Source organism: Gossypium hirsutum, chromosome D11 (assembly GCF_007990345.1).
Source record: "Gossypium hirsutum isolate 1008001.06 chromosome D11, Gossypium_hirsutum_v2.1, whole genome shotgun sequence".
Classification (NCBI taxonomy): domain Eukaryota; kingdom Viridiplantae; phylum Streptophyta; class Magnoliopsida; order Malvales; family Malvaceae; genus Gossypium; species Gossypium hirsutum.
The window spans coordinates 68,869,126-68,940,825 of NC_053447.1; the positions used below are offsets into that span (position 1 = coordinate 68,869,126).

Sequence of the window (71,700 nt, forward strand, 5' to 3'; positions counted from 1 at the left end):
ACCTGATCTACACGCAACACAGTGCATTTCCAGATGCATGCTTTTCATACAACTTAGAAATGATATCCATTGGATTCAGTCCAGCATTCTCTGCCAGGGTTCTTGCTACCAATTCAAAACTTTCAGCAAACTTAGCAATGACATACTGATCCAATCTGCAAAATAATATTAATAGCTTCTTCTATTACTCATCTAATCTACTATAAATCCCAAAAACCTGTAGGGGATTCCCAACGCAGCTATCAGAATAAACATGACAGCCAACAATGCAAAAGTTGACTCAACTGACACCTCTCCAGCACTATGCCTGAATACCTAGTTGTTCAGCAGGTAGAATCATGGTGGTCAGTTCTGCATCGGTTCTGGTCGTACCGGCCGGTGCACACCGTTTCAATGATAAAGTGGAACAAGCAATATCCTTTTCTTTGTGAAATTTATTGACGAGTATCTTATATAATTGATGGATATTTTATATTTGGAATTTATTCAATCTGATTTATTTGATATATGTAAGTATTTTTAAATACATATATTAAATATTTTTAAAAAATATAGATTCAAAAAATAGCATTTAGCTGTGGTAAACTACTTAACCACCCTTGTCCTATTAATTCTTTTTTTACACATAAAATAATCCTTTTAGTTATCTTTACTCATAATACAAGTATTAGATATGATGGTTAAAATATATATATCTTTATATGGTTAATAGTTTTATTTAAGATTACCACAACGTAGACCAACTTATGTATTAAATGTGATATGTGTACAATTTAATCTTTTAAAATTATTTGAGCAAAGCGTTTATCTTCCTTTTTTATGGTTGGGATGGGTTAGGAGAAGTTTTAAACATTATATTAACTTAAAAATTTTCGGATGCTTTCACATTTGAATCAAATTATGAAAAAAATTGTTTAAGTAAAAAAAAATCTGTATGAAAAAGTTGAAAATCAAGGGTAAAAATTTAATTTGTAATTCTCTTATTGAAAAAGGATAAGGATGGTGTGATATTATAGTTTCGTACAATCTATTCTCTAATATATATTTGTAATTCCTCATATTATACAAAGTTGTTATTGGCTTGATCACTCATTCCCACTAACTCCTTTATTTTTCCCAAGCAATATAAGGTGTAATAAAAAATAGATCTCTCAATTGAGTGAGTTGAATCTATCTACATTGAATCAATTCAGGTTTTAAGCAATTTGAGTTATTTTATATTTGAACTTGAGTTAAGTTTTCATACCATACTTAAAATCAATTCAAATTTAAATAATTTTAGATATGAAACTTAAACTTTTTTAAGTTTAATTATTATGGATTATGAATTAATTTGGGTTTGAGGAAAATAATACATAAATGTCATTCTTAGAATTGAAGGTGACAGTATAGAGTGTATTCAAACTGATGATCACATACTAATACAGTGTACAGAGTGTATTCAAACTGATAGTCACATGCTTTAAAATTATATTCTAATTATTAATGTCATAATCTTATAATTAAATACGTAAAATACAAACCGTCCAACATTTTTAATTATTACTTATAATTAAACTAGCATCCACTTTGCCAACTCTCACCTTCCTGGAAAGAACACATCCATAGCTTATCTTTGACCCCTAATTTCCGCCCCTATGCTCATATACTTACTTTTTCTAGTTTCTTTGTGGGTATTGGGCGATCTATTTTCTGATTTTGAACACCAGATTGACATATTCTTCTCTTCTCATACATCCTCATGTTGTCATTACCTTCAACAACTTCGTCCATTTCTAGAAAGAAATATGATGTTTTCTTGAGTTTTAGAGGTGAAGATACCCGCAAGAACTTTACCGATCATCTCTATGATGCTCTAAGTAGGAGTGGGATCGTCACTTTCAGGGATGATTCAAAGCTGGAGTCGGCGAAGAGATCGCGCCAGAACTCTTTACAGCAATTCAGCAATCATGGTGCTCGGTAATCGTTTTTCAGAAACTTATGCCTTTTCAAGTTGGTGCTTGGAGGAGCTTGTTGAGATTGTTAAGCAAAAAAACGACATGGGACATAAGGTATTTCCAATTTTCTACAATGTGGATCCATCCGATATAAGAAAACAGAAAGAGAAAGCTGAGGAGGCCTTTGCCAAACACGAAGACAGATACAAGGAAGACAGAGACAAGATCCAAAGGTGGCGAAATGCTTTGACTCAAGTGGCAAACATCAAGGGATGGCATTTAAATAACAGGTAATTCTTTCTTTTCTTTTCTCTTCTCTAGTTTAATTGAGAAGTGTCATATTTCAATAAAAGAGCAAATTTTGTATTCTGGTTCCGCAACAGATCTTTCTTTCTTATTCTTGGTTCTTTGCTTCCAAACTATATTATGTTTCATGATTCATTGAAAAAGAAAGTGCATCTGAAAGATATCAACAAAATTTTATTCAAAAAATCAAATTTTCTTTCTTTGTAGGCATGAATCAGAATTTATTAGAGACATTGTTAAGAAGATATCAGCAAAACTATGTCAGACATATTCAATTACTCATAGTGACTTGGTTGGAATGACTGTACCCTTGGAGGATTTATATTTGAAAATAAACATTGGGGAAGATGATGTCCGCATTATAGGGATTTGTGGAATGGGTGGCATCGGTAAAACAACACTCGCAAGAGTTGCTTATGATCAAATGTCACCTCATTTTGAAGGTAAAAGCTTTCTTGCTGATATTCGAGAAGTTTCAGACAAATACGGACTACTTTCTTTACAGAAACAACTTCTTTCACAGATCTTTCATGGTGAATGCTTCAACTTTTTCGATGTCCATGAAGGGAGTACCATAATTAGCCATAGGTTATCTCATAAAAAGGTTCTTGTTGTTCTTGATAATGTTGATAACATGCAACACCTAAAATGCTTGGTTGGAAGGCATGATTGGTTCGGATTAGGGAGTAGAATCATTGTAACAACAAGAGACGAACATTTGCTTCGATGTTGCCGAGTTGATGATGTGTATATGCCCACAAATCTGACAAGGGAAAATATGATTATTATTATATTTTTATGGTCTACAATTTTACGAAAAAATTTCGTAAAAATTTCGTTCAAAAATTTCGACGTTTGGGCACTCAATTTAGTCAAAAGAACTAAATTGTAAAAAGTGCAAAAGTTGAGTTCTACATGTTAGAAGTATCAAATTGTTATGAAATTCTAGATTGGAGGTTCTTATGTCGAAATTAGACCATTAGTTAATTGATGGACAAAAATGGGCATAGAATTAGTGAAATAGATTTTTTTAAGTAATGGCATTTTAGTCATTTAGTAATAAAAAGAAATAAAATGGGAAAAAGATGGAGAAATGGTGTCATCTTCTCCATAGTTGCTGCCAAATTTTGGAAGACACTATAGGTAGGGTTTCTTTGCTTTCTCAAGCTCATAGTAAGTGCATCCTAGTCCCGTTTTTAATGTTCTTCGCATTTTTGAAATCCTCGTAGCTCGGTTTAGCTTATTTTATCAATAATTCATGTTAGGGTTTATATTTGGAAAAATACACAAAGGTGAAAAGTGTTTATTTTGCTGTTTTATGGTGGAATATGAAGCTAGAAATTATGTTAAACAACTTTTGCTAAGCGATTTTAAACGAAAACGGGTAAATTAACATAATCGGTAAAAATACCTAATGTTCAAAAGTGTGTGTTAGAGTGAGAATTTGATGTTTTCATAGAAGGGAAAAATGTTCAGCATGTCATAAAACATAAGAATAAGTGATGAAGTTTAATTTCCGAGCTTAGGGACAAAAGTGTAATTATGCAAAAGTTTGGGGGCAAAATTGTAATTTTCAAAAAGTTGGGTGGTGGATCATTTTAATAAATGTGAACATTAAATGAGTTAAATTTGCCATTATAGTTCAAGAAAAACGAGAAGACTACCTCAAATGAGGAAAAGAGAAGATAGTGGAGTAAATTGCAAAATTTTGATATTTTGCACCGAGGTAAGTAAACATGTGATTTAATGCAATATTTTGACATTATTTGATATATGTTGAGATTTATTTGAACATAGAATAAATATTTGATAAAAATTCTAAAAATGTGGTTAAGTTGGGAAAGTGGTAAAGTGTTGAAAATATGGGTTCCGGTTGAACACTCGGAATAAGCCGAAGTACATTGAATGTGAAAGGGGTTGCTAAGTGCTGATTTCCCGACTCATTGGTGGTTGCTATGTGCTGATTCCACCGTAACTTTGAATACAAAGGGGGTTGCTAAGTGCTGATTCCCCCAAGGGGTTGCTAAGTGTTGATTCCACCGTATTTTAAATGTGAAGGGGGTTACTAAGTGCTGATTCCCCCAAGGGGTTGCTAAGTACTGATTCCCCGAATCATTGGTGGTTGCTAAGTGCTGATTCCACCATATCTTTGAATGTGAAAGGGGTTGCTAAGTGCTGATTCCCCAAATCACTGGTGGTTGCTAAGTGCTGAATCCACCGACAACAGTTGATATTCCGAGTGTTCAATGAGAAAATTAGAAAGGTGAATATTTATATATGGTGGAGAAGTTTATGCGAGGAATAGTGGGTTTGATACTTAATCAACCCATGTATAAGATGGGAGGAAGTATCAAAAACTACAAAAGAGCAAATTAAATATAACACTGTTTTAAACAACAGCAGTTGGGAAACTTTGAAAAATCACCATAAATGGTGGAAAATAAATTGGAGGTTTAATAATATATGAAATTAAAGCTGAGTGAGTCTATTTTCATAAGAAAGAAACAGATCAAGCAAAAGAGTTGTATATTTGGGGATATTTGAATTTATTTGAGACAGGGTTGGATTGATTTTGAAATCCTCTGTTCCAACTTTGGAAAATCACCAAAAATTGTACAGAAATAATTATGGACTTAAATTTATATTCTTGGATTCCTTATTGAGTCTATTTTTAATAAAAACAAACTAGACCATTGTTTGAATTGTGTACAGAGAGTTAAGTAAATTTCAGTAAAGGGAGGTCAGAACCATCAGGCAGTGAAACAGGGGAATATTTAAAGAATAAACTGTATTAATTGGCTGAATTAAAAATTATGAAAATTTTATGACGGAAAGGTATATGAGTCTAGTTTTGGGGAAAATTTACAGAATTTAATTTGGAGTTCTTTAGCTCCAGATAAAAATAAATTAGTGTCTGTGGCGCAGAAAGATAGTTTGCTGGAAATTAAACAAACCTTGAAATTTATGTGTGATTAAAATTATGTTGCTATGAAATCATGTGGGAAATTTATTTATTTGTCATATGTTTACTTACTAAGCTATATGCTTACTTGTTTTTATTTTCCCTTGATTATAGTGACATCAGCCAGCTCAGAATTTGGACGAAGTCAAGAAATCATCCACACTATCATCAACTTTTTGGGTATTTTGTAATTAATATTTTGAAATATGGCATGTATAGATGATTTTATGTGATGTGGTATAAATATATATATAGTGTTGTTCGGTTTAATATAGTAGACTCGAAATTCTCTTCCTAATAGCATGCACCCCAAATGTCCCCCAAAAGAACTCGAATGAAAGTGAAGAAACAGTTCCCTATGCAATTCAGTAGCTTTACCCACCATGATTTTCCCTCTTCTAAATAAGAACCGACCATCCCAAGAATACTTAGAGTCTGTATTTCGAAACTGCAAAAACTTCTGAATGAGTCTCTGTAGTTTGTCATCCAACACATATGACTGTTGTATCTGCTTCAAAAGACCCGAGATGACCGAGCTAGTGGACAGCTGAAAATATTGACATTGGTCGAACTGTGGTTGTCGAGAAAGGGCATCCGCAACCTTGTTATTAATCCCTTTCCTGTATGATACTTCAAAATCATATCCCAACATCTTCGCTACCCACCTCTGTTGGTACGGGGTAACAGCCATTTGATCAGTTAAAAACCATAGACTTTGGTGGTCTGTTCTGATTTTAAAATGTCGGCCAATCAAGTAAGGGTGCCACTTCCGAACCGCCAACAGCACTACCATCATCTCCTTTTCATAGATAGACAAGGCTTGGTGGTGTAACCCGAGAGCCTTGCTAAAGAAAGCAATCGGTCTTCCTTGCTGCTGTAGCACTGCACCAATGCCAACCCCACTAGTGTCTATGTCGACCACGGATTCTAGCTCAAAATTTGGGATTGCCAATACAGGAGCCGAACTTATGGCTTGTTTAAGTGTCTGAAAAGCTGTGGTGGCACGATCGGACCATTCCCACCCATTTTTCTTTAACAACTCAGTTAAGGGGCGAGCTATTGTTCCATAATTCTTAACAAACCTCCTGTAGTAACCAGTGAGACCAAGGAAGCTGCGTAATTCCTTCACTGATCGTGGGACAGCCCAAGTGAGTATGCAGTCAATTTTAGAAGTATCCATGGAAACAGTTCCTTCCTGCAGGACGTGGCCTAAGCAATGAATTTGGGAGGACCCAAAACAGCATTTGTTCTTTTTTGCATATAACTGTTGTTCCCTTAAAATCAACAAAACTGATCTCAAATGATGTAGTGATCCGACCAAGACTTTGAGTAAACAAGAATGTCATCAAAGAATACCAGCACAAACTTCTTCAAAAACGATTTAAAGATGGAATTCATGAGAGCTTGGAAACTTGATGGAGCATTAGTGAGGCCAAAGGGCATCACTAAAAATTCATAGTGCCCTTCATGCGTACGGAAAGCAGTTTTATGCACATCAGGCTCCCATATACGGATTTGATGATAACCGGACCTTAAATCCAGTTTAGAAAATACCTTAGCCTCCCCTAGTTCATCCAACAGCTCTTCGATCACTGGAATAGGAAACTTATCTTTGACAGTATGCTGGTTCAATTGCCTATAGTCCACGCACAGTCTCCAACTACCATCCTTCTTTTTGACCATGACAATGGGAGAAGCAAAAGAGCTGGTACTATCACGAATGATCCCTGCCTGCAACATTTCTTGAATGAGCTTCTCCATTTCATTTTTTTGGAACGCTGGATACCTATAGGGCCACATTTTAATTATCACTCCCTCATCCCTTAATGGAATCTTGTGGTCGTGCAACCTGTGAGGTGGCAACCCTTTTGGAACCTGAAAGATGTCATCAAACTCCTTCAACAGTTCTTGTAAGTGGTTTTCATGGTCCTTGTTTGCCAGTGTCAAGAGTATCACTTGTTCGGGTAAACTCAACACTGTTGTAAAAGGACTTACTGACTGCCCCATTGCTGCTAAACATCTCAGTTTAAATTCCCTGTCCTCTACCGCCAATGAACCAGGAGCTATGCCTCGAAGTATACAAGATACCCCTGCTACCTTAAACTTCATAGTTAGGGAACCAAAATTCCACATGATATCCCCAAGAGTCAGTAGCCATTGCACCCCCAACACCATATCGCACCCTTTCAAAGCTAACACCATGAAATCAGTGGTAAACTTATGATGCTGCACTTCCCAGGTAACCTCTTTACACAAGCCCCGAGTAAACAAGCAACTCCCATTTGCCACAGACACTCTCAATTGTTCTTGTCGTCCCACTGGTATAGACAGCCTATGAACCAATTTGAGTCAATAAAATTGTGTGTACTTCCGGAATCAACTAGAATAATAGCCCACTGAGTTCCCACTTTAGCAGCCATCCTCATAGTATTATGGCATTGCAACCCTGTAAGAGTATTCAGTGAAATGGTAGGAGATTTTAGACCCTCACCATCATTCTCATTTTCTTCCAACTTGTCAGAACATTCTTGGAACTCCTCGCTCTCTCCCTCCGAATAAGGTTCCAATAAGACTTGATAAAGCTGCGATTTCATGCACTTATGATCTGCCTGATATTTAGCCCCACACCAATAACATAGGCCCTTCTGTCTCTTTTCCGTTATCAGTGCTGGGGAGATATTCCTAGACCCCGAATTTGTGGATGAGATCTTGGTACCCGTCTGACCACTACCCCCTAATTTCGTGGGAAAAAGAGAGTGCCTCGATATAGCAGGAGAGCTGCTAAAAGTTTTGGGTGAATTAACTCCCAATGTCGAAGGCCCTTTCCCCGAATGGGAAACTAAGATTTCAATTTTTTTAGCTAGTTGAAAGGCTTCCATTAACGTCGATGGAGCGAATAGATCTAAATAATGGCCTATTTCAGTTTTCAAATTCCCTAGAAATATACTAAGAGCATACTGTTAAGGCAAATGCAATTGATTAAGTAACCCTACAAAGAGGTCTTGAAACTGCTCGACCGTACCTTGCTGTTTCAAATTGACAAACTCTCTCATAGGATCCCCGAAAGACCCACAACCAAAACGATCCTGGAGACTCCTTATATATGCCGACCACAACAGCATCTGCAGACCACCATTTCGTTGAGAATAGAAATGATGCCACTCCAACGCTTGACCCTCCAAGTTCAGCATTACCAAACGGACTTTGCTAACATCTAGTACCTCTTCTACTTTGAAGTACTGCTCCAACTTGGTCCACCAACCCCGAGAATCGGTTCCATCAAACTTGGGACACTCTAATCGACTATGATTCACAGAAACTCCGGTCACAAATGAAGAATCCTTCATCTGTACACTGCCCCCATTTGTTGGCATCTGAGGTAACTCCGTGTTCTTAGGTACGAAACCAGGCGGAGCCCCCAAAACCCCCTTGCCCTTATCCTCGGAAGCATTCGCCGATGAACTTACCGGAGGAGGTCCAAAGTACTGACCTAGCAACGCTTGAAGATCTCCTTGCAACTCCGTTTTGAAGTCCTTAAGCCGATGCTCCAGTTTTGTTTCCACCCGAGCGATTTCCTCATGAAATTTGAAAATCTCCTGCTGCAAACTGCCCACTTCCTTCTGTAGCCTTGTAAAAACTCCATCGCCAGCCATCTTAAGGGATCGTAGAGGCTCTGATACCTTTGTTGCGAGATAATTTGTTGAAGAAGAATAGAAGAGTAGAGAGAAGAAGAAGATGAATGAATTCAGAGAAAGATTTGATTTCGTAATTTTCCAGATTATTCCCATCATGCAAAACATGCAAAATAAAAGAAGTTACAACGTAATGACGTGGCCAAATTCTGTTATACTCCAAAACGCTCCATATCACTAATTCATAGAACCCTACTTATATGCCTGTCGAGTGAGTTACTGCTGATTTTTAGTCTCGCAACATAAACTTCGAATCAGCTTTGATGGACTAGAAGAAAGGAAGAAGAATATATTTCTAGATATAGCATGCTTCTTCAATGGGGAGAAGAAAGATTTTGTAATCAAAGTATTGGATGGTTGTGAGTTTTTTTCCAGATATTGGAATTGATGTTCTCATTAAAAAATCTCTGGTAAAAATCGATAAACACAACAAATATTTGAAGATGCATGACTTGTTGCAAGAAATGGGAAGAAAAATTGTTAGAGAAAAATGTGTTGATGAACCTGAAAAGCGTTGTAGATTGTGGGAAGAAATTGACGTCCATCATATCCTAACAAAAAACACGGTAAGTCGTCATTCAACAAAAGCTACATACTATTTCTTTTTTAGTATAAAATTCTAATCAATATATGATATAAATTCAAAGCTTAGTCTAATTAATTGATACATCAGTCCTTCAAAGATAATATTTAGTACTTTTTGAGATAAGGTATGATTGATGTTTACAAATATTAAGAACTTGTAAAAATAAATATTTAATTTCATTGCATTGCATCACCCTAATTAGAAACTATTTTACTTTGTTTAAAATGCTTTATTTATTATATTTTGAGTATAATAATGTTAAATAAAAATGTAAATTTTTAAAAGTTTTATCCTACATTATGTATCATTTATTTTGTTTTCTTATTTTCTATTTTTGATTGTTTTAGGCTACAGAAATCATTGAAGGCATGATTATTGATAATAAAACGTAAGAAAAAATACATAAACTTATATCTATGTGTACTGTAAATAATTATTTTATTCTTTTTAAAATATAATTAGAAACTCTAGAAAAACCTTATACGCTCAACATGTCAATGTTTAATTATGAAATTTGTCTAACAACGTATTGCTCTTTCAAAATAATGAATAGAGAACATGTATGACTTTTTGAAATATTAATGGTATCTATTTATGCACTAATACTGTATATAAGAGGATTAGATTATAACATGTCTGCAAAATGTTTTTTCTCATGTCTTCAAAAGGTTTTTTTTTTAATGAAAATGTTTCATTTTTAATTATGTGCTATTTTTTGGTTCGTTAACTTGTATAGAATTATGCATTGTTTGCGGACCAAATATAAATCAAAATATTAATTCAATTTTTTTTAGGATTAGGTAATTTTATGTGGATGTGACTATTAGATATAAATATGTTATTTATATGGGCATGTTCAATTTAAAAAAGAAAAAGTTTTTCTATGTATTTAAAGAGTTTTTAAATTATTATATCTTAATACTTATATTCAGATATGCGTTAGATATAATTATCGAATACAGGTACTTAAAAAAACAATGTAGATGCAACATAGCTTTTAGATATTGAATGTTTTTGTATATTCTAAAGCTCATTTTTGTTTTACACATGGTTATTAGGGAATCGAGCAAAATGCTCAACTTAAGTGTCCATGCCTTCTCAAATATGAAAAAATTGAGATTGCTCAAAGTGTTTTGCCTATCAAAATGTGATGATCTCAAATTTCTTTCTAATGAGCTACGGCTTTTAGATTGGAAAGGATGCCCTTTAAGATCGTTGCCTTCAAGCTTCCAACCGGACAACCTTGTCGCACTTCTTTTACCATATAGTCACATTCAACAACTATGGAAGGGAAATAGAGTAAGAATTAACTCATCTCATCATTGAATTTTAGCTTATTTTAATATAAATGATTAAACTTTGATTAAGGTAAAAAACAAAAATAAGCATTATTATGTTTTCTCATTTGTTTCTAATTTATTGTGATCTTCAACAGCCCTTGTGTAAGTTGAAAATGATGAACCTTGAAGGGTCCCAAAACCTGATCAAGACACCAGACTTCACAACGGCATCAAATCTTGAAGTTCTAATATTGGAAGGTTGTACCAAATTAGTGGATGTTCATCCATCAATCGCAGTACTTAAGAGCCTTAAAGTTTTGAATTTAAGAGATTGCAAAAGTCTTAAGAGTCTTCCCACCAAAATTGGAATGGAATCTTTTGAAACATTAATTCTTTCGGGTTGCTCAAGTCTTGTAAGGTTTCCGGAGATTGATGGGAAAATGGAACGTCTAAAAACTTTAGATCTTTCCGGTTGTTATAGAGTTGAAAATTTATCGGAGAATTTGCAGCAAGCGAAGTTTTTGGAAAATCTCGACTTGAGTGAAACAGCCATAACAGAACCACCATCCTTCATTTTTCAATTTAAAGATCTTAAAGTTCTGTCTTCCAATGGATGCAAAAGATCATCAAATTTACAGCAAAATCTTCCTTCTCTTTTCAAGTTAATCCGAAAAGGAAGCACAAATTCCATGGCTCCGATGTTACCTTCATTGTCAAGTTTGAGTTCACTAAGAGAGTTGAATCTAAGGGACTGCAGTCTTTGTGAAGGAGATATTCCTAGTGATATTTCTGGTTTATCCTCTTTCAAATTCCTTGATCTTAAGGGTAACAATTTCATCAGCATACCTGCATCTATTATTCAACTTTCCAAGCTTAATTATATTAGATTGTCAGATTGCAAGATGCTTAAATCGTTACCTGAGCTACCAACAAGTACAGAAGATGTGTGGATAGATGGTTGTTCTTCACTTGAAGTAGTTGCAAGTCCATCAAAAGTATGCAATTTATCGGGTTCTGCTTACATTACAGCCATTAACTGCTACAATTTGGCGGAGAACAACAATGCATTAACATTGCTAAAAAAACATCTTAAGGTCAGTTAATCTGTCTCTTTTCTTTTACCTTATAGAATCTCATACTTGAAATTTTATGATTTTCATTACTGAACTACTGGTGTTTTACTCTGCAGGCATTTGCAAAATCAAGAAAAGGTTTTTTGTTATTTTACCTGGAAATGAAATCCCAGAATGGTTCAGGCAACAGAGAGGTGGCCCTTTAATTGAAATACCTCTGCCTCTCAATATTCAGAATGACAGTCAATGGATTGGAGTCGCTGTGTGCTGCATTTTTGTCAATGATAGTGCTTCTGGTGATAAGATTTTTGGCTGTAAAGCTAATATCCATAGTAAAATTGCAGGACAATCTGGCTGTAAAAATTCTCGAACGGTCCATTCGAGTATAATTTATTTAGATCAGGAATATGTCCAACCCATAAAGAAGGACCACCTTTTTCTTAATTATTGGTCTCGTGATGAACTATATCCATCTTCCTTGGAGGATAAATGTGAACCCAAGAATTTACTAACAGCAGATTGCTCGGATCAAGAATGCGATGAGCTTCAGATATCTTTTCCAGGTAACTATAGTTTTAAGGCGAAGAAGTGCGGTGTTATAATAGTGTATGAGAAAGATTTGGAAGAAAACAAAGAGTTGCAGTGTCATAGCGCTCAATCTTCTCCAAATTTTGAACACATCCTCCAACACTCTGCTCACAACAATGAATCACTAGGTAGCACTTCTCACGTAAAACGAAAACGTAATATCTAGGAGGAATCAGAGGGTGAAGGGCCACAACCAAGACGGATGTAAAAAAATTTCAATTTCATAATAGGCCAATCGGAGAAGAAGCATTAACTTTGGTAAACCACTTAACCAACCTTGTCCGATTAATTATTTTTTACATATATACCTTATTTACATCTTTTAGTTCATTTGTAGTAAGCACTCAAGACTTGTTGCGCGGAAGTGTGTGAAAGAGTAAAATTATTGTACTGAAAAATCACACTAAGTTCAATTCCCAGGAAAGAGAGGTGGATCACGAGGATCGCTTACATACCAGATCTTTCCTAGCCAGAATATCCCTCTATCGTAATTTAATAGCACAATAAATCACTACAATGACACTTGCAAAATATGCAGAACAAAAAAAAAGAACACTAGAATTTTAACGAAGTTCAGCAAATTTTGCCTACGTCATCGGGCACTACCAAATATATTTCACTCCAAAAATACAAGTGAAAGCTTACAAATAGGGAGAGAGAACAATTGCCTTAAGTAGAGAATGGCAAGTGTGGGATGAAGAAAGTAAGCAATGGTTAGGCCTATTTATAGTTGAGGTTCAAGGATCAACTTGCAATGTCCCTATATAATTAGGGACCAAAATTGCAATTATCCCATGCCAACTTTTAACCCAACTTGCCAACCAATATTACTTTCTACTTTCGGTGCCCACCCCATTTGACTTTTCAAACAATGGTGGGTTCCAATAATCTCCACCTTGAAGATTTGATTACGATAATCTTATCTTCACACAATTCTTTCTGCTTTTGACAACAATACTTGATAGTGCCTTCTTCAACTATTAAACTTGCAGGTTATTAATCAAGTTCAAACAATGTTCGAACTTGGTTGCTGTTACCACCTTGGTCATCATATCTGCGGGATTATCTGCAGTCTTGATCTTCTGAAGACAAATTTTCCCCTCTTCAATAATTTCCCGCACAAAATGGAATCGTACGTTGATATGTTTTGTACGTGCATGATAGACTTGATTCTTTGCTAAATGAATAGCACTTTGACTATCACAATACACGTTAATATGCTCCTGAACCAACCCCAAGGTTTTAGCCATACCTTGTAACCAAATAGCCTCCTTTACAGCCTCTGTTACAGCCATGTACTCGGCTTCTGTGGTTGACAATGCAACTGTAGACTGTAGTGTAGACTTCCAACTTATTGGTCCTCCAGCAAGTGTAAACACATAACCGGTGGTTGATCTTCGCTTGTCCAAATCACCGGCATAATCAGAATCAACGTACCCAATAATACCTTTACCAAGTGTATTATCCTGCTTGAACAGTAATCCAACATACACGGTCTTCTGAATATACGGTAGAATCCATTTCACAGCTTGCCAATGTCCTTTTCCAGGATTATGCATATACCTGCTCACTATACTAACTGCCTGTGAAATGTCGGGTCTTGTACACACCATTGCATACATCAAGCTACCTACTGCATTAGAATACGGAACTTGCAACATGTATTCTCGTTCCGTATTCGTCGAAGGAGATAGTTGTGCAGAAAGCTTGAAATGAGAAGCCAACGGGGTACTTACAGGTTTTGTCTGCTCGTTCATGCCAAACTGCTGTAGTACCTTTTTTAAATACTACTTCTGAGACAAGCTAACTCTATCATGAGCTCTATCTCTCCATATTTCCATGCCGAGAATCTTTTTAGCTTCTCCTAGATCTTTCATCTCAAACTCGAGATTGAGTTGAGTCTTCAATCTTTCAATCTCAACTTTGCTCTTAGATGCTATTAGCATATCATCAACATATAAGAGCAAGTATATGAAAGTTCCTTCTTGTAGCTTCTGAAAATACACGCAATGATCAAATTTACTTCTTGTGTACCTTTGCCCTTTCATGAACTGATCAAATCGCTTGTACCACTGCCTCGAAGATTGCTTCAATCCATAAAGCGACTTTGTCAGTTTGCAAACCCAATTTTCTTTTCCAGCAACCTTGAATCCATCTGGCTGAGTCATATAGATTTCCTCTTCCAAATCACCGTGTAAAAACGCGGTCTTCACATCAAGCTGAACTAGTTCAAGATCATATTGCGCAACTAAGGCTAGCAAAATCCGAATAGACGAATGCTTCACAACTGGAGAAAACACTTCATTGTAGTCTATTCCTTCTTTCTGAGCGTAACCCTTTGCTACTAATCTAGCCTTGTATCGAATTTCATTTTTATCAGGAAATCCTTCCTTCTTTGCATATACCCATTTGCATCCAATTACCTTCTTTCCCTTGGGTAGTGTCACCAACTCCCAGGTCTTATTTTTATGAAGAGACTGCATTTCTTCATTCATTGCTTGCTTCCACTTTACACCATCAGGGTTACTTATTACTTCTGTGTAAGTAGAAGGAACATCATCATCTGTAATTGGAAGTGCATAGGCCACTATATCATCAAAGCGAGCAGGCTTACGAATCTCTCTTCTTGGCCTTCTATATGCAATTGAATCTTGTTGCTGTAGAGGTTCTTGGGTAGGAACCTCTTCATCATTTGTCCCTTCAATATTAGCTGGATCATCGTTAACCTTTTCAAGCTCCACCTGCTGCAAAGTACTACTGGTTTTGTCATCCTTTTGTGAATCCTTGTACTTCAACATGGTTGATTCATCAAAAGTCACATCTCTACTGAAAACAATCTTCCTTGTATCAGGACACCAGAGACGATATCCTTTTACTCCATCAGTTATACCCAAGAATAATGCTTTCTTTGCTCTTGGGTCTAACTTAGATTTTTTTACATGATAATATGCAGTGGAACCAAATACATGCAAAGAATCATAATCAGTAGCAGATTTACCAGTCCACATCTCCATAGGAATTTTTCTATTTAATGCAGCTGATGGCAAACGGTTAATTAGATGGCACGCATATGTAACTGCCTCAACCCGAAATTCTTTGCCCAATCCAGCATTGGACAACATACATCGAAGTTTCTCCAGTATAGTTCGATTCATTCGTTCTGCCACCCCATTTTGCTGTGGTGTATCCCGAACAGTGAAGTGTCGCACAATGCCGTCATCTTGGCATACTTGTAGAAATGGATCGTTTTTGTACTCAGTACCATTATCTGATCGAAGTCGTTTGACCTTTCGACCAGTCTGAGTCTCCACCATCTTCTTCCATTTCAGAAATGCATCCAAAACTTCACTTTTTCTTTTCATTAGATACACCCATACTTTTCTTGAATAATCATCAACAAAAGTAACAAAATAGTACATACCTCCCAAAGAAGCTACTTTGGTAGGTCCCCACACATCACTGTGAACGTAGTCTAGAATTCCTTTCGTATTGTGAATTGCTGAACCAAATTTTACCCTCTTCTGCTTGCCCAGAACACAATGTTCACAGAATTCCATTTTGCAAGAATTTGCACCTTTCAATAAGCCTTGCTTCACCAATGTCTGCAAAGCTTTTTCACCAGCATGTCCCAATCGCATATGCCATAATCTGGTAGCCTCTGAATCTACATCTTTTGTAGAAACTGTTGATGTTGATCCAATAACTGTACTTCCATTTAAAAAATACAAGTTATTTCTTCTTGTGCCTTTCATCACCGTCAGTTGCCCAGCTACTACTTTTAGTAATCCATCTCTCAAAGTGATTGTGAGCCCTTTAGATTCTAGGGCACCTAATGAGATGAGATTTTTCTTCAGGCTAGGTACGTAGCGAACATCTGTCAAGACTTGGATTGAGCCGTCGTGATTCTTCAATTGGACTGTACCCACTCCCATTGTCTTACAAGCACTATCATTGCCCATAAGAACAATTCCACCTTCTAGCTCTTTAAGACTAGAAAACCAGTCCTTATTAGGACACATATGGTAAGTACATCCTGAATCCAAAATCCACTCATCCGTTTGACATGCCATTGCCATGCCAACCAAGCTAAAGTCTGACTCATCATCATGCTCCGCTACACATGCATTAGAAATAGCCTTGCCCTTTTGTAGCTTAGGACAATTCTTTTTCCAATGCCCTTTTTCACGGCAAAAGGCACATTCATCTTTGGCGGGTCTCCCTTTGGACTTTCCCCTTCTACCAGATTTGCTACTGTGTGAACGGCCTCTTACTGTTAAGACTTCTGCGGTTGTATCTCTGTGATCTCTTTTATCTTTCTTTCGAGTCTCAGATCTATACAACGCACTACAGACTGCATCAAATGTGATCTTGTCCTTCCCATGAAGCAATATGGTGGTAAGATGATCATATTCATCAGGAAGGGAATTCAACAACAATAATGCCTTGTCTTCATCTTCAAATTTCTCATCCAAATTTAGCAAGTCTGCTAAAATTTTATTGAATGAGTTCACATGGTCATTCATCGACATACCGGGTGCATACGTGAATCGATAAAGTTTCTTTTTCATATAAAGCCTATTTTCAAGACTTTTCGTTAGAAACTTTTCTTCCAGTGTATCCCATAACTTCTTCGCTGATGTCTCCCTCATGACAGAGTACTTCTGCTCTTTGGCCAAACATAGGCGGATTGTACCACACGCCTGTCTATTGATCTTAGCCCACTCCTTGTCATCCATCTTGTCAGGTTTTTCTTCAAGGGCTATATCTAGCTCTTGCTGACATAAGACATCCAGGATCTCACATTGCCACATACCAAAATTATTGGTACCGTCAAATTTCTCTACTTCAAATTTTGCATTTGTCACAGTAGTCCTTGCTGATGACAATGCTGCTGCCATTTTTCTCCTCAATCCCAACTACTGTATACGTGAACAGTACCGTATACGTGAACAGTACCATATACGTGAATAGTACCGTATACGTAAATAGTACCATATACGTGAATAGTATCGTATACGTAAATAGTGCTGTATACGTGAATAGTACCGTAAACGGTCGTATTCCCCAAGTACGAACCTGGCTCTGATACCAATTGTTGCGCGGAAGTGTGTGAAAGAGTAAAATTATTGTACTGAAAAATCACACTAAGTTCAATTCCCAGGAAAGAGAGGTGGATCACGAGGATCGCTTACATACCAGATCTTTCCTAGCCAGAATATCCCTCTATCGTAATTTAATAGCACAATAAATCGCTACAATGACACTTGCAAAATATGCAGAACAAAAAAAAAAGAACACTAGAATTTTAACGAGGTTCAGCAAATTTTGCCTACGTCCTCGGGCACTACCAAATATATTTCACTCCAAAAATACAAGTGAAAGTTTACAAATAGGGAGAGAGAACAATTGCCTTAAGTAGAGAATGGCAAGTGTGGGATGAAGAAAGTAAGCAATGGTTAGGCCTATTTATAGTTGAGGTTCAAGGATCAACTTGCAATGTCCCTATACAATTAGGGACCAAAATTGCAGTTATCCCATGCCAACTTTTAACCCAACTTGCCAACCAATATTACTTTCTACTTTCGGTGCCCACCCCATTTGACTTTTCAAACAATGGTGGGTTCCAATAAGACTTATTTGTAATATGTGTATGAGATATAATCCCTTTTATATACTAAAAAATTTTAAAAATTTTATTCAAACTTGTATTCTATACCTATCCCAAATGTTGATAACATAGTTTTTTTTTTAATACCATTTACAATTTTAATCATTCTGGAAATGTGTACATTTTGATTGGTTTCATTTTGTTTATTTACCAAAATTTTATTTTCTTTATATAATTTTATTTTCTTTATATAGAAATGTGGAGAAATTTAGATAGATATTCTGTCGAAACAGATATTAATAATGTGAAAATCCTTTAACGAGGATTAGATCATAATTTCAGTTGAGTTAAAAGCATGTGTTAAATTTAATCTGTCAAAATTATTTTTTATATATTTGGAAGATTAAACATAAATACTTAATAGTACTTAAATAGGTTTAATTCCTTCTAATAAGAGTACCATTTAAATTTTATAGCTTGAAGTACAAATGATATTATTCCAACTCTTCATTTTATTTTTATACATTTATTTTTTAACACTTGCTCTTTTAATTAATTGAATTTTGTTAACAAATTTCAATAAATTTTAAAACTTTTACTCCACATAATATAAATAACATATAACATAATTGTAAAAAATTAACATTATTATATTATCAATTAAAATAATCTTCCATTCATTAATTTGAATATGATATCTCTGTCACCCATTGCTGGTGCAGATAGAACAACGCGGTCTTTGATGATCTTCAACCATGGCATAATTGTAACTTACTTGAAGGAACATCGGTATGGAAATTCGCTCAAAGTAATCAATGGTTCCAATGATTAATATATTAATGGATTCTTGAGACTATTATATATTAACTTTTAATTTTATTATAACATTAAATTAGAACTATTCATTATTCGGGCTACTTTCTCAAATTCAAAGGTCCGACTGAAATTTGGTAGAGTTTGGATAAAAATATTAGGTCCAAAAATAGACTTGGACAAAAAATTGAAGTCTATCTAAAATGTAGGTCGGGCTTGGACTTGAATCTGGCTTAACTCGGTCCATTTTTAAGTTTATAATACTTTATATTTTTTAATTTAGAACACATTAAAAAAATAAACGTATACTAAATATACAATACTATTCTAATGTAAACATTAAAATAATGTTAAGATAACTATAAAAAATTTCAATAAATAAAAAATGTATAAAATTATTAAATATTAAAACAAGATAATATAAATATTTTAAAAAATAAAAAATATATAGGCGGATCTAAAATAGTCAGGAGTTAATCTTTTACAAAAATGGGTGGGTTCTAGGTAAAATTTTAAGTTTATATTTAGAGTTTGGCCAGATTTAAACAATCATTAAATAAACAATAATTAATAATTAAACAAGCAAGTCTTTTAGCATTTAAATAACTCTTACAATGCCTAATTAGTACTGATTAATGTGATAATTAATATTTTATAAAACCATAATAATATATTAACTAGCCCTTATAGTACTTGGAATAATTTAATCCTATCCCTATAATAGAGTGATCTCCCTAGTACTTTTATCTTGTGTATTTTGTCCTCTAATTATTTTATATTCTTAATTACTTTTAAACTATAGAAAAGATTGAAGGTATAATCATTAATAGTAAAAAAAGTAAGAAAATATACATACTCATTTATCGATGTCTATTATTAATATATATATTTTTTGTTATGTTCAAAGATTCAATAAAAAAAAAAGTCAAAAACCTTTACTGCTTCATATTTCACTAATATCTTTATGAAATTTATCTAGCAATATATTACTCCTTGAAAAAGAAAACATTAGAGAGATGTAGGTCTTTACAAATTAAGGGCCTATATAGTGGCAAAATTAGGGGCTGGCAGAGGTCCAGCCCCTTAAAATAAAAATTTTTTCATATGACCTCTTTAAAATTTTTAAAATTTTAAATTAGTAAAAGTAAAATTGTACTTTAGTCCTTCTTAAAAATATAAAAATTATAAAGATAGAATCTATTAAAATGGTGAAATAGCATTTTTTTTCTATCGTAAAAATTTAATTTAATTTCAACCCCTAAAAAATTTTTCTGATTTCGCCCCTGGGGCTATACTGATATAAATTAAAACATTATTTTGGTTCATTGAAAATATTTAAAAATATGCATTATCAATGCCCTAAATATAAATTAAAATATTAATTTTAGTAAATTTAGGTTTATGTAATTTAAAGTAAATTGTGAAAACGTTTTTGACATGATTATGTCTAGTTGTTCTTTTTTGATGTTCATGTATTTAAAAAGCTGCTGAAGGATTATATTTCAATATCCAATTTCTTTCGATCATAATGGAATCTCTTGAAATATTAATTCTTTCGAGTTGCTCAAGTCTTGTAAGGTTTCCGGAGATTGATGGGAAAATGGAACGTCTAAAAACTCTAGATCTTTCCGGTTGTCTTAGAGTTGAAAATTTATCGGAGAATTAGCAGCATGCAAAGTTTTTGAAAGAGCTCGACTTGAAACAGCCATAACAGAACTACCATCCTTCATGTTTCAATTTAAAAATCTTAAAGTTCTGTCTTTCAATGGATTCAAAAGAGGAAGGACAAATTCCATCGCTCCGATGTTACCTTCATTGTCAGGTTTGAGTTCATTAAGAAGGCTAAAATTAATGGACTGCAATCTTTGTGAAGGAGATATTCCACCTGATATTTCTGGTCTATCCTCTTTGGAAGAACTTAATCTTAGTGGTAACAATTTCATCAGCATACCTGCATCTTTTACTCGACTCTCCAAGCTTGAAGAGCTTATATTGTCAAATTGCAACATCTGCACTCTTGATGAAGCAGATATTCATGGTCTATCCTCTTTGAAACGGCTTTTTCTTAACGGTAACAATTTCATCACCGTTCCTTTGGCTCTGACTCAACTTTCCAAGCTTAAATTGCTTGCATTATCAAATTGCATGAAGCTTAACTCGTTGCCTGAGCTACCAACAAGTATAGAAGATGTGTGGCTAGATGGTTGTTCTTCACTTGAAGTAGTTGCAAGTCCATCAAAAATATGCAATTTAGTGGATTAGGCTGCTATTAAAGCCTTTAACTGCTTCAAATTGGCTGAGAATATCAATGTATTAACACTGCTGAGAAAACATCTTAAGGTCGATTAATCTCTCTTTTTCTGCCTTACAAAATCTCATACTTGAGAATTTATGGTTTTAGTTACCAAACGAATTGTGTTTTATTTTGCAGCCATTTGCAAATTCAAGAAAAATGTTTGATATTATCATGCCAGGAAGTGAATTCCCAGAATGGTTTAGCCAACAAAAAGGCGACTTCTTTATTAAGATTCCCTTACCTATCAACCTTCAAGAGGATAGTGAATGGATTGGAGTTGCTTGTTGCTGCATTTTTGTCAAAAATGATGCTTCAAGGAATGCGGGCTTTATCGACTGTGGAGCGTTAATGTATGGTAGAAATCGTCGACAGATTGAGAGGAGAGGCTATTTGGTGGGTAAACGATTCAACAAGCCCATAATGAAAGATCACATTTTTCTTCGTTATTGGTCGCGTGATAAATTATATCCGTTTTCCTTGAAGGATAAATATGGTGGCTTCCAGTTGCATCGGAAAGATCTAGAGCAGACATCTTGGTGGTTATCAACGAAACAAAGAAGGCATCTGAAGGGTTTCGCTTTTTCAGATGTTTAGGGAAAAGGAAAGTCTGCGTGGGTGTTTGGATTATCGTGCTTTTATTTAATGTTTGTTTATTGCATTGTCGGATACAAAAAAAATTTAATTTTATAATGGGCCAACTTTGTCCTATTTTAGTTTTTTTTTTACACATCTATGTAAACTTATTTGCTTCTGAGATATAATCCTTATTATATATAAAAAAAATTTAAATTTTTTTTATTTATACTCATTTTCAGCATGAGCTCATATTCTATGCATATCCCAAATGTTGATAACATAGTATTTTTAGACCATTTAAAATTCTTCTTTATGTTTATGATTTTTCTATTTTTAAAAAATTTATCATCCCCCAATTTCCACACACCTACGTGCTTGAGGGCAATGAGGTTGTTGTTTTGGAAGGTTCGAAGGTGAGGGGAGCTGTTTGGGATGGTGGTCGGTAATGGAAGATGAGAGTGATGAAGCCCGGGTGTATTGGTGATGTTGGTGGTGAAGATGGGAGCCTCGAGTGATAGAGAGAGAATGGTGAAAAGGCGCCTGGGTTAGCTCAGAGATGAAATTTTCTGCTATTGTTGCCTCCAAACACAGAATTGCTAACCTACCCGGCCTGAATTTTGTACACTGATTTTATAACAGAAATCAGTGGAGCATGTTGTGTGTGCTTGCAGTGCAACAAAAGGAATTGGCATTTTGTGCTGCGGAAGATACCTGTAGGGGCTGAGGCAGGTGGACTGGTGCAGATGGGTGGCCATTGAGTGGCTACCACCAGTCCCAAGCTACTAGAAACACATTAGGATCTGTTTGTAAAGTTAATAAAAATTTGGGGACTTTTATTCAAAATTTTAACTTTTGATTTTTTTTTTCTATTCTTCTTGTATTTTTTTTTTTTGTAAAAAGCATATGGTAAAATGTTTTATACATAAAAATAAAAATGAAAAACCCTAAAAGAGTGAAAAGTCCAAAATGTACTAAAAAAACAGAAAAATTGGCCAAATCAAATTTAGCTTAGTCCAATCAACTTAAAATTATATCAAATTAGTAAGCTTATGATTTCATATTTTTTTCAACATAAAACTCCAACACGAACATTAATTCGAAGCATTTAACAAGTTAGTGAATTCTTGGAATTTTAAGCTCAACAATTAAAATCGAATTTATCACAAAATAATTAGATGTATGTTACATAAGAAACTAGTTAAGCATGTAAAACACAATTACTTAATACTTAATAATTATAATGTAAAACACTTGAATTATTACTTACAATTATTGTAGGCTCCATTTTGTGGACTCTTAATTTCTTGGATTCTTCCTGGAGATAACATCTATTATCCCCCAATTTCCCCACGTGCCCGCTTTCATTTGGAAACAAAGGAAATGTATAGAGAAATTGCTTAGGGAAATTGGATCTATTTCTCTCCTTCATGCTCATATACAATACTATATTGAAAATATATGAAAATATATGAAAATATATGAAAGAGATTTGACAAGGATTGTACATTAGGTGATGCTTATATCATTAAAAGGGACAAGTTTAATGTTCATTAATGCCTCAAAATTGGTTTTAAGATCAAGGAAATGGAAAAACTATATACTATGCTTATTACTTAATAATAATTGTTCATATACTTAATAATAATTGGCTTTATATGTGTAAAAATATTGCATATATAACCCCGAATTTCCACACCTACTCCCTTTCATTTTGTCTACTCTCACCTTCTTGGAGTCTTTCCGGAAACATCTATAACCCCGAATGTCCACACCTAGTCCCTTTCATTTCGAAAAGTAATGTTTTTAATTGTTATCTTTCATTGTTAAGTACATAAAATGCAAACCGTCCAACATTTTCAACTCACCTTCATGGAAAGAACATATCACCCGGCCCTCTTCTATTTTTGATATGTTTTTCCTCATATATTCATTATTTTCTGATTTTGAACACCAGATTGAAATATCCTTCTCCTTTCATACATCCTCATGTTGTCGTTACCTTCAACTTCTTCCTCCATTTCTAGAAAAAAATACGATGTTTTCTTGAGTTTCAGAGGTGAAGATACCCGCAACAACTTTACCGATCATCTCTATGATGCTCTAAGTAGGAGTGGGATCGTCACTTTCAGAGATGACCCAAAGCTGGAGGCCGGCGAAGAGATCGCACCTGAACTCTTTAAAGCAATTCAGCAATCATGGTGCTCGGTAATCGTTTTCTCACAAACTTATGCCTTTTCAAGTTGGTGCTTGGAGGAGCTTGCTGAGATTGTTAAACAACATAACAACGACGGCCATAAAGTGTTTCCAATTTTTTACCATGTTTGTCCATCTGATTTAAGAAAACAAAAAGAGAAAGTGGAAGAAGCCTTTGCCAGACATAAAGAGAGATACAAAGAAGATAGTGAGAAGATCCAAAGATGGCGAAAAGCTTTAATTCAAGTGGCTGCAATCAAGGGATGGCATTTAAATAACAGGTAATATTTCTTTTTTTCCTTCTTTATTTTCTAGTTTTTTGCATATATATGTATATCTTTTTTTTCTTTCTAATCCTATGTGTTTAATTGAAAAGTGCCATATTTCAATAAAAGAGCAAACTTTGTATTCTGGCTCCTCAACAGATCTTGCTTTCGTATTCTTGGTTCTTGTTTGCTTCCAAACTATATTGTGTTTGATGATTCATTGAAAAAGAAAGTTTATTTGAAACATATCAACAAAATTTTATTCAAAACATTAAATTTTCCTCTCTTTTTTTTTAGGCATGAATCAGAATTTATTAAAGACATTGTCAAGAAGATATCAGCAAAACTATGTCAGACATATCCAGCTACTCATAGCGACTTGGTTGGAATTAGTGAACGCTTGGAGGATTTATATTTGAAAATAAACATTGGGGAAGATGATGTCCGCGTTATAGGAATTTGCGGAATGGGTGGTATCGGTAAAACGACACTCGCAAGAGTTGCTTACACTCAAATGTCATCTCATTTTGAAGGTAAAAGCTTTATTGCTGATATTCGAGAAGTTTCAGACAAATGCGGACTAGTTTCTTTACAGAAACAACTTCTTTCACAGATCTTTCATGGTGAATGCTTCAACTTTTTTGATGTTCATGAAGGGAGTGACATAATTGGCCATAGGTTGTCTCACAAAAAGGTTCTTGTTGTTCTTGATAATGTTGATAACATACAACACTTAAAATGCTTGGTTGGAAGGCACGATTGGTTCGGATTAGGAAGTAGAATCGTTGTAACAACAAGAGAAGAACATTTGCTTCGATCTTGGCCAGTTGATGATATGTATGAGCCCACAATATTGAATCCCAAAGATGCGCTTCAACTTTTTAGTCTGAAAGCTTTTCATAGTGATACAGTGCAGAAAGCTGATTTCATTGAGCTTTCTAAACATGTTGTAAATTATGCTGGTGGACTCCCTTTAGCTCTTGAAGTTTTGGGTTCCTTTTTGTGCAGTAGAGATGCGGCTCAATGGAGAAGTGCGATTGAAAGACTTAAAAGAGATTCTTATAAAGAAATTCTCGATAAACTTCGAATCAGTTTTGATGGACTGGAAGAAAGAGAGAAGAATATATTTTTAGATATAGCATGCTTCTTCAATGGGGAGAAGAAAGATTTTGTAATCAAAGTATTAGATGGTTGTGAGTTTTTTCCTGATATCGGAATTGATGTTCTCATTAAAAAATCTCTCGTAAAAGTCTATAACCAATATTTGTGGATGCATGACTTGTTGCAAGAAATGGGAAGAACAATTGTTAAAGAAAAATGTGTTGATGAACCTGGGAAACGTTGCAGATTGTGGGAGGAAAAGGACGTCCATCATGTCCTAACAAAAAACACTGTAAGTCATTCAACAAAAGTTACATACTATTTCTTTTCTATCCTACATTATTCACCATTTATTTTATTTTCTTATTGTTTGTTCTTGATTTTTTTAGGTTACAGAAATGATTGAAGGCATAATCATCGATAATAAAAGGTAAGAAGACACACATAAACTTATATCTATGTGTAATATAAATAATTATTATTTTTAAATATGATAAAAAAACTATAACAAAACTTTTGACATTCAATATTTCAATGTTTAATTATAAAATTTATCTAGCAACATATTTACTTTTTCAAAAGAATCAAAAGAGAAATGTATGTATTTTTGAAATATTAATGGTATATATTTAATGTACTAAAAGTCGAATTAGATTATAACTGGTCGTCAAATTTTTTCTAAGGAAAATGGTTTCATTTTTAATTATGTGTCATTTTTTGGTTCATTAACTTGTAAATTATGCATTGTTTGTGAACCAAATATAAATCAACATATTAATTCAATTTTTTAGGATTAGGTAATTTAACATCGGATGTGATTGTTAGATACAAGTATCTCTGTAATATGGGAATATTCAAAAAAAATTAAAAATTATTTTTTTTCATGTATTTAAAAGGTTCTTAAAGGATCATATCTTAATACCCATATACGAATGTGCATTAGATATAAGTATTGGATACGTGTACGTAAAAAACAATATCGATGCAACATTTCTTTTAGATATTGAATGTTTTTGTATATTTTGAGTTCATTTTTGTTTTGCTCATGGATATTAGGGAATCAAACAAGATGCTCAATTTGAGTGTAGATACCTTCTTGAAGATGAAAAAACTGAGATTGCTCAAAGTGCTTTGCCTTTCAAATTGTGATGATCTCAAGTATCTTTCTAATGAACTACGACTTTTAGATTGGACAAGATACCCTTTAAGATACTTGCCTTCAAGCTTTCAACCGGACAACCTTGTCGCACTTCTTTTACCATATGGTCACATTCAACAACTATGGAAGGGAAATAGAGTAAGAATTAATTTTATCTTATCCTTGTGTTTTAGCTTATTTTAATATAAATTATTAAACTTTGATTAAGGTAAAACAAAAAAACAAAAATGAGCATTGTTATGTTTTCTCATTTGTTTCTAATTTATTGTGGTCTTCAACAGCCCTTGTTTAACTTGAAAATAATGAACCTTAGAGGGTCTCAAAACCTGATCAAGACACCAGACTTCACAACAGCATCAAATCTTGAGGTTTTGATTTTGGAAGGTTGTACCAAATTAGTGGATGTTCATTCATCAATCGGGGTGCTTAAGAGCCTTAAACTTTTGAATTTAAGAGATTGCAAAAGTCTTAGGACTCTTCCAACCAAAATTGGAATGGAATCTCTTGAAACATTAATTCTTTCGGGTTGCTCAAATCTTGTAAGGTTTCCGGATATTGATGGGAAAATGGAACGCCTAAAAACACTAGATCTTTCCGGTTGTTATAGAGTGGAAAATTTATCGGAGAATTTGCAGCAAGCAAAGTTTTTGGAAGAGCTCGACTTGAGTGAAACAGCCATAACAGAACCACCATCCTTCATTTTTCAATTTAAAAATCTTAAAATTCTGTCTTTCTATGGGCGCAAGGGACCATCATATAAGTTACTACCAAATTTGCCTTCTCTTTTCAAGGTAATCCAAGGAAGAAGGACGAATCCCATGGCTCGGATGTTGCCTTTGTTGTCAGGTTTGAGTTCTTTAACAGAGCTAAAACTAAGGGACTGCAATCTTTGTGAAGGAGATATTCCACCTGATATTTCTGGTCTATCCTGTTTGGAAATACTTGATCTTAGTGGTAACAATTTCATCAGCATACCTGCATCTCTTACTCGACTCACAAAGCTTCTTTTTCTTGGCTTGTCAAATTGCAACGTGTGCACTCTTGGTGAAGCAGATATTCGTAGTGATCTTTCTGGTCTATCCTCTTTGATACGTCTTAATCTTAGTGGTAAGAATTTCATCACCATTCCTTTGGCTCTTACTCAACTTTCCAGGCTCAAATTGCTTAAATTGTCAGGTTGCAAGATGCTTAAATCGTTGCCTGAGCTACCAACAAGTATAAGACGTGTGATAATAGATGATTGTTCTTCCCTTGAAATAGTTGCAAGTCCATCAAAAGTATGCAATTTAGTGGGTGGTGATGACATTAGTGCCATTAACTGCTTCAAATTGGCTGAGAAAATCAATGCATCAACACTGCTGAAAGAACATATTAAGGTCGATTAATCTATTTTTTCTCCCTTAGAAAATCTCATACTTGAGAATTTATGGTTTTAGTTACCAAACGACTTGTGTTTAATTTTGCAGGCGGTTCGATATCCAAGAGATTGTTTAGATAATGGCATCGTTGATATTATGATGCCCGGAAGTGAAATCCCAGAATGGTTTAGCCAACAAAAAAGTGACTCTTCAATTAAGATACCCCTACCTATCAACCTTCGGAAAGATAGTCAATGGATTGGAGTTGCTTGTTGCTGCAGTTTTGTCGATAATGATGCTTCAAGGAATAAGAAGTTTTACTGTGAAGGATCTATTTTTCGAGGTAGAAATTTTCGACCAATTTATTGGAGACTCCGGTGGATAGGTCGAACCTTTCGCAAGCCCATAATGAAAGATCACCTTTTTATTCGTTATTTTCCGCGTGATATATTATATCCATTTTCCTTGGAGGATGAATATGGCGACTGTGAAACCAATAATATATGGACAGCAGATTGCTTAGATGAAACAGGCGATGAGCTTGAGTTGTGTTTCAATTCCAAATTTGAACCAAATTACGGCTGTTTTAAGGTGAAGAAGTGTGGTGTTAGAATAGTATATGAGAAAGATTTGGAAGAAATGAAAGAGTTGCAGTGCCATACCACTCAATCTTCTCCAAATTTTGAACACATCCACCGACACTCTGCTCAAAACCATGGATCAGTAGGTAGCACTTCTCACATGAAACGAAAACGTAATATCTCTGAGGAAACGGAGGAAGAAGAGCCGCAACCAAAACGGATGCAAAATTTTTTCAATTTTGTAAAGGGCCAATCAAGAAAGAAGCATTAACTGTGGTAAACTACTTAACCAACTTTGTCCTATTAATTTTTTTTTTTTACACATCTTGTATTCCATTTAAACAATTATTCTAGACTTGTTTTGCATATGAGATATGATCCTTTCATTATATGCCAAAACGTTTTAAAATTTTTTATTTTTATTCATATTCATATTCATATTCATATTCAACATCTACATATCTCAAATGTTGATAACATTGTTTTTTATACCATTTAAAATTTTTAGCTACTTAATTCATTCCTTTTTACATAACCGAAATGTGTACATTTTAATTGGTTTCACTTTTTTTTATTAAAATTTTATTTCCATCACTTACATCTATATTTTATTTGTAGGTTAAAGACGAAGCAACTTGAAACAAAATTGTGAGACAAAAATGAAGAAGAAGTAAGTAATAATAAAGTGAGAATCATTTAATAAGGATTGATCATAATTTCAGCTGAGTTAAAAATTATTTTATTTTTATTGAACACCAACTTATGTATTCAATTTAATCAATCAAAACTATTTTTATATATTTAGAAGATTAATCATAAATCGTTAATAGTACTTAAATAGATTTAATTCCTTCTAATAAAGTATCATTTAAATTTGATGGCTTGAAGTAGAAATAACATTATTCTCAGTTCATATTTTTTTATAAAATATTTATGTTCAGACACATATTCTTATTTTTTTTCTTTTAAAAAATTAAATAGATTCGTTTTTTGTTATTTTTTTTCTTTTAAAAAATTCAATAGATTCAACAGTTGTGTTTTCTGTGATATCAACAAAATTTTCTCGATTTGAGGTAAGATAATATACAAGTGATATAGATGATCTCAATGGAACAAAAATAATCTTGGTATTTTTTTATGTTTGTCCCCTAGACCAATGGAAGCATGGCTCAAAGGATAATGCAAGTGAGGAATCAACAAAAGTGATCAAGTTGTGTTTATGTATCGAACATAAATGTTGAAAATGGCCAACCATGCTGCTGTTATGTTTTTGTTAAAGTGCATGCTACTATGATGATTTTGTTGAGTGCATACAGCTTGTATGCATACTACAGCAATTGTGCATGTTGCAGCAATATTTTCTATTTTAGTTGTACTGTAATTAAGTTTGGTTGAAAATGAACTTAGTTGTTGATGTTTTGATGGGATGATTGAGCTGATAAGTTAGCTTATTCATTTGTACAAGCAATGTTTTAATAGTCCCAATGTTGATTAGTGGAATTAGTTGAGTATTTTGTGATGTCTTTTTTATTATAAATGTAGTGTTTTTATATTGAATGAGCAAACATATCAGTTGTGTAAAGCAGATTGCTTCCTTGCTGCACGTTTGTGAACAAGTAAATTGTTCTTTGTTTCTTCCTTCTTTGTTCTCTGTCTTGTTCTCTTCTTTTGTTGCGGTTAAAACCCTAACAATAAACGTTAAATATAAGACAATCTTCTGACTCCCTACCCCAAGCGATAATAAAGGTTACGATAATACAGTAAAAACATAGATCACCACTACCACCCACTGTAAAAATTCTAAAATCACATGCAAAATTCTTTCAAGCTCAAGTGTTTTAGCATCTAAAAATAAAAAACTAAAATAGATGCTTAAACAAAGTCTCGACACAGTGGTGAGATACAAGAGATAGGAAATCAGTCATATTGTGCAAGACTTAGACCTCATCCATTCCTGAGGTTTGATCTCTCCTCGCTGGACCTCCAGCTGGTTTCGTCATTATAAATTGCAAACATTGAATCAACAGCATTACTGAGCTTAGTGGAAGAAAATGTTGGGAAAATGAAATATAGATGAGATCTTAAGCAACAAATACATGTTTGCATGAGAACCTAATCCCATCACCAAACTATTTTAAGTGCTTGGAACTTGAAAATGAGAGCTCTTGCTTATCCTGCTCTATCTTCTGCGACTAATGTAAAAGAGTTACAACAATGCATACACAAACAAAACGAATATGGAGGCCTTCAGCTTCATCAATACACTAAATATGCCTAGGTGATCAAGATGGAGGGCTATACTTAAGATGTTGTTGTTGGTGTTAAGAATTAAATGCAAGCAAGTTCAGCTTGTGGCTTGAGCAGCAAGGCTCGATGCTTGCAGGAGAAACAACAGAATTTGAGAACGAAGAAGAAAATAAGCAAGGAAGAAAAATAGAGAGTATATGGAAGAAATTTGATTGAATTCATTCAAAATGAATAATGGCATAATGCCAATACATAAACCAAGCACTAAGCTTGTCAAAAATGGTGTGAGGTCACCTAATCAACACCTACTACCACTAATACATAGAAACTTGAAAAATTAAGCTTGTACACATAAATAAAGCTGAGTTAACAGCTCAACCACTACCAAATTACATCAAGTATTAACCTAACATGGTTTAAAATGAACTAGAATACATTTCATCAAACTAAAGTTACAAAATGAACAAAAGATCAACAGCTGCACTTGCTTCAGCAGCTCCTTTATGGCTCGGTCTACATAGCCTGCTTCTTGACTGCTCCTGGTGTTACATGCTGACCAAACTTCAACAGTTGCTCATAGAAGTTGATTAACTACAATGGAAGAAAAAAAAACAAAAGAAGTGCAAGAATTTTCAGCTCTTTGAGTCAATTTAATGTAGGAAAAGATCAAGCAAGAAAATGATCCATTACCAGTAGTGGATTGTTAGCTTTAAGATATTGGTTGTCCACCATAACCTGTTTTCCATCGGAACTGTCAAAATATGAAAAACAAAATTTATCATCGACAACATGAACTTCAAGAAAGTTGTTGAGTTTTGATTAACAACAAAGACAAAACAAAGCCTTTGTTTATGTTTGAAAGATTAAAACAAAAGCAAAAAAACAATTGCAAGAGATTATGAGTAAACATTCTTTTTATTACTTGAATAAGTACCAAGGTTACATATATAAATAGTTCAAATTACATAGATAGAAAACAAAGCTTGCTTGTGCAAGTGTCTAAACTATTACATCAACATAATGACAACCTAAAATGACTACTAAATCAGCTAAGCACACAATTAAACCTTAGCTGAACAAAGCAAAAAATGATTACAACATAAGCTAACAAAAGTCAACTGTGCAAAGGCTCTGCAGTCGAATTACACCATGGACATTAGCATGCTTCAGTCGTGTTCCTGGTTCTTTGCATGTTTAAGCTGTCTTGCATGGCTTCTTGCATGCTGTTGCTGTGTTGCCACCTTTGAACACTCCTCATTGGCTACAAAGTAGAAAACTCTCATTTCATTCTTCAAATACTCAAATCTTTCAGCAGCTAATGGTTTGGTCAGTATATTTGCAAGTTGATCCTTCGAATAGCAATGAACTAAGTTCACTTCCTTTGACATTTCTGCCTCCCTCACAAAATGATATTTAATCTTGAAATGTTTGGTCTTACCATGAAAAATAAGATTTTTAGCAATGGCAATAGCTGATTGATTGTCAAATTTGATCACTGTTGCTTCCACTTGGTCAGCATTCAAGTCAATCAAAAGCTTTCTAAGCCAAATGGCTTGATTTATAGCAGAGGCAGTTGCAATGTATTCTATTTCAGCAGTGGATTAAGCAACTATCTGTTGTTTCTTAGAACTCCAGCTAAAAACTCCTGAACCAAGAGTGAACAAATAGCCGATGTGCTCTTCATGTCATCAACTGAGCTAGCCCAGTTACTATCTGAATATCCAACCAGTTTTAGCTCCTCTGCTCTTTCAAACTTGACTCCATAGCTTAAAGTCCCTTTCACATATCTTAGGACCCTTTTTGTAGCTTTAAAATATGCAACATTACAGCAGTGCATGAATCTCGATAGAAGGCCAACTGCATACATAATGTCTGGCCTTGTTGCAGTCAAGTAGAGTAGGCAACCAACCAGACTTCTATAGCTCTTTTCATCCACTCGATCTTGCTCACCATAACTTGAAAGCTTTTCTCCTAATGCCACAGGAGTACCAGCAGCCTTGCAATTTGTCATGCAATACTTGCTCAACACTTTCAATGCAAAAGCTTTCTGGCTTATGAAAATGCCAAGCTCACTTTGGTTAGCTTCCATACCAAGGAAGTATGTCATCAAGCCAAGATTAGTCATCTCAAACACACTTTGCATTTGCTTCTTAAAAGTCTCAATTAGCTTACTTTTGCAACCAGTGACTAACAAATCATCAACATACAGAGACACAATCAGCAAAGTCTCCTCTCTAGCCTTCTTGACATAAAAAGTTGGCTTACTAGTGCTCTTTGTGAACCCGAGCCTTGTCAAATAAGAATCTATTCGATCATACCAGGCCCTTGGAGCCTGTTTTAGGCCATACAATGCCTTCTTAAGCTTGTAGACTTTTTGTTCCTCTCCAGGAACTTTGAATCCTTCAAGCTGCTCTATAAAGATTTCTTCTTTTAGAAACCTATTCAAAAAAGCTGATTTGACATCCAATTGATGCAACTTTCATTATTTTTGAGCTGCCAAAAGGAAATAGCTACCTAATGGTATCCAACCTCGCAACAGGTGCAAAAGTTTCAAAGAAATCAACTCCTTGCTGCTGACTGTACCCTTTCACAACCAATCTGGCCTTGTGTTTGTTCAGTGGCCAATCTGCATTATTTTTTGTCCTGAAAACCTATTTGACACCAATGATCTTTCAATTTTTTGGCCTATCAACCAGCTCTTAAGTGTCATTCTTACGGATTATTCTCAGCTCAACTTCCATAGCTTCTTGGTAGCAACTTTCTTTTGCAGCTTCATCATAGCAAGAAGGCTCAACTATGGTCACAACACACCTTTCATAGATGTTTGCCAGTGTCCTAGTGCCTCTGACAAGCATATCATCATAATCATCTTCAGCTACATTTTCAATTTCAGCATGTTGTAAATCGAGGTCATGCTGATTTTGCTCAGTCAAGCTTGCATCTGTTCCATGCCATTTCCAGTAGCTCCCTTCATTGAACTTCACATCTTTGCTCACAATAACCTTCTTAGTAGATGGATCAAATATCCTATATCTCTTCTTCACATTGCTATAGCCAACAAACACTCCTGGTATGGACTTTCTTTCCAGCTTAGTTCTCTTCTCTACTGGTACCAGTACATAGCACAAACAACCAAACACCTTCAAGTGAGAGACAATTAGTTTCTATCCAAACCAGGCTTCAAAAGGTGTTTTTCCCTTAACTGCATTAGTTGGCAGTTTATTTAATAAGTAAACAGATGTGTTTACAGCCTCAGCCCAAAAGTTGTTAGGCATGTTGGCCTCAAACAGAATACAACTGGCCATATCGAGGACTGTCCTATTTTTCCTTTCACAAACACCATTCTACTATGGTGTGTAAATGGTGGTTAGTTAGTGTTGAATCCCTGCTTCATCACTTATCTTCTGGAACCTCTGAGACACATACTCAATTCCATTATCTGACCTTAAGCATTCAAGCTTACAACTGGCTTGGTTTTCAGCCAAAGCCTTGAATTTGCAAAAAAAAATAAGCAACATCTGAATTTTGTTTCAAGAAGCTTACCTAACAGAACCTAGTGCAATCATCAATGAACAAAGAAAAATACCTGCTGCCATTCAAGGAGGTGGTCTTCATAGGTCCACAGATATCTGTATAGACTAGTTGAAGCTTCTCTTAGGCTCTTCATGCTTTGTTGACAGGAAAAGGCAGTCTGGTCTGCTTTCCAAGCTGATAAACCTCACACACTTCATTCTTTGGTTCAATTTTGGACATGTCTTCAACCAAATTCAATTTTTGCAACAGGCTAGTGAATTATAGTTTACATGCCCCAGCCTTCTGTGCCATAAACTTGTTTCATCAGCTTGAGCTATATGTGCCTTTGCTTGCAGCTGATTTACATCCACAATAAAGGTTATGTCTCGCATAGCACTATTGTTAACACCTGGTCAGTAGCATCTTTGATCACACAAGTTTTTCCTTCAAACAAGAGAGAGTAGCCCTTCTCTAGTAACTGACCAACACTTAGCAAATTTTGATCAATGTCAGGTATATAAAGAACCTCAGAAATGGTTTTATTACCTGAATTGGTACCAATCATAGCCTTGCCCTTGCCTTTGACCATGAGAAGCTCACCATCCCAATTCTTACTTTGGACACAAAGGAGGTGTCTAGCTCATTAAACATGCTTTCATCTAAAGCCATATGGTGTGTACATCCACTATCAATCAGCCTAATCTTGCTGACCTTGCTCGAGCTTGCAAAACAAGAGGCTATGAAGACATGTTCTTCCTGTGCTTCAACATCCTCAACAGCCTGAGCTTGATTCTGGTGCTGTGGCTGTGCTTTTGGTTTGTTTTTGCACTATTTTTCAATGTGGCCAAGTTGTTTGCAGCCTCTACACTGAATGTCAGGCTTGTACCAGCAGTATTTTTCAAGATAAGTGGTCTTCTTGCGGTGAGCACAAGGTGGAAACTTCTTCTTGGCAGCTTTATTCTTCCCTTTTTCTTTCTTCTCTGACCAAGGCTTCTTGTCTTTGTAATTTGAGCTCGAGCTTGAGCTTTCTCTGCTTCTTGGTTGAAATGTGTATAGAGACCATTTATTAGCTCTGTCAAAGGAATGGCTGATAGGTCCCTTGAGTCTTCCAAAGAAGAAATCTTTGATTCATACTTCTTTGGCAAGGTTGTTATGACTTTCTCAACTACCCTTTGGTCACTAAACTCATCCCCAAGGAGTCTAATGTTGTTGACTATGACCATAATCCTGTCAGCATACTGCTTGATGGTTTCTGAGTCTTTCATTCTCAGATTCTCAAAATCCCTCCTCAAGTTGATCAGTTGCTGCTGCCTAGTCTTGTCTGATCCCTGAAACTCCTCCTTGAGTTTACCCCAAGCCTGATTTGGTGTGTCACAAGCCATTATCCTTATGAAGATAACATCTGAGACTTCATTTTGAAGGCATGGCATGGCCTTGTACTTCTTAGCACAGTCTTCATTATTCTGCCTTATTTGAGCTATAGTAGGATTAGCTCTCAAGGGTGGTGCCTGTATCATTTAGAACAACATTCCACAGGTCATTGTCGAAACCATTTTTTATTTTTGGAAAAAAACAAAATTTAGTTGTCAACTTAAAAAACAAAAATTGGGAGTCACCACCAATCTTTTATTGGGGTGTGATTGGATCACCTAAAATGATTTTGGTCTACAAGTTTTAGAAAAATAGGTTCGGGAGTCAGTTACGTACGAGGAAGGATTAGCACCCTCGTAATGCCCAAACTTTGGTACCAAGTTGATTAATTAGTGTCTTAATGTCGAGAGTTAATAAATATGATCCTTGATTAAATTAAATTATTTATTAAGACTTTCTCATTTTGAAAAAGGAAAATATCACACCCAATGCGTTAGGGCACAATATTTTATTCTTTTGAAGACGAGTTGGTCAAAAAAAACTCGTGTAATAAAACTTAAGAAAATATTTAATTGTTTAAAATTTATGAAGAAATCGCGGCCCAATACTTTAGGGCACGATTTTCTAAAATCCCAAACATTCAATATTTCCTTTATCATTTTATTTTTTTAAAAAAAATCTTTATCTCGAGAAATTAACGTGTCACATCCAATACGTTAGGACACAACATATTGAATTCCCGATGACAAGTTTTATACTCATGCATTTTGAATAAAGAATATTCTCAGCTATTTAATATTAACAAAGAAAATCGGAACTCAATACGTTAGGGCTCAATTTCCTCGAAAATCCCAAACTTTGAATATTGCTTTTATTTCAAAAGAACCTTTAAATCAAGAGAAAATGATTTTGATGTTTCGATGAAACCAAAATATAAATTTCCTAAAAGGTATGTTAAAAAGTTAATGTATAATATGAAACAAATACCTCAATTTAAAACATATATGAATAAATATTTACAGAATATATATATATACAAGTACAATAAGTAAATTTGCAAGCATGTGTACACATATATTTAACACACATATACAATGATACATAAAAAGATGGAATGGAACGTATCAATCAAAAACTAATAAAAAATGCAGGTATGTATTTGAAAATCGTGAAAATAAAATAAAAAGTATGTATATGTGTATATATTTAAAAAAATACAAATGTATAAGTGTATTGGTAAATCAAGAAAATTTGCATTCGTATATATTTAAATACGTATATATGTACAATATGTATATAAAATAATAGAATATGTAAATAATAGAAATATTTATAATGATTTTAAAAAAACATGTACATAAAAATATTTAAAAACATATGTGTATTTTAAATTATAAAATGCGGAAAGTGTATATGTTATAAAACGTATATGTATATAGATAAAATATAAAGTATATAAAAATTAGGAAAATAAAATTAAAAAATAAAAAAATATATGTATGTATAAAATATATGCATATTTATAAAAGCTCAAAAAAAATATATTTATGTTAAAAATATGAATATATTATATATAAAATATGGGTATGTATATGTATAGACAGTACAATAGTAATAATGATAGTAAATAACGTAATAATAATAATAATGGTATAATGATAGTATCATAAAAAATAAAAATAAAAATAACTAAAAATGGACTAAATTGAATTAAAACAAAAAAAGTGGGACAGATTTGAAATAAATTTGAAGACAGGACTAAATTGAATGCGCGCACAACAGTGGAGGACCAAAAGGGAAATTATCCCTGCCTTCCAAAACGCTGCGCAGCGATGGGCCAAATTAAAACAAAAAATTAAATATGTGGTTCAATTAAAAAAAACAAAACAAGTTTGATTGAAGCACGTTGCAAAAGGGAGGGACCAATTGCGCAAATTTCCCCTTCGGCCAGAACGCGCGGATCCTCCCCTCCGGGTCGGGTCACCACGCGGGTCATGGCCACCTAAACGGTGTCGTTTCACCACTGTTATTTAAAACAGTTTTCTTGCTAAGAACCATTTTTGCAGCAGGAAAAGAAAAAATAAAAAGAAAGCAGAACACCCTCTGCTAGGGTTTCATCATTCGCCCTAAATTGTCGCTTGCCTGCCGTTCAAAGGCACTTCGGGTCTCAGCCCTTCGCCAGGCTCCCGATTTGAGTGAAGCGAGTGTGGTCTTCAACGGCGAAGCTTCAAAGGTAAAACCCCTCCCTCCTTTTCTAATTTAATTTCTAAAACACAATCAAAAGTTAAGAAACAGAGAATAGATCAAAAAAATGACGTGATTCACCTTCCAATTCCTCTGTATTTTCAGTATTTCTTTATTTCCTTGTCTCCCCTTTTACAGTATTCGTATTGGCTTTTTATCCGGAATTACAGAAAAAATCAAAATAAAATGCCTCCAAAATCCAATCTATTATCCCCCTTTTCTCGTATTTTTGTTGCCTTTTTCTGTTGTTGCTGTTTGTTTACAGATTTAGAGGCCAGCTTGGAGCAACGGACGGAGGTGCACACGCGTGTGAAGGCGCAACTCGCGCGGAGGAAACTCTGGCCACTGCGGCGCTAGGGGTCACGTGCTGCTACTAGGGTTTCTGAAGGCTTGTTTTGGGTCACATTGTATTTGGGCTAGGGTCTAGTATTTGGGCTGATGTAATTTGGGTCTTTTGGACAAATGTAAATGGACTTTGGAATTGTTGGCCTTTATTTATTCTTTTATTTGGTTTATGCATACGGGCCCGGGCAAATTGGGCCTATTACAGTCATGTGCCTGTAGATATGTCCTTTAAGATTGTTACCTTCAAACTTTGAACCGGACAATCTTATCGCACTTTTCTTACCATACAGTTGCATTGAACAACTATGGAAGGAAAATAGATTAAGAATTAACTCATTTGATCCTTGTGTTTTAGCTTATTTTAATATAACTGATTAAAATTTGATTATGTTTTCTCTTTTCTCTCTAATTTATTGTTGTCTTAAACAGCCCTTGTATAAGTTGAAAATGGTATCTTAAAGGGTCTCAAAACCTGATAAAGACACCAGACTTCACAATAGCATCAAATCTTGAAGTTTTGATTTTGGAAGGTTGTACCAAATTAGTGGATGTTCATCCATCAATCGGAGTACTTAAGAGTCTTAAGCTTTTGAATTTAAAAGATTGCAAAAGTCTTAGGACTCTTCCAACCAAAATTGGAATGGAATCTCTTAAAACATTAATTCTTTCGGGTTGCTCAAGCCTTGTAAGGTTTCCAGAGATTGAAGGGAAAATGGAATGTCTAAAAACTCTAGATCTTTTCGGTTGTTATAGAATTGAAAAATTATCCGATAATTTGCAGCATGTAATGTTTTTGGAAGAGCTCGACTTGAGTGAAACAGCCATAACAGAACCACCATCCTTCATTTTTCAATTTAAAAACCTTAAAGTTCTATCTTTCAATGGGCGCAAGGGACCATCATTTAAGTTACGACCAAATCTGCCTTCTCTTTTCAAGGTAATCCAAGGCAGAAAGAGGAATCCCATGGCTCGGATGCTGCCTTCATTGTCAAGTTTGAGTTCATTGGAACTGCAATCTTTGTGAAGGAGATATTCCACGTGATATTTCGGGTCTATCCTGTTTAGAACAACTTAATCTGAGTGGTAACAATTTCATCAACATGCCTGCGTCTCTTACTGGACTCTCCAAACTTAAATATCTTATATTGTCCATCTGCAACATGTGCACTCTTGGTAAAGCAGATATTCATAGAGATATTTCTAGTCTATCCTCTTTGATACGTCTTGATCTTAGTGGTAACAATTTCATCACCATTCCTTCGGCTCTTACTCAACTTTCCATGTTCAAAACCCTTATATTATCATACTGCAGGATGTTTAAATTGTTTCCTGGGCTACCAATAAGTACAAAAAAGGTGTGGATAGATTGTTGTTCTTCACTTGAAGTAGTTGCAAGCCCATCAAAAGCATGCAATTTAGTAGGTTGTGGTGACATTAGTGCCATTAACTGCTTCAAATTGGCTGATAAATTCGATGCATTAACACTGCTGAAAGAACATATTAAGGTAAATTAATCTCTATTTTCTCTCTTACAAAATCTCCTACTTGAGATTTTATGGTTTTAGTTACCAAACGACTTGTGTTTTATTTTGTAGGCGGTTCGATATCCAAGAGATTGGTTTGATAATAGCATCTTTGATATTATGATGCCCGAAAGTGAAATCCCAGAATAGTTTAGCCAACAAAAAAATGACTCCTTGTTGAGCATTAGCTTGAACTGCAACAAAAGACTGGCAATAGCAACTCAGCATCAAGACTAGCAGCAGCTCAAATTGGAGATTAGCATTGGAGTTGAACCGAATGCTATGACTTCCTTAGTTTTTTTTGTTCATTTTGTTCCTATGTAACCTTGTTTAGTTTCATTGTAATTTGTCCAAAGTTAGTAGGATTAGTTTTTTTATTTGAATTTGATGTAATAGCTGATATGTCAGCTTGCTTTTGTGTGTAATTCAAGTTTGCATTAGTAGGAGCTGTTATGTCATTAGGTAATTGTCCAATGTTATGTAACTCACATATATTTTCAAATTTTAAATGAAAATCATGGTGAATTTTTCAGTTGTCATTTTTGCTAAAGCTTTATTCTCTTTTTGCTTCGGTTCTTCTATCTTTGTTTTTACTTTGTTTTGCTGCCAAAGATCCAACAAATGGTAATCAGAGCCTGTCATCTTTGATGGCCTCTATTGTTGTTTTTTTTGTCAAAACAAAAACTTGAGAAGAAAGAAATTGAAGCTGTTGAGTTTGTTTCAGCAAAATGAGCTTCACACCACCTCCACCACCTGTGTTTGCTGGAGAGAACTACCACATTTAGGTGGTTAAGATGAAGACATACCTTCAAGCACATGATTTATGGAATGTGGTCTAGAATGATGGTAATCCACCTCGTTTGAGGGCCAATCCTACCATTGCTCAAATTAGGCGGTACAGTGAAGAGTGTGCCAAAAAGCGCAAAGCAATGGCTTGCTTACAGAATGGAGTATCTAATGTGATCTTCACTAGGTTAATGGTTTGTGACTCACCCAAGTAAGAATGGGAGAAACTGAAGAAGGGATTCATGGGATCAGATAAAACGAGGCAGCAACAATTGATCAATCTCAGGAGAGATTTTGAGAACCTGAAGATAAAGGAGTCAGAAACCATCAAGCAATATTCAGACAGGATAATGACCACTATCAACAGCATTAGGCTTCTGGGAGAAGACTTCAGTGAGAGCAGAGTTGTTGAAAAGCTCATTAGCACTCTTCCTGAGAAGTTTGAGTCCAAAATTTCATCACTTGAGGACTCAAGAGATTTGTCAGCTATTTCATTGTCTAAGCTGATAAATTCTTGAAACAGAAATCAGAAGTGTTTGAAGCATTCAGCAAATTCAAGGCTTTAGCTGAAAATCAAATTGATTGCAGATTTAAGGCTTTAAGATTAGACAATGGCACTGTGTACCTGTCTGAAAGATTTCAGAAGCTGTGTGAGTAAGCTGGGATTTACCATCATCTAGCAACAGCCTATACTCCTCAACAGAATGGAGTATGGAAAAGGAAGAACATAACAATATTGGACATGGCTAGATGTTTGCTATTTGAAAGCAAGCTGCCAAGCAAATTTTGGGCTGAGGCTGTGAACACTTCAGCATATCTGCTTAACAAGCTGCCAACTCATGCTGTGAAAGAGAAGACACCTTTTGAAGCCTAGCATGGATTCAAGCCAACTGTTTCACACCTGAAGGTGTTTGGTTGTGTCTACTATGCCCTCATTCCAATAGAAAAAAAGGACTAAGCTTGAAAAAAAGGTTGTTCTAGGGATTTTTGTTAGTTATAGTTGTACCAAGAAAGGCTATAGAGTGTTTGATCCTTCAACAAAGAAAATTTTAGTGAGTAAAGATGTAAATTTTGATGAAGAGAAGGTTTGGAGCTAGAATGGTGCAAATGCAAGTTTGATTGAAGAAGATCAGCTAGACTGTGTTTTTGAACCTGCTGAAGAAGGACCAAGCAATGAAGCTTTTGATGATGTTCCTGTGAGAGGCACTAAAACTATTGCTGACATCTACCAAAGATGTGATGTTGCCAAGGACAAACACTGGAAGAAGGCCATGGAAGCTGAATTAGAAATGATCCACAAGAATGACACTTGGGAATTGCTGGACAGACCAGATCATAAGAAGGTTATTGATGTCAAGTGGGTGTTTAGAGCCAAGTATAATGCTAATGGCTCATTGAATAAGCACAAGGCAAGGCTTGTGGTGAAAGGCTACAGCCAACAGTATTAAGGTGAAGAAGTATGGTATTAGTGTATGAGAAAGATTTGGAAGAAATAAAAGAGTTGCAGTGCTATACCACTCAATCTTCTCCAAATTTTGAACACATCCACCAACCTTCTGCTCACAACGATGAATCAAAAGGTAGCACTTCCCACATAAAACAAAAACTTGATATTTATGAGGAAACGGAGGAAAAAGAGCCACAATCAAAATGGATGCAAAAAAATTTCAATTTTATATTGGGCCAATCGAGTAAGAAGCATTAACAGAGGTAAACTACTTAACGAACCTTGTTCTATTAATATTTTCTTTACACATCTACATTGTTTGCATCTTGTATTTCATTTAAAGTAAATCTTTTTAGAATTGTTTACGTATGAGACATAATCCTTCCATTATATATCAAAATATTTTAATTTTTTTTATTAATACTCATATTCAACATGTACATATCCCAAATACTGATAACATTGGCCTTGTTTTTGTACCATTTAAAATTTTAGTCAATTCATTCCTCTATACATAATTGAAATGATTGGTTTCATTTTTTTTATTTATTAAAATTATATTTTCATTATATATTCACTTATATTTATATTTGATTTGTAGGTTGAAGTAAATATAATCAACTTGAGACAGAAATGTAGAAAAAAATGGATAGCTTCAGTGATGAAACAAGTAATAATAAGGTGAAATCCTTCAATGGGGATTAAATCATAAATTCAACTAAGTTAAAAATAAATTCATTTTTATTTGAGATAAACTTATTTGTTCAATTTAATCAATTAAAATTGTTTTTTTTTATATATTTGGAAGATTAAATATAAGTCCTTAATTCTTTCTAATAAAAGTACCATTTAAATTATTTATGTTTAGACATTTGTTTTTAACAACTATTCAAATATGAATATGAAGTATGTTCTTTTATTTAATTGGAAAATATTTTCCGTGTGAGAGACATATTCATATCCAATATTTTTTTTCAAAATTGAATAGATTCATTTTTTGTTCTTATCTAATGTTAGAGTTTAGAAAAATAAAGATATGGTTTTTGGGTGAGATGAGCAATATTTTCAATAATTGTATTTTTTGTGATATGAATAAAAATTTATTGATTTGAGGTAAGTTAATGTACCAGTAATATATATGATTTCAATGCAACAAAAATAATCTTGGTGTTTTATTTTTGTCCCTAGACCAATAGAAGAATGAAAGTCTACTCAACGGATCATGCAAGTGAAGGACTAACAAAAGTCATCAAGGTGAAATGGAAGCGGATAGGGAATTAGGATTTCGAGAAATAGATTATGTTATTATATAATTAGTTGTTGTATTTTTATGTAATTTATACTATTTTAAATGAGCAGTTTGAAATTGCGTTTATAAAATTTGACACTGCTATTTGGGTCTCAACATTTTATTTTGAGTCAAATTAAGAATTTTTAATCTAAAATGTGTTGATTGAACCATTAATTTAATAGTGTTGTCGCGGCTTGAATAGTAAATTCATTACAATTTAACATTAAACTTTTAAGTCTTGTCTCAATTAGACTTCTTTTCCTCTAAACTCAAAGAGAAGATAAAAGTGAAGACAATTCTATTTGATCGGGGCACAATTATGATTGTTTTAAATGATTTAACTATTCAAATTAAAAACCAATAAAATGAAATTATCATATGTTAACCTCGATTTCACAGAGAAAATGTTATAACCTTACAAAAGATATATGAAATATTGAGATTCAAACAATTGATAAGTTTAAATGTTCTTAAAGACAATTGGACGAAACATTAACTAAATCTCAAGTTATATTTTAGAGTGGATTTGTCCTTTTAATACATAATAATAGAATGAATAGGACGATCTTCAAACTCCAACAAGAACAATGGGGGATTTCAGGGCTTATGAACCAGTTTCCTCCCTGGAAAATACTCTTGGCCTTTGAAGCTGCAAAACACTCTATCAACAAATGTTTTGAATTTGGATCATAAATCTTAAAATGAGACAAATGAAAGAAATTCTTTAATTTAACTTCACCGACCATGAGGTACAAATGACTCAGTAATTCTTAATTCAACTTCACCAAATGCATATATATTAGTGCTTGTGTTTGTTTTCCCAGTTCTTACAAGCTCAGGAGCCATGTAACCAAGTTTACACGTGAGGTTTGAGAGAATCATTTCCAAGGTTGCATAGCTTTGCAAGCCCGTAATCCCCCAATTGGGCATTCATGTCACTGCCTATCAGCACATTGGCAGGCTTGATATCTCTGTGAATGATGACTTGCACCCATTGCTGGACACGCGCTCAAAGTTCAAAAAGCCATGAGCAAACAAAGCATAAAGCTTTTCAATCACAAGGAAATAATTTGAAAGTTCCCAACCAAGGGATCTCGCAAGAAACATCTTAAAACCTAATATATGACCTTCAACTCAAAAAACTTAACTCGAAACACCCACTAATTATTAGGGAATAATATAGTTTTTGTTATTAGTTAGCATTAGTTATAGTTAGTTATAGAAGCAGTTAAGGAATGGTAGTTACTCTTGCATCAAATATGTGTAATCAACTTGAGATAAGAAAGTGTGGAAGTATTATTCTTCTTTCCCGTGTATTTTGAATCTTAGCATGGTATCAAAAGCTAGGGTTTTTCTTTCTTTCTTTTGTCTTCCATGGCTACGGATACATTTTCGGATGGAGCACCTGTACCTGACACACCATGTCATTCCTCCAACACTAGGGAGGCTGAACATTCGCAAGGAAATGGCATGGTTTGTGCACTGGCAGTTCATTATTTCTCCAAGCATGATACCATAAAACTGTCTTCTTATTTTTTTTATAGAAACATCAACTTTTGTTGATTCTTGAAGGTTATGGTCTTGAAAGGTTTGTGCTAAGTAATACTCCTCCTCTTGTTTTTGTTATTGGTTCTGATGGTCAACAGGTTGAAAATCCAGCCTTTCTTGTTTATAGGAAGCAAGATAAATTTCTAGCTTCCTGGCTATTATCAACTGTTACAGACGATATTTTAGCTCATCTTACAACTGCTAAAACAAGCTTTGATATATGGACTACCATTGAGAGGAGGTTTAGTGCAAAATCAACAATAAAGATCTCGAGCATGCATCATACGTTATACTCACTAAAGAAAGCAAATCTTTCTGTTAAAGACTATATGTCTAAGGTGAAACAGCTTAGCGATGACTTGACTGCTGCTAGTAGTTTTATTTCTGATCAAGAACAAGTGAGCGTTATCTTAGCTGGCTTGTCAGTTGAGTTTGATTCTATTCAAGTTTTTGCCTCTGTTACTCCGTTATCTCTTGACTTGTTAATAGAGATGTTACTTGATTGTGAATCACGTTAATTGGAGTTGTTAACAGAAGCTCCCTATCAAGTGAATTTGGAAACTCGGCATTCTGACAATGAGGATGGTTTGAAACAGTCTGTTGAGTCTCCAAGATATTCTCAGGGTTCTAAGCAAAGCTATAGAGGACAGGGTCGAGGCTAGACTCGTAGGAAATCTCGTGGTAATGGTCGGGGTTAGTTTTGCACTAAGCCACAGTGCCAATTATATGGAAAGGTGGGCCACATCATTCAGACCTGTTATCATAAGTTTGATGAAAATTTTTCTAGTGTTGCAGGGTCAAACTCAGTACAAGTTAATTGTCATCAGTTACATGGATCTGGTTGTTCTTCTTTGGTTCCTACTTGCCAAATGTTATCTCATTGCTGTGGTTCGTTCTCTCCAAGTTCATCTAGTCACTTACCTTTTCGACTGTTAACGTCTTAACAGTCTGATTCCATTTGGTATCTTGATTCTGGTGCAACGAACCACATTACACCTGAAGTGTCCAACGTCACGTATGCCTCTCCATATGCAGGTAAAAATCATGTTACTATGGGTAATGGTGAGTCTGTTTTAATTGCTAATGTAGGCTCGTCCACTCTCTTAGCTGGGGCCAAACTTCTCCGCCTTCAGAATGTTTTACATGTTCCTACAGTATGTAAGAACTTGATGTCTGTGGCTCAATTTACCAAAGATAATGGTGTTTACTTTGAGTTTCACCCAGTCTTATGTTTTGTGAAGGACATTCAGACAAGAATGACGTTGCTCGAGGGCCACATGCATGAAGGGTTATACAGATTTCAGTTCACTAAGTCTACTCCTACTGCTATGTTGACCTCGAAGCCTAGCTCTAGTTTAGTGAACAGTGCTCAGCTATCTTCCTCTACCTTATGGCACGATAAGCTTGGCGATCCTTGTAATGTCGTTTTGGCTAATATGTTGAAATCCTGTAATGTTTCTTTCAAACAAAATACTTTGAGTAATGTTTGTACAGCCTGTCAGCTAGGCAAAGCTAACAAGCTTCCTTTTTCAACTTCAAAAATAGTGTATTCAATTCTTTTCAAACTTGTGGTATCCAATGTATGAGGCCCTGCTTATTTGTCTTCAAAGGGTTTTCATTACTATGTCTCATTCATTGACATGTACAGTAGATACATTTGGGTTTATTTTCTCAGAAATAAGTCAGAAGTGGCCCAATGTTTCTTGAATTTTCATCAGATGGTTAGAATTCAATTTGGCCATTCTATTAAGATGCTCCAAACTGATGAGAGAGGTGAATATCGTGTTTTGTCTGCAGAATTATCTTGACTTGGTGTGCAGCACAGGGTTACTTGTCCCTATACCTCGGAGTAAAATGGTGTTGCTGAGAGGAAAAATTACCAGCTAGTTGACATGGGTTTATCTCTCTTAGCACGGGCCAGTATACCTTTAAAGTTTTGGTTTTATGCCTTTGTGCATGTTGTTTATTTGAATAACAGGCTACCTACTCCTGTTTTATGTCACTCTAGTCCTTATGAAGTGCTTTACAAGATCAAACCCGACTATAGCTCACTAAGGGTGTTTGGATGTTCTTGCTTCCCTGATCTTAGACCTTTTCAACAATACAAGTTGAGTTTTCAGTCATAACAATGTGTGTTTCTTGGAAGTGTTCCTCACACCAAAGGTTATAGGTGTCTTGCTGTAAATGACCGACTTTTTCTATCTCGACATGTTACGTTTGATGAAACCAAGTTTCCATTTCGTGATGGTTTCTATAAGGAGTCTCCAGCAAAATATGTAAGGGGGCATCATCGTGGTTCTATACTTCCTTTAGTTAAGCCTTGCTCCTGATGTGTCCACTCCAGCACAAACATCTTTAAGTTCAAACAAACACTCTCGAATAGAAGTTTCTTCTGACTAGTTGCACCTAAATCAGTCTTCTTCTAGTATCTCTACTAGCTCTCCTATAGCAGTTGAGGAGTCTACTGTTGGTAATTGAGTTGAGCAACCTGTAGCAGCTTGTTGAAGTCAGCTCCCATGTAGCAGCAAAGGTGGTCATGCAAGGAACGTGCTTCAACAGCAAATTGATGCAGCAAGCTGAAGCTATTCATTTGGTTTCCTTAATTGAATGTTTTGTATTTAGTTAGGATCAAACTTAGTTGGTAGCTGCATTTTGATGTAATTAGGTGCTGAATGACAAGCTTAGGTAGAAGCTTTTTGTTTTTCAATCAAGTTTACCAAGTTACTAGGCATTTTAGTGGTGTTAGGTATGTTAGTAGGTGATTACTTGTTTATTTCACTTATTGACTGATATATGTAATGGCTTAATGTCTTGTTCATTTGTTAATGAAAAATATCAGCTCATTTTCATTCAATCTCTTTCTCTCTTTTCTGTTTTAACTTGCTAGCTTCTTCTTTCTATTTTTTCTGCTTCCGAGTTTGCTTCTTCACCAAGCCTCGAGGCTTACTACACAAGCAAGACTAGAAACAGCTTGCTGCTGCCTCTTGCACCAACAATTGGTATCGAGAGCTCTTGTCTTAGTGGACCTGTTGCTTCAAAACAAGGAACTTGATGGCTTCTTCAGGTTTTTCACCAGCAGCCCCACCAGTCTTCAATGGAGAAGGCTTTCACATATGGCTGGTCAAGATGAAGACTTACCTACAGGCCTTCGATCTGTGGGAAGTTGTCAACACAGATACTGAGCCAGCACCACTGAGGGCTAATCCCACAGTAGCTCAGATTAGGCAACATGCTGATGAGGGGACCAAGAGGCACAAAGCCATGTCCTGCATCCAGAACTGTGTGTCAGATGTCATCTTCACCAGAATCATGGCCTGTGAGACTCCAAAACAGGCCTGGGATAAGCTTAAGGAGGAGTTTCAAGGCACTGAGAGAACAAGGCAACAGCAGCTGTTAAACTTGAGAAGGGATTTCGAGAATTTGAAGATGAAGGAAGAAGAAACAGTGAAGCAGTACTCAGATAGAATTATGGCAGTGGTTAACAGCATAAGGCTCCTAGGTGAGCACTTTGATGAGGCAAGAATTGTGGAGAAAGTCCTCTCCACTTTGCCTGAGAGATATGAGGCCAAAATATCCTCCCTAGAGGACTCAAGAGACCTTGCTAGCATCTCTTTGACTGAGTTAATCAACACCTTCTATGCTCAGGAACAAAGGAGAGCTAGCAGAGCTGAAGATCACCAAGAAGGTGCATTTCAAGCCAAGGCCAGAGAAACCTCAAGCACTAATGCTCAACGAGGCAAAAAGCCTTGGAAGAACAGGCCTAAGCCTGATGCTGCAAGGAGCAATGACCAGCCCTGCAGATATTGCAAGAAGCCTGGCCATCCAGAAGACAGATGCTGGTTTAGGCCAGATGCAGTATGCCAACACTGCAAGAAGAAGGGCCATGTTGAAAGGGTCTGCAAAAACAGAAGCAAGCCAAGGCAGAATCAACTTCAGCAGTCAAAGGTTGAAGCTCGAGTAGCTGAGGACAGTAGTGACCAAGAAGAACAGGTCTTTGCTGTTTCTTGTGTAGCTTCTGAGAAGAAATGCTCCAAAGGCTGGTTGCTGGACAGTGGTTGCACTAACCACATGTCACCAGATGCCTCCTTGTTTAAAACCTTGGACAGAAGTTATAAGACCAAGGTCAAGGTTGGAAATGGTCAGTTTATAAGGGCTGAAGGAAGAGGAGAAGTGCTGATATGTACTCCCACAGGCAATAAGATTATTCCAAATGTGCTGTTGGTACCTCAGATTGACAGAAACCTTCTCAGCATAGCTCAACTGCTCGAGAAAGGTTATTCTGTTGTGTTCAAGGATAAACAATGCCACATTACTGATCCAAGTGGATCAAGCCTTATGACAGTCACAATGACTGATAAATGCTTTGAGGTTCACTGGGCAAATGACTCAAACTCAGCATACACAGCCTCTGTTGAAGACTCCAAGCTTTGGCATCAAAGGCTTGGACATGCCAACTTCAGATCAATGGCTCGATTGGCCAAAAAGGGCATGGCAGAGAACTTCACCAGCTCAGTGGAGCATGATGATGTGTGTGAAGTCTGCCAAATGGGGAAACAGGCAAGACTGCCATTTCCTACAAATTCAGCTTGGAGAGCTACTGAAAGACTGCAGCTGGTGCACTCTGATGTATGTGGCCCGATGAGGACTGAATCACTCAGCAAAAACAGGTATTTCATCCTCTTCATTGATGATCTTACAAGGTTTTGCTGGATTTTCTTTTTAAAACACAAGTCTGAGGTAGCTCAAGTGTTTGTGAAGTTTAAAAATGCTGTAGAAACAGAAACAGGTTGCAAGCTGAAATCGATAAGGACAGACAATGGCACTGAGTACACTTCAGCTCAGTTTCAAGCCATTTGCAATGATGCTGGTATCAAACATCAGCTTACAAATGTCTACACACCTCAGCAGAATGGGGTAGCTGAAAGAAAGAATAGAAGTCTGATGGATATGGCCAGATGTCTGCTGTTTGAGAAGAAACTGCCCAAGACCATGTGGGCTGAGGCAGTAAACACTGCTGTTTACCTTCAGAACAGGCTTCCTACTAAAGCTCTTGCATCCGAGACACCTTTCGAGGCTTGGTTTGGTTTCAAGCCTTCCTTGGCACACCTGAAGGTGTTTGGTTGCCTGTGTTATGCACAAATACCAGCAGCAAAGAGAGACAAGCTCTCTAAAAGAGCTCAACCAGGTGTTCTAGTAGGCTACAGCTCAGTCAAAAAGGGCTACAGGGTTCTGGATCCCTTGATAAACAAAGTCCAAGTGAGCAGAGATGTCATCTTTGATGAGAAAGCCTACTGGAATTGGGAGAAAAATGAGCCAGAAGCAGTTTCAGAAGACCTAGTGCCTAATCAAGCTGAACTTGAGCAGCTAGGACCTGAAATGGATGTTGATGATGTGCCTGTGAGAGGCACAAGGCCCCTAGAAGATATTTATGAAAGGGCACAGGTTGCAACAGCAGAACCTAGCAGTTTTGAAGAGGCTGAGGCAGATGAAGGTTGGAAACAAGCTATGGTTGATGAAATCAACATGATTGTAAAGAATCAGACATGGGAGTTGGTTGAAAAGCCTGCCAACAGAAAGACTATCGGTGTAAAATGGGTCTATCGAGTGAAGCACAATGCAGATGGAAGCTTAAACAAGCTAAAGGCCAGGCTAGTTGTAAAGGGCTTCAGTCAAAGGTATGGTCTGGACTACATGGAAACATTTGCTCCAGTAGCCAGACTCGATACAATCAGATTGCTGATTGCAGTTGCTGCTCAGAACCAGTGGACAATCCACCAAATGGATGTCAAGTCTGCATTCCTCAATGGATTTCTAGAAGAAGAGATATACATCGAGCAACCCCCAGGTTTTATAGTGCCTGGTAAGGAACATTTGGTGTATAGGCTAAGAAAGGCCTTGTATGGCCTAAAACAGGCCCCTAGAGCCTGGTATGCTCGAATTGACTCATATTTGGTCAGTTTGGGATTTGAAAGGAGTGCTAGTGAGCCAACACTCTATGTTAAGAGGAATGGAGCTGAAACACAGCTTATTGTGTCACTATATGTTGATGATCTTCTAGTGACTGGAGGAGACAAGCTTATGATGGTTGATTTCAAAGCAAGAATGAAGGAAATGTTTGAGATGTCAGACCTGGGATTGATGACATATTTCCTAGGAATGGAAGTCAATCAAATAGAAGGAGGAATCTTCTTGAAACAAAAGGCATTTGCCTTAAAAGTGCTGGCTAAATTCTCAATGGAGAATTGTAAACCAGTGAGCACACCAATGGCTATTGGCATAAAGCTATCGAGCCAGGAGGAACATGAATCTGTCTGTGAAACAGATTACAGAAGCCTTGTTGGGTGTTTATTGTATTTGACAGCAACAAGACCTGACATTCTGTTTGCTGTAAGCATGCTATCAAGGTTCATGCACTGCTGTAACCAGCAACATTACAAGGCTGGGAAAAGGGTGCTAAGATACATTAAAGGTACCTTAAACCATGGAATACAGTTTAGAAAGGCTGAAGAGTTGAAACTGATTGGCTACACTGATAGCGATTGGGCTGGTTCAAAGGATGACATGAAGAGTACTTCTGGCTATGCTTTTACACTTGGCTCAGCTATGATTTGTTGGAGCTCAAGAAAACAAACAATGGTGGCTCAATCGACAGCAGAAGCAGAGTATGTAGCAGCTGCCAATGCTGTTAATCAAGCTATGTGGCTGAGAAAAATTTTGAGTGACTTGAATCTACAGCAGAATGAAGCAACTGTGATACATTGTGACAACAAGTCAGCAGTTGCTATTGCTAAAAATCCTGTCTTTCATGGCAGGACAAAACACTTCAACATCAAACTCCATGTGATAAGAGAAATTGAACAAGCTCTAGAAATCGAGCTAATCCATTGCAGTTCTGAAAATCAGATTGCCGATATCTTCACAAAGCCTCTTGGTGTATCAAGATTTCTAAGCCTGAAGAGGAAGCTAGGAGTCTGCTGCATAGAAGCTGAGGAGGAGTGTTGAAGTCAGCTCCCATGTAGCAGCAAAGGTGGCCATGCAAGGAACGTGCTTCAACAGCAAATTGATGCAGCAAGCTGAAGCTATTCATTTGGTTTCCTTAATTGAATGTTTTGTATTTAGTTAGGATCAAACTTAGTTGGTAGCTGCATTTTGATGTAATTAGGTGCTGAATGACAAGCTTAGGTAGAAGCTTTTTGTTTTTCAATCAAGTTTACCAAGTTACTAGGCATTTTAGTGGTGTTAGGTATGTTAGTAGGTGATTACTTGTTTATTTCACTTATTGACTGATATATGTAATGGCTTAATGTCTTGTTCATTTGTTAATGAAAAATATCAGCTCATTTTCATTCAATCTCTTTCTCTCTTTTCTGTTTTAACTTGCTAGCTTCTTCTTTCTGTTTTTTCTGCTTCCGAGTTTGCTTCTTCACCAAGCCTCGAGGCTTACTACACAAGCAAGACTAGAAACAGCTTGCTGCTGCCTCTTGCACCAACACAGCTTCATCCTCTCCAGTGCATCTGAATTGTCATCCTACACAGATTCACTCCAAAAATGGCATATTTTGACCAAGTTGATATAAATAACGCGTTCTTAAATGGGGATTTGAATGAAGACATATATATGATACAACAACTAGGGTTTGAACAGTGTGGTTCGAATGGTGAGCCTCTTATATATAAGTTGAAGAAGGCTCTATATGGTCTCAAGCAAGCCCCTCGAGCTAGGTTTCAGAAGCTAAGGGAACTTTTGGTTGCCAAGAGATTTGAGGTATCCAAGGCAGATAGCTCTCTCTTCATTCTTCAATTAGGTGCCCAGTTATTTTATGTCCTAGTTTATGTTGATGACATTATCGTTACTGGCAATGATTCTCAGGTTATGGATTATTTTGTCACCAAAATTAATGCTCGATTTTCTTTGAAAGACTTAGGAAGCTAAGCTATTTCCTTGGCATAGAGGTTACGTACACAACAGAATGAGTGTTTCTGTCGCAGGTAAAGTACATTCAAGACCTACTTTGCAAAGCCTTCATGGATCGGTCCAATGCTCTTCCTACACCAATAGTCACAAATTGCCATTTTTCAGCTACTAATGGGAGTCCTATTGAGGATGAATGTCATTACAGGAGCATTGTTGGTGCCTTACAGTACATGGTGATAACCAGGCCCGACATTGCTTACTCAGTAAATAAAATGTGTCAGTTCATGCATAAGCCATTAGATGTACACTTCAAAGCAGTCAAAAGGATATTGCAGTATTTACAATGGACATTAGGCTATGGTTTAAAATTCACTCGAGCATCTAAATTTCTACTTAAAGGTTATTCCGACGCTAGTTGGGGGTCTAATATTGATGACCGCAGGTCAACCTCTGGATTTTGTGTTTTTCTTGGGGGGAATCCGGTCTCTTGGAGCTCCAAGAAACAACAGGTGGTCTCCCGATCTACAGTAGAGGCAGAGTACAGAAGTGTTGCTCACATAACTGCGAAAATGATTTGGATCCAGTCATTGTTACGTGAATTGTGTGTTCCACTGTTGTCCAAGGCTTTAATCTGGTGTGACAGTTCAGCAGCAGTAGCAGTAGCAGTAGCAGAAAATCCTGTTATGCACTCCAAATTCAAGCATGTGGAATTGGATGTTTTTTTTGTCAGAGAAAAGGTAGCAGCTGGGGTCCTTCAGGTTGGCCATGTTCCAAGTTCTTACCAGATTGCAGACATACTAACGAAACCACTATCGGCATCAGTGTTTAATAGGTTTCGAAGTCAGCTTCGTGTTGTTAACATGTCTTAGAAGGAGTTTGTTCAGCAAGATGAAAGATAAGTACGGGGAATATTAGGGAATAATATAGTTTTTGTTATTAGTTAGCGTTAGTTATAATTAGTTATAGAAGCAGTTAAGGAACGGTTGTTACTCTTGCATTAAATATGTGTAATCAGCTTGAGAGAAGAAAGTGTGGAAGTATTATTCTTCTTTCCCGTGTATTCTGAATCTTAGCACTAATTAGCTCAAGAATTCCTTTCCAAGGTGAATGAATGGCTAAACAAAGGCAATAGTCACTCATTCCCGGTACATGGTAAGAGGAACTTGCATGTTAATCATGTCTATTGACTAGCATTTCCACGAAGAAGTAGTTTGCATAACGAAATCCCTTCCAAAGTCGCACTACTACAAGTGCCTGAGTATCAAAGAGCAATATACTACCAAGTGAATCTGTGATAGCATCAAAATGACACTGGGTAATAAGGTGAGCTTTTCACCCTTTCTTGGTAGTCCAATGTTATTTATATTCACTACAAATTTAATCAATTCAACTTGAATTTCATTTCACTTTATTGATCAATTTGAAAAAAAAATTCAAATCAAATTAAGATGATAAAATAGGACTTCTCAACTTGACTAACTCAAAATTTTTTTTACTTGATTGGACTAGATTCGGTTGAATTCTCACCCCTACGCAAGCAAAGATTTTATGAGGCGAGCCAAGTCTTAACTTTTTATGCTTACTCAAGCTCGGTTCGATCCAAAATATAGACTTCAAATTTTGTTCAAGCCCATCCACATTTGTAAATAACTAATTTAAATTCGTTTTAAGTTTGTCCATATTATTATTTTTTACAAGATCCATATTATATTTTAGAAAAATATTTTTATTTAATATTTAATATTTAATATTTATATTTTTCTTTTATTAGAATTTTAAACATAAACAATGGTTAGGACTAAGGTTATCCAAGAATTGAAGACTCGATAATTAATCAATCAAGACCTGATCAATCTAGACATTGTGACAACTTGAGTGTTTTATTGGTATATTAGTATTTTTCAGGTCTTGTACTTTTATTCAAATCCTACCATATTTAGAACGAGTATTTGAGGTTGGGTGAATAGATCAACCCTTAAATATGTTTATTTTCAAATTAATCATAATGTTGAATTTTAACTTTGAGATATAGCTCTAGACAAAAAAAAAAACCGAAACAAGTCAGATAAAATTATTGTTCAAGTGATGAAGGACTTGATAAAAAGTCTTTAATTAACACTAATCTCGAGTAAATGCGCAAAAGGTAGGGTCAGGTTCAAGCATATGTATAGTATTAGCAGAATGCATGCTTGCTCAAACCCAATTTAGCTCAAAATATTAGCTACAACATTGTTCAAGTCATGCTTATATTTTAAATGAAACCATTTTTTTTTTGTCTAAAGCCCTATTTTTAAGTTTAAACCTTTCAAAAATCTAAAATTAAATTTATTTTATATGTTGATTTATATAATATATAAAAACAACTCCTATAAGAGTTTTAGGGAAATAAATAGCTGAAAATATACCTTCACATTTCTGATTCTTTAGGTGAATATAGATAAAAATAGGTTTATTGAGCTAAATAAAATGGCAAAATAAATATTGTGAAATTTAAATAATAATTAAAAATAATTATTCTTTGTAATAATGTTTGTCTCTAAACTTTAAATTTAAGTATATATTTCTAAATGTAATGTGTTATGTCATGCACTCAACACTTACGTAATAAAAAATATTTTAAATAATAATAAACAATGTCACATAAACAAAAATTAACAACATTCCCTTAATTGAAGATTACTTTCAACCATTTGAATCTCTCAAAATTGTTGACATTAATGGTGAGCCAATTGATCCTACCTCGCACAACATCTAAGTGTCAGCATGGCGATAATCTCTCAATGTACGATTTGTTATTGCCCCGGCCGTCAGATAAGAGGTTTGAGCTCCTCTAGATTCGAAAGACTTATAAGGTGGATTTTCAAAGAGAGGATTATTACACGACAGATCGAAAATCGATAATTTGACTTGCGGTGGGTCCTCTTTTGGAAGTTACCCATGCCTCACATTGGTTAAAATCCTTTTTAGCTGGAGATCACATGGGGCTAACTCATTACCCAAACATGCAAAAATCAACGCGATTCAACTTATCACACACAAAGCTACCTAGAAACGACGCCAACAACTTAATCATGCGCATCAATATTCGTACATCAAGTATAGAATTAGCACGAAATATAGAAATAAATAACTATTTTATAAATATATTCTTAAATTTATTTTATTTTTTAAAGTATAACAAATACAATAGAATTATAATAATTAAACAACATAAAACATCATAATTAAGCAAAAAGGAGTAATGTACCAAATATCCATGTTACCCTCAGGCCCGTTCTTGATATTTTTAGGGTCTTAGGCGAAACAATAAATCGAACCCTTTTAAAAAAAATTATAAAAGGCAATACAATAAAATAAAATCATATACCAGTAATTTCATTAAAATAATATCTATGGCATTAAGCAAATAATATATTTTTCTAACAAAATTAAAAAACAAATATATTTGTCATTCAATCTACTCCTATGTCATCAACTATAAAAAAACACAAAAAATCTTAAAAATAGATTTACAACATTTTGATATGCAAAATCATTAATGGTAACACCAACATTAATGTTTTCCAAAAAAAATCCTTCTTGATTTTTTATTTTAAAATTAGTTTCTACTAACAAAAGGGACAAAACTCAAAATTACACATAAATTTTGGTCTAATGTGTAATGTTATACATAAATATTAAGTGAGTATGTTTTTTTTTAAATATCATATTAGTGAACTTATTAAAAAAATTGGACGGAATTAACAATTGAATCCAAATTTTAAAACATGAAAAATAAAATGATTAAATTTCAAATATACAAAAAGTATAAGAATTTAAAAGCATATTTTAAGCTATTTTGTATACAGTATCTAGTTTAATTACACTTAGGTCACCGCTATATAAATACTATAGATTAGATTTTTTTATTTTTATATAAAAAAATTCAATTATAAGCGGATATAACTTTACCTCTCACTATTCAGAAAGATAATAAATGGAATAGAGTTGCTTCACGTGTCATTTTTTACATTGATGATGCTTCCAAGGATATGGAGGCTACCCTTTTTAGAGCCAATATCCAGTGTAGAAATGTTGGAGAAGCTGGTTGTAATATGCTTGAGTTGTCTTTCACAACCCAATTGGTCAAAATCTTAAGGTGACGAAGTGTGGTGCTAGAATAGCGTATAAGAAGGATTTGGAAGAAATAAAAGAGTTGCGGTACCATAGCACTCCATCTTCTCCAAATTTTGAACATATCCACCAACACTCTTCTCACAACGATGGATCAGTAGGTAGCACTTCCCTTATAAAACGCAAACGTAATATCTGTAAGGAGACAGAGGAAGAAGGGCTACAACCAAAACAGATGCAAAAATTCTTCTATTTTATAATTGACTGATCGAGGAACAAGCATTAATTGTGGTAAAGTGCTTAACTAGCTTTGTCCTGTTCAGACAATTTTAGCTATGTTATTTACAGTTATTTATTTGATTTAAAGTATGCATTCCTTTTCACATAATTGGAAACTTAATATATATAAATTTAAAAACAGGGGCGAAATTAGTGGGTGCGACAGGTTCGGTCTCTCTAAAAATGGAATTTTTTTCATTTAAGGTCTTTAAAATTTTTAATTAGTAAAAGTAAAATAATAAATTGATCCCCTAAAAATATAAAAATTTGATTTAATCCATCAAAAATTATAAAAATATAATTTCGGCCCAAAAAAATTCCTGATTTCACCCTTGCTTAAAACCATTGCTTCAAGATTAAAACCAACGGAATCAAGTTTCCCAAGAAAAGAATAAAAAGCAGGATAAGTAATTAATATACAAACTCGAGTTATTAGTCGAGTCGAATACGAACTTAGTAATACTCCGTTCAAATAGTTCACAAGTCGTATCGAACTTTTTAATTTTAACATACATTTTAAATATTTTTATATTATTAAATTATATTATTTCTTTAATATATATTATTAACTTTAAATTTAATTATCGAGTTGAGCTCGAGCTCGAACACATATAAGTTTAATCGGGCTCAAGTTAAATGTTGAGTATAAAAAATTATTTTTAATTTTTCTGAAATGTTTACAAATATCTATAGTATACATTTGTAATTCCCCATGCCATACAAAGTTCTTATTGACTTGATCACTCGTATTCACATTAGTCCCTATCAGCCTCATTCCCACTAACTTCTTTATTTTTCCCAAGTAATATAAGGTGTAATAAAAAGTAGATTGAATGACTATGAATTATTTTGGGTTTGACGAACATATTACATAATTGTCATTCTTAAAGTTAGCTTGATGGTGAATCGAAGGTGACAGTCTGGATTTGTTCATATTCTAAGGTTACATTGGTATTCTCCCCACTTAATATACTAAACAACCTACTGTGTAAAGAGTGTGCTCAAATTGATGGTCACATGCTTTAAAATTATATTTTAATTATTATTGTCATAATCTTATAATTAAATACGTAAAATACAAACCGACCAACATTTTTAATTATTACTTATAATTAAAGTAGACTCCACTTTGCCAACTCTCACCTTCTTGGAAACAACATCCATCGCTCATCTTTGACCCCTAATTTCCGCCCCTATGCTCCTATACTTACTTTTCTAGTTTCTTTGTGGGTATTGGGCGACCTATTTTCTGATTTTGAACACCAGATTAAGAAATTCTTCTCCTTTTATACATCCTCATGTTGTCCTTACCTTCAACTTCTTCCTCCATTTCTAAAAAGAAATATGATGTTTTAGAGGTGAAGATACTCGCAACAACTTCACGGATCATCTTTAGTCTGCACCTAATGAACATTTTAAATGCTTCAAATAGAACTTAATCATATAAAAGGCAAAATGTGAGGGACCGAATTTAAAATAATGCATTGCCCACCAAATACTCCTTTAACATATAGTTATATAGACAATTATATGATTATGTAAATGAAAGTAAAAGACAAACCGTCCAACACTACACTTATTACTTAGAATTATTGTAGGCTCCATTTTGTCAACACCCACCTTCTTGGTTCTTCCTGGAAAGAACATGCATCACCCAATGTCCACACCTACTCGTATTTATTACTGTTGAGATAATGTGTTTAAGATTGCTGTCATTTAAATTTTTTCTGTTACTAATTTTGAATAATTCTCCTTGACTTTAGTAGATTAGTTTTTTGATTTGTTTGGTATATTGTTACTATTTTTTTAGCAGATTTTTAAAACCTCTTTTTTCTATTTTTAGCTTGAACTTTTGTATTTAAATAGTTGAGGTGCAAATCAATTAATATATTCCAGTCTTCAATTATTTTTCTACTTAAAAACTTCCCGTCTCTTCTTTCTGCTTCAAATCTCTCGATCAACCATCAAAGTTCGAGTTCTAAACACCAACAAATTGGTATCGGAGCTGTTTTCTTGAGGGATCTGTGAGGTTATTTGCGTGTTAAAATGGAAGGAGGGTCTAGTTTTTCAGTTGCTGCACCACCAGTCTTCGATGGAGACAATTACCAGATATGGGCAGTTCGCATGGAGACTTACCTGGAGGCTTTGGATCTTTGGGAACCTGTAGAAGAGGATTACGAGGTCCCACCTCTTCCAGCAAATCCTACTGTGGCACAGATTAAAGCACAAAAGGAAAAGAAGACAAGGAAATCAAAGGCAAAAGCTTGCTTATTTGCAGCTGTGTCTCAAATGATTTTCACACGAATAATGTCTCTAAAATCAGGAAAGGAAATCTGGAATTACCTCAAGGCTGAGTATGAAGGAGATGAGAGGATTCGTGGAATGAAAGTCTTGAATCTAATCAGGGATTTTGAGTTGCAGAAGATGAAGGAGTCTGAGTCAGTGAAAGAATATTCTGACAGACTTCTCAGCATTGCCAACAAGGTAAGATTGCTTGGTTCTGAGTTGAACGACTCTAGAATCGTAGAAAAGCTGCTGGTCACTGTTCCAGAGAAGTTTGAAGCCACCATTACTACTCTGGAGAACACCAAGGACCTGTCAAAGATCTCTCTTGCAGAGCTCTTGAATGCTTTACAAGCACAAGAGCAAAGAAGATCCATGAGGCAAGAGGGAGTGATAGAAGGGGCCTTACCTGTCAAGCATCAAGACAACAACAGGTATAAAAAGAAGAAAAATTTTAAGAACCAGTCGACGAGTAGAGAAAATTCATCAGGCAATTATCAAAAGAGAAAAAGAGGAGGTGTCAAGAAATCCTACCCACCTTGTCACCATTGTGAGAAGAAAGGTCATCCACCATTCTAATGTTGCAAAAGACCTGACGCCAAATGCTCCAAATGCAATCAACTTGGACATGAAGCAGTGATTTGTAAGGTCAAAGGCCAGGTGCAACAAGTAGATGCACAGGTAGCTGATCAAGAAGAAGAAGATCAATTGTTCGTGGTTACTTGTTTCTCAGGCAGAGAATCAAGTGAGAGCTGGTTGATTGATAGTGGGTGCACAAATCACATGACGTATGACAAGGAGCTCTTCGAGGAATTGAGAAACACTGAAGTCAAAAGAGTGAGGATTGGAAATGGTGAGTACTTGGAAGTCAAGGGAAAAGGCACAATAGCTATTACAAGCTATGAAGGTACAAAATTCATTTTAGATGTTTTATTTGTACCTAAAATTGATCAAAATCTCTTAAGTGTTGGCCAGTTGCTGGATAAAGGCTATAAAGTGCTATTTGAGAATAAGCAGTGCTTGATCAGAGATGCTAATGGCAAAGACTTGTTCAATGTCAAAATGAAGGGAAAAAGTTTTGCTCTTAATCCAATGAAAAAGGAGCAAATGGCTTTTAAATCCAGAGTTAGTGCTACTGAGACTTGGCACAAGAGACTTGGGCACTTTCACCATCGAGGATTGCTTCAAATGCAGTCGAAGAAGCTAGTGGAAGGACTTACAGACATTGATGATGATCTACCTCATTGTCGAGCTTGTAAATTTGGGAAACAACATAAACAACCCTTTCCTAAACAAGCCTGGAGAGCCTCGAAGAAGTTACAGCTTGTTCATACTGATCTTTGTGGTCCTCAGAGGACGCCTTCGTTAAATGGTAACCTCTATTACATAGCCTTTATTGATGATCTAACAAGAATGTGTTGGATTTTTTTGTTGAAGCAAAAATCAGAAGTTGCTGGTGTGTTCTGGAAATTCAAAGCTAGAGTTGAGAATGAAAGTGGATGCATGATTCAGATTTTAAGATCTGATAATGGCAAGGAATACACTTCAGAAACTTTTAATAGGTTTTGTGAAGAGGCTGGAATTGAGCATCAGCTGACGGTGCCATACACTCCACAACAAAATGGAGTCAGTGAAAGGAGGAACAGATTCATAATGGAGATGACTCGATGTATGCTTCATGAGAAAAGTCTTCCAAAAAGCTTTTGGGGAGAAGCTGCAAACATTGCTGTGTTCTTGCAAAATCGGATTTCAACAAAAGCTGTGAAGGATCAGACGCCATTTGAAGCTTGGTATGGTTACAAACCTTCTTTAAAGTTCCTTAGAGTGTTTGGCTGCCTGTGTTTCACTTACATTCCACAGGTCAAGCGTGATAAGCTTGACAAAAAGGCAGAAGCTGGCATTTTTGTTGGGTATAGCACTGTATCTAAAGCTTACAGAGTCTTTCAACCACACACTGGACGTGTTATTGTGAGCAGAGATGTTTATTTTGTTGAAAATGAGCAATGGAATTGGGAAGACTCGATCAAGACAAACCAAACTTCTAGTGCACCAAATCGTTTTACCATTGGCAGCACGTTAGAACAATTTGAAGATGAAGGGCAAGATGCTTTGGCTGATGATGCACCTGTCAGAGGTACAAGGCTGCTCTCCGACATTTACCAAAGATGTAACATGGCTATTTGTGAGCCTGCAGGATATCATGATGCAAAAAAACAGTCAACATTGGATGGCTGCAATGAAGGAGGAGCTTGCGATGATCGAGAAAAACAAAACTTGGGAGTTGGTTGATCGACCTTTGGACAGAAATATAATTGGAGTTTGCAGCATCTAAACAAGGAGGAGTGTTGAGATAATGTGTTTAAGATTGCTGCCATTTAAATTTTTTCTGTTACTAATTTTGAATAATTCTCCTTGACTTTAGGAGATTAGTTTTTTGATTTGTTTGGTATATTGTTACCATTTTTTTAGCAGATTTTTAGAACCTATTTTTTCTATTTTTAGCTTGAACTTTTGTATTTAAATAGTTGAGTTGCAAATCAATTAATATATTTCAGTCTTCAATTATTTTTCTACTTAAAAACTTCCCGTCTCTTCGATCAACCATCAAAGTTCGAGTTATAAACACCAACAATTACGAAAATGAAAAGGTTACAGAGAAATTGCTTAGAAACGTCCTTTATTCTTCCCTGGAATTTTCACCTGTTTTTCTCAATCTTCACTCTCATATACTTATTGTTTCTAGTTTCTTTCTGGCGTGTTGAGCGATCAATTTTCTGATTTTGAACACTAAATCCACATATATATTTTTCTTCTCAAACATCGTCATGTTGTCATTACCTTCAACTTCCTCATACATTTCTAGAAAGAAATATGATGTTTTCTTGAGTTTTAGAGGTGAAGATACTCGCAAAAACTTCACCGATCATCTCTATGCTGCTCTAAAGAGGAGTGGGATCGTCACTTTCAGGGATGATCCAAAGCTGGAGGCCGGCGAAGACATCGCGCCAGAACTCTTTAAAGCAATTCAGCAATCATGGTGCTCGGTAATCGTTTTTTCACAAACTTATGCCTTTTCAAGTTGGTGCTTGGAGGAGCTTGCTGAGATTGTTAAACAACATAACAACGACGGCCATAAAGTGTTTCCAATTTTTTACGATGTTGATCCATCTGATTTAAGAAAACAAAAAGGGAAAGTGGAAGAAGCCTTTGCCAGACATGAAGAGAGATACAAAGAAGAAAGTGAGAAGATCCAAAGATGGCGAAATGCTTTAATTCAAGTAGCTGCAGTCAAGGGATGGCATTTAAATAACAGGTAATTCTTTCTTTTCTTCTCTATTTTCTAGTTTTTTGGATATATATATATATATGTATGTATGTATAACTTTTTTCTTTTTTTCTAATCCGATGTGTTTAATTGAAAAGTGTTTCAATAAAAGAGAAATTTTGTCTTCTGGCTCGGCAACAGATCTTGCTTTCTTATTCTTGGTTCTTGTTTTCTTCCAAACTATTTTATGTTTCATGATTCATTGAAAAAGAAAGTGAATTCGAAACATATCACTCAAAACATTAAAATTTCTTTTTTTAGGCATGAATCTGAATTTATTGGAGACATTGTTAAGAAGATATCAGCAAAACTATGTCAGACATATCCAGTTACTCATAGCGACTTGGTTGGTATTAGTGAACGCTTGGAGGATTTGTATTTGAAAATAAACATTGGGGAAGATGATGTCCGCGTTTTAGGAATTTGCGGAATGGGTGGCATCGGTAAAACGACACTCGCAAGAGTTGCTTACACTCAAATGTCACCTCATTTTGAAGGTAAAAGCTTTATTGCTGATATTCGAGAAGTTTCAGACAAATGCGGACTAGTTTCTTTACAGAAACAACTTCTTTCACAGATCTTTCATGGTGAATGCTTCAACTTTTTCGATGTTCATGAAGGAAGTGACATAATTAGCCATAGGTTGTCTCACAAAAAGGTTCTTGTTGTTCTTGATAATGTTGATAACATACAACACTTAAAATGCTTGGTTGGAAGGCACGATTGGTTCGGATTAGGAAGTAGAATCGTTGTAACAACAAGAGAAGAACATTTGCTTCGGTCTTGGCCAGTTGATGATATGTATGAGCCCACAACATTGAATCCCAAAGATGCGCTTCAACTTTTCAGTCTGAAAGCTTTTCATAGTGATACAGTGCAGAAAGATGATTTCATTGAGCTTTCTGAACATGTTGTAAATTATGCTGGCGGACTCCCTTTAGCTCTTGAAGTTTTGGGTTCCTTTTTGTGCGGTAGAGATGCGACTCAATGGAGAAGTGCGATTGAAAGACTTAAAAGAGATTCTAATAAAGAAATTCTCGATAAACTTCGAATCAGTTTTGATGGACTGGAAGAAAAGGAGAAGAATATATTTTTAGATATAGCATGCTTCTTCAATGGGGAGGAGAAAGATTTTGTGATCAAAGTATTAGATGGTTGTGAGTTTTTTCCTGATATCGGAATTGATGTTCTCGTTAAAAAATCTCTCCTAAAAGTCGATGAACACAACAAATATTTGAAGATGCATGACTTGTTGCAAGAAATGGGAAGAACAATTGTTAAAGAAAAATGTGTTGATGAACCTGGAAAGCGTTGCAGATTGTGGGAGGAAAGGGACGTCCATCATGTCTTAACAAAAAACACTGTAAGTCATTCAACAAAAGTTACATACTATTTCTTTTTTATCCTACATTATTTACCATTTATTTTATTTTCTTATTGTCTGTTCTTGATTTTTTTTAGGCTACAAAAATGATTGAAGGCATAATTATCGATAATAAAAGGTAAGAAGACACACATAAACTTATATCAATGTGTACTGTAAATAATTATTGTTTTTAAATATGATAAAAAAAACTATAGCAAAACTTTTGACATTCAATATTTCAATGTTTAATTATGAAATTTATCTATCAACATATTTACTTTTTCAAAAGAATCAAAAGAGAAATGTATATATTTTTGAAATATTAATGGTATTTTTTTTTGGTGAAAATTAATGGTATATATTTAATGTACTAAAAGTGTATATCAATGAATTAGATAATAACATGTCATCAAAAATTTTTTAATGAAAATGGTTTCATTTTTAATTATGTGTCAGTGTTTGGTTCATTAACTTGTAAATTATGCATTGTTTGCAAACCAAATATAAATCAACATATTAATTCAATTTTTTAGGATTAGGTAATTTAACATCGGATGTGATTGTTAGATATAAGTATCTCTTTAATATGGGTTCAAAAAAATTTAAAAAAAAATTCACGTATTTAAAAGGTTCTTAAAGGATCATCTCTTAATACCCATATATGAATATACATTAGATATAAGTATTGGATACAAGCACTTAAAAAACAATATTGATGCAACATTTCTTTTAGATATTGAATATTTTTGTATATTTTGAAGCTCATTTTTGTTTTGTTCATGGATATTAGGGAATCAAACAAGACACTCAATTTGAGTGTGGATACCTTCTTGAAGATGAAAAAACTGAGATTGCTCAAAGTGCTTTGTCTTTCAAATTGTGATGATCTCAAATATCTTTCTAATGAACTACGACTTTTAGATTGGACAGGATACCCTTTAAGATACTTGCCTTCAAGCTTTCAACCGGGCAACCTTGTTGCACTTCTTTTACCATATAGTCACATTCAACAACTATGGAAGGGAAATAGAGTAAGAATTAACTCATCTTATCTTCGTGTTTTAGCTTATTTTAATGTAAATTATTAAACTTTGATTAAGGTAAAACAAAAAAACAAAAATGAGCATTATTATGTTTTCTCATTTGTTTCTAATTTATTATGGTCTTCAACAGCACTTGTTTAACTTGAAAATAATGAACCTCAAAGGGTCTCAAAACCTGATCAAGACACCAGACTTCACAACAGCAACAAATCTTGAAATTTTGATTTTGGAAGGTTGTACCAAATTAGTGGATGTTCATCTATCAATCGGGGTGCTTAAGAGCCTTAAACTTTTGAATTTAAGAGATTGCAAAAGTCTTAGGACCCTTCCAACCAAAATTGGAATGGAATCTCTAGAAGCATTAATTCTTTCGGGTTGCTCAAGTCTTGTAAGGTTTCCGGAGATTGATGGGAAAATGGAACGTCTAAAAACTCTAGATCTTTCCGGTTGTTATAGAGTGGAAAATTTATCGGAGAATTTGCAGCAAGCAAAGTTTTTGGAAGAGCTCGACTTGAGTGAAACAGCCATAACAGAACCACCATCCTTCATTTTTCAATTTAAAAATCTTAAAGTTCTGTCTTTCAATGGGCTCAAGGGATCATCATGTAAGTTACTACCAAATTTTCCTTTTCTTTTCAAGGTAATCCAAGGAAGAAGGACGAATCCCATGGCTCGGATGTTGCCTTTGTTGTCAGGTTTGAGTTCGTTAAGAGAACTACAACTAAGGGACTGCAATCTTTGTGAAGGAGATATTCCACGTGATATTTCTGGTCTATCCTGTTTGGAAAAACTTGATCTCAGTGGTAACAATTTCATCAGCATACCTGCATCTCTTACTCGACTCTCGAAGCTTGAAGATCTGATATTGTCAAATTGTAACATGTGCACTTTTGGTGAAGCAGATACTCATAGTGATATTTCTGGTCTATCCTCTTTGAATTATCTTGATCTTAGTGATAACAATTTCATCAGCATACCTGCATCTCTTACTCGACTCTCGAATCTTTCAAATCTTATATTGTCAAATTGCAACATTCGCACTTCTGGTGAAGCAGATACTCATGGTGATATTTCTGGTCTATCCTCTTTGGGTTATCTTGATCTTACTGGTAAGAATTTCATCACCCTTCCTTTGGCTCTTACTCAACTTTCCAGGCTCAAATTGCTTAAATTGTCAGGTTGCAAGATGCTTAAATCGTTGCCTGAGCTACCAACACGTATATTAATTGTGATAATAGATGGTTGTTCTTCACTTGAAGTAGTTGCAAGTCCATCAAAAGTAGTACGCAATTTAGTGGGTGGTGTTTCCATTTCTGCCACTAACTGCTTCAAATTGGCTGAGAAAATCAATGCATTAGCACTGCTGAAAGAACATATTAAGGTCTATTAATCTATTTTTTCTCCCTTACAAAATCTCATACTTGAGAATTTATGGTTTTAGTTACCAAACGACTTGTTTTTTATTTTGCAGGCGGTTCAATATCCAAGAGGTGAGTTTGATACAAGTCACTTCTTTCATATTAAGATGCCCGGAGGTGAAATTCCAGAATGGTTTAGCCAACAAAAAAGTGACTCTTCAATTAAGATACCCCTACCTATCAACCAGCTTTTGAAAGATAGTCAATGCATTGGAGTTGCTTGTTGCTGCATTTTTGTCAATAATGATGCTTCAAGATATAACGAGTCTATCGGTTGTGGAGTAAATATCTATTGTAGAAATTCTGAACAAGCCAGCTGTAATGGATCTATTTTTCGAGGTAGAAATTATGAACTGGTTAATTGGAGTGGCTGGGAGCTGGGTGAACCAGTAATGAAAGATCACCTTTTACTTCGTTATTGGTCGCGTAATTTATGGAAAACACGTTGCTTAGATACAAAATGCGATGAGCTTGAGGTGTCTTTCAGGAAAAGCAGTGTTAAGGTGAAGAAGTGTGGTGTTAGAATGGTGTATGAGAAAGATTTGGAAGAAATGAAAGAGTTGCAGTGCGATACCACTCAATCTTCTCCAAATTTTGAGCACATCCACCAACACTCTGCACAAAACCATGGATCAGTAGGTAGCACTTCTCACATAAAACGGAAACGTAATATCTATGAGGAAATGGAGGAAGAAGAGCCGTAACCAAAACGGATGCAAAAAATTTTCAATTTTGTAATGGGCCAATCAAGAAAGAAGCATTAACTGTGGTAAACTACTTAACCAACTTTGTCCTATTAATTTTTTTTTTTTACACATCTTGTATTCCATTTAAACAATTATTCTAGACTTGTTTTGCATATGAGATATGATCCTTCCATTATATGCCAAAACATTTTAAAAATTGTATTCATACTCATCATATTCAACATGTACATATCTCAAATGTTGATAACATTGTTTTTTATACCATTTAAAATTTTAGTCACTTAATTCATTCCTTTTTACATAATCAAAATGTGTATATTTTGATTGGTTTCACCGTTTTTTATTAAAATTTTATTTCCACTATATATATTCACTTACATCTATATTTTATTTATAGGTTGAAGATGAGGCAAATTAAAACAAAATTGTGAGACAAAAATGGAGACAAAACAAGTAATGATAAAATAAGAATCCTTTAATAAAGATCGATCATAATTTCAACTGAGTTAAAAATTATTTTATTTTTATTGGAGACCAACTTATGTATTCAAATTAATTGGTCAAAACTGTTTTTATACATTTAAAAGATTAAATATAAATCCTTAAAGGTACTTAAATAGGTTTAATCCCTTTTAATAAAATATCATTTAAATTTCATGGCTTGAAGTACAAATAATATTATTCCAACACTTCAGTCTGCGTTTTTTTATAAAATATTTATGTTTAGACATTTATTTTTAATATTTATTCAAATATGAATATAAAGTATGCACTAATATTCCATTAGAAAATCTTTTGTGCGTGAGCACTTATTCATATTTTTTTCTTTTAAAAAATTCAATAGATTCATTTATCTCTCCTCGCTGGACCTCCAGCTGGTTTCGCCATTATAATCTGCAAACATTGAATCAACAGCATTACTGAGCTTAGTGGAAGAAAATGATGGGAAAATGAAATACAGATGCGATCCTAAGCAACAAATACAGCTTTGCATGAGAACCTAATCCCATCACCAAACTTTTTTAAGTGCTTGGAACTTGAAAATGAGAGCTCTTGCTTATCCTGCTCTATCTTCTGCGACTCATGTAAAAGAGTTACAACAATGCATACACAAACAAAATGAATATGGCGGCCTTCAGCTTTATCAATACACTAAATGCGCCTAGGTGATCAAGTTGGAGGGCTATACTTAAGATGGTGCTCATAGAAGCTGATTAACTGAAATGGAAGAAAAAAAAAAACAAAAGAAGTGCAAGAATTGTCAGCTCTTTGAGTCAACATAATGAAGGAAAAGATCAGGCAAGAAAATGATCCATTACCAGCAGTGGATTATTAGCTTGAAGATATTGGTTGTCCCCATAACCTCTTTTCCACCAGATCTGTCAAAATGTGACAAACAAAATTTATCATCGACAACATGAACTTCAAGAAAGTGCAGCATAAATTTGAGAACTCTCTGAGACTCCAACAATAGAATCACATCTAAGATCAGCAAGCTAAAAATTTTAGCATTCTAGCAGTTCATGTCCTAAATTACTTGCTATGTTAGGGGCCACAAGTGATAGCATCATCAATTTCTCGTAAATAAAATCCTCGGGAATGAAACAAAAAACTGTTATTTGAAGGTAAAAAGAATATTCCGAAAGCCAAAAGGAAATGTCTAAATCAAGTCATACATACTCAATCAGGACATAGTGCTTATGAAGTGTAGGACATTCTCCCAAATCGAGAACTAAAGAAAAACATGATGATTTCTAAGAAACTATATCCAAATACATGTGCAAACATGATAGTTACAACAGAAAAGCCTACATAAAATGCCCCAAAAACAACCGAAACTCTAAAGAGCGGCATGAAAGTACATTAAGTGCTAATACATCGCAACATGATAAGTTGATAACTTACGAAAGCAAGAACCAGACTTCAATCCAATAACACCACACACCAGTAGCAAAGCAAAATTATTTTGAAGTCAGCTGAACTAAAACTTTAGAACTTTTGTAGATAAATTAAATTGATTAGGATCTGAAAGGGCGTATATGTTGAAGGCTAGAAGTTTCAGCCTAAAAGGTACTAAGCAATGCTTGGATGTAATTTCAAGACATGATACGTCAGCCAATTAAGGTACAAAGGCAAGCAATCGTACATTTTTGCAAGTTATTTGTATTCCATTTACTTCTTATAGAAAAAGAGAATTAAAAATCATAGCAATGCTCAAAATATAGCTGCAAGATTCATTCGGTTCATAGGTGATTGAAATAGAGTTTGTAACAAACCTGATTGCCAAGAAGGTTACTGACACATTTTGAGTGTTGGCTGATACGGAATCCGAAAATCTACAGGCTTGAGGATCTTGGTTATGACAGGTACACTTAAAGAATTATCAATCGGGGACCTATGGCTCGAACTGTCTGCTGCTAAACCAAGATTTACGATTTCCATCTCTGCATCTGTAATTGCATATCCAACATGGACATTTGTAGCATTTTGAGTCAAATTAGGTCCAGAAGAGGCTGGATCCTGTTTAAACCTCTTAACAGAACCAGACTTCCTCCTTTTAGCTTCCGTGCGACGATCACTCTGAACTGATTCCCCACGGTCAACCTTTGGTAACCCATTTACAGGTCCATCACCTTCAGCAGCTCTGCCTTCTTGAAACCGAATTGCAAGCTTATCTTTATTGCCCCCTTCAGAAGATAATGCACCGTTTAGCTCACTGAGTTTGGTATCATAATCATTTTCATGCTTTGTCTCGTCAATTTTCTTTGAACCGTTAGCAGAATTGTCATCCTTAACTCTTTTAGCTGTCACTGTCATTTGTTTCATTGAAAAGACCAAGATGCTGGACGGGATAAGCTCCAGGAATTCCTTTGTTAGGCGAGATTACAAAGACTATTCCATGGCCATGGAAGTATCCTGGTACATTTGCAAAAATGGATGTGTTAGAAAAGGAGGAAACACTACCATTTTTGGAAACCAAATGGTAGTAATTTTGTTATTAACTTTGTATTATGCATAAAGTTAGATTTAGTCGATATTCTCTAGATCATTTTTAATCATTATAATTTTTAAATTTTAGTCTTAATGCAAACGTTAATAATTAAATCTATTGACTGATTTGTTACAGTAATATGTAAAAATAGCAAACTGACATAACATTACACATGTCATAATATATTTGCCGCATCAAATTTTAAAATTAACAAAACCTATCTTAATAAATTTAATTGCTATCATTTAATCTCATGTTCTATGTTCCCTTGAAGTTGAGCACCTTGATCCACTAAATCTTTCCTCTTTGTATACCCTCCTCAAGCACAAGCAAATGCCAACCCCAACTAATATACCCAAACTTGCCACTGGAACCATGATCCAAACCCACAGTTGTTTGCCATTTCCTCCTATATCAGTATCAGAAAACGCAAATGGCAACCCCAACTAATATACCCAAACTTGCCACTGGAACCATGATCCAAACCCACAGTTGTTTGCCATTTCCTCCTATATCAGTATCAGAAAACGCCCACGATTTCACACAGTTGAGCTCAGCTTCATTGCTTGTTGAACCAAAGAATCCCATGAAAATCTTCTGCGGAAGATAAGTAGAGAGATCTACAGGCTAAGAAAGCACAACTGTCTGGTTGTCCCCAATGAAAACTGACAGGTTTCAGCCGTCATAACACAGATGCACCCTTAAATCCTGACCTCCGGCTGAAATGTTAACATCGTAGTTGCTTAAAGAAACTTGCTTGGTTGACTGGATTCTGTTTATATTTAACCTAATATGGTTGCCCTCCATGTCTTGCTCATCACTCTTCCTGGTGTCAAATTCCACCGCCACGCTGGCTTGAGAAGAACCATTTGTGTTGGCATTTACCATCCCCAGCCACCATCCTTGGCTGTTGTCCAGTAGGCTGGAGTTGTCATTTATTAAAAAGGCAACGCCTTCGCCACCACAAGAGGTTTGGTTGAGGATATTGAGGACAAACTCGTATTGAAAGAAGCAATGGTGGTGTGGTTGCCTTTCCAAAGCCGAAATGGTTTCTTATAAAGAGCTCGTCCAGACAAATTTTCCATGGAACCTCCATTAACATCTGGAGTAACTTGGATGGCTCCAAGAACCATGTAAGAATTCCTACTCAAGATAAGCTGGCTTTCATCTTCTTTCTGGAAAGTTGGAAAATTGAACTAAAACAGGTTACTTGAACAAGAAAAACTGCTGGGATTAAAAAATAGGCTAAAAGAGAAGACCCCATGCTAGCTGCAAAATGTGGCTAATCCCATTCATTCAAAGTCCAAAACGGAGTAATGACTTCCCCTGGTTTTCCAAAAATCAGTGCTAAAGTTCCCAACCTATATATGGTGTTGACAAATTACCAATTGCAGCAATACTGTGGGAATATTCTACGATAATCATAAATTTTCAACATATCAATTCTTTTTTACTCATAATTACGTAAACATAATTATGACTAATAAAAATAGACTATGTGCATGCTCTATGCTGTTTTGCCAGACAGTTCTTTCCCCCCACTTAACATTGCTGTTCCAAGGGGGTAAT

At 35.1% G+C, this 71,700-nt stretch overlaps 6 protein-coding genes and 1 pseudogene across 10 annotated transcripts in view; 5 read left to right on the forward strand and 2 right to left on the reverse strand.

The window, feature by feature from the left end:
- The first annotated feature begins 1,615 nt into the window (after window positions 1-1,615).
- Window positions 1,616-3,057, forward strand: LOC121223496 (disease resistance protein RPV1-like; annotated as a pseudogene).
- A 7,571-nt stretch (window positions 3,058-10,628) lies between these two features.
- Window positions 10,629-12,590, forward strand: LOC121223294 (disease resistance-like protein DSC1). The gene is made up of 3 exons (XM_041104452.1): window positions 10,629-10,782; window positions 10,919-11,861; window positions 11,953-12,590. The coding sequence occupies exons 2-3, from the start codon at window positions 10,937-10,939 to the stop codon at window positions 12,588-12,590; spliced, it is 1,563 nt and encodes a 520-aa protein (XP_040960386.1). The 5' UTR covers window positions 10,629-10,782; window positions 10,919-10,936.
- Window positions 12,591-23,579: 10,989 nt separating this feature from the next.
- LOC107963211 (TMV resistance protein N) lies at window positions 23,580-29,978 on the forward strand. 3 transcript variants are annotated; one of them, XM_041105041.1, is made up of 9 exons: window positions 23,580-24,191; window positions 24,474-25,569; window positions 25,667-25,707; window positions 26,334-26,574; window positions 26,718-27,543; window positions 27,613-27,812; window positions 27,903-28,651; window positions 28,994-29,045; window positions 29,528-29,978. In XM_041105041.1, exons 1-7 carry the CDS (start codon window positions 23,704-23,706, stop codon window positions 28,644-28,646), a joined length of 3,636 nt encoding a protein of 1,211 aa, XP_040960975.1. In that variant the 5' UTR covers window positions 23,580-23,703; the 3' UTR covers window positions 28,647-28,651; window positions 28,994-29,045; window positions 29,528-29,978. The 3 variants fall into 3 exon arrangements, with proteins under 3 accessions (XP_040960975.1, XP_040960973.1, XP_040960974.1); XM_041105039.1 differs by having other exon boundaries at window positions 26,718-27,812; XM_041105040.1 differs by lacking the exons at window positions 28,994-29,045; window positions 29,528-29,978 and having other exon boundaries at window positions 26,718-27,812; window positions 27,903-28,751.
- Window positions 29,979-58,904: 28,926 nt separating this feature from the next.
- On the forward strand, window positions 58,905-59,876 carry LOC121223498 (uncharacterized). Its single transcript, XM_041105044.1, has one exon. It carries the CDS (start codon window positions 59,044-59,046, stop codon window positions 59,857-59,859), a length of 816 nt encoding a protein of 271 aa, XP_040960978.1. The 5' UTR covers window positions 58,905-59,043; the 3' UTR covers window positions 59,860-59,876.
- A 1,970-nt stretch (window positions 59,877-61,846) lies between these two features.
- LOC121223497 (disease resistance protein RPV1) lies at window positions 61,847-67,403 on the forward strand. Its single transcript, XM_041105043.1, has 7 exons — window positions 61,847-62,593; window positions 62,867-63,968; window positions 64,067-64,107; window positions 64,762-65,002; window positions 65,145-66,123; window positions 66,193-66,395; window positions 66,486-67,403. The coding sequence occupies exons 1-7, from the start codon at window positions 62,106-62,108 to the stop codon at window positions 67,134-67,136; spliced, it is 3,705 nt and encodes a 1,234-aa protein (XP_040960977.1). The 5' UTR covers window positions 61,847-62,105; the 3' UTR covers window positions 67,137-67,403.
- A 582-nt stretch (window positions 67,404-67,985) lies between these two features.
- LOC121223295 (chromo domain protein LHP1-like) lies at window positions 67,986-69,956 on the reverse strand. The gene is made up of 4 exons (XM_041104454.1): window positions 69,480-69,956; window positions 68,459-68,518; window positions 68,124-68,213; window positions 67,986-68,033 (listed from the first exon to the last, which is right to left on the reverse strand). Exons 1-4 carry the CDS (start codon window positions 69,954-69,956, stop codon window positions 67,986-67,988), a joined length of 675 nt encoding a protein of 224 aa, XP_040960388.1.
- Window positions 69,957-70,236: 280 nt separating this feature from the next.
- Window positions 70,237-71,700, reverse strand: part of LOC107962686 (4-hydroxy-tetrahydrodipicolinate reductase 2, chloroplastic) — a 7,000-nt gene continuing 5,536 nt past the window's right edge. For 2 of the 3 annotated variants that reach the window (XR_005920817.1, XM_041105047.1), the window contains exon 11: window positions 70,237-71,306. The gene's annotated coding sequence lies outside the window, so the exon portion shown is untranslated. The other variant, XM_041105046.1, reaches the window with a different exon arrangement.

Coding starts and splice junctions, on each gene's coding strand:
- LOC121223497 (XM_041105043.1), top strand. CDS start 62,106: ATGTTGTCATTACCTTCAACTTCCTCATACATTTCTAGAAAGAAATAT. Junction 62,594..62,866: donor GGATGGCATTTAAATAACAG/GTAATTCTTTCT, acceptor TTCTTTTTTTAG/GCATGAATCTGAATTTATTG. Junction 66,396..66,485: donor TGCTGAAAGAACATATTAAG/GTCTATTAATCT, acceptor TTTATTTTGCAG/GCGGTTCAATATCCAAGAGG.
- LOC121223294 (XM_041104452.1), top strand. CDS start 10,937: ATGATGAACCTTGAAGGGTCCCAAAACCTGATCAAGACACCAGACTTC. Junction 11,862..11,952: donor AAAAAAACATCTTAAGGTCA/GTTAATCTGTCT, acceptor TTTACTCTGCAG/GCATTTGCAAAATCAAGAAA.
- LOC107963211 (XM_041105039.1), top strand. CDS start 23,704: ATGTTGTCGTTACCTTCAACTTCTTCCTCCATTTCTAGAAAAAAATAC. Junction 24,192..24,473: donor GGATGGCATTTAAATAACAG/GTAATATTTCTT, acceptor CTTTTTTTTTAG/GCATGAATCAGAATTTATTA. Junction 25,570..25,666: donor ATGTCCTAACAAAAAACACT/GTAAGTCATTCA, acceptor TGATTTTTTTAG/GTTACAGAAATGATTGAAGG.
- LOC121223295 (XM_041104454.1), bottom strand. CDS start 69,956: ATGACAGTGACAGCTAAAAGAGTTAAGGATGACAATTCTGCTAACGGT. Junction 68,519..69,479: donor TAACCAAGATCCTCAAGCCT/GTAGATTTTCGG, acceptor ACATTTTGACAG/ATCTGGTGGAAAAGAGGTTA. Junction 68,034..68,123: donor TTAGGTTCTCATGCAAAGCT/GTATTTGTTGCT, acceptor CAATGTTTGCAG/ATTATAATGGCGAAACCAGC.
- LOC121223498 (XM_041105044.1), top strand. CDS start 59,044: ATGGAAGGAGGGTCTAGTTTTTCAGTTGCTGCACCACCAGTCTTCGAT.